This window comes from Zosterops lateralis (genome assembly GCF_965231275.1).
Source record: "Zosterops lateralis genome assembly, chromosome: 3".
Classification (NCBI taxonomy): Eukaryota; Metazoa; Chordata; class Aves; order Passeriformes; family Zosteropidae; genus Zosterops; species Zosterops lateralis.
In genome coordinates, this window is record NC_139764.1 from 25,395,712 (window position 1) to 25,467,323 (window position 71,612).

At 44.2% G+C, this 71,612-nt stretch overlaps 2 protein-coding genes across 2 annotated transcripts; one reads left to right on the top strand and one right to left on the bottom strand.

Moving 5' to 3' along the window:
• Positions 1 to 704: 704 nt before the first annotated feature.
• Positions 705 to 21,216, top strand: RSPH9 (radial spoke head component 9; the record flags this gene model as incomplete). The annotated part of the gene is made up of 5 exons (XM_083857085.1): positions 705 to 931; positions 1,087 to 1,249; positions 1,951 to 2,080; positions 2,653 to 2,799; positions 19,149 to 21,216. 5 exons carry the CDS (start codon positions 705 to 707, stop codon positions 19,307 to 19,309), a joined length of 828 nt encoding a protein of 275 aa, XP_083713211.1. The 3' UTR covers positions 19,310 to 21,216.
• On the bottom strand, positions 20,658 to 43,197 carry MRPS18A (mitochondrial ribosomal protein S18A). The gene is made up of 6 exons (XM_083857086.1): positions 42,676 to 43,197; positions 42,474 to 42,505; positions 38,949 to 39,053; positions 30,973 to 31,096; positions 30,112 to 30,178; positions 20,658 to 21,452 (listed from the first exon to the last, which is right to left on the bottom strand). The coding sequence occupies exons 1-6, from the start codon at positions 42,773 to 42,775 to the stop codon at positions 21,308 to 21,310; spliced, it is 573 nt and encodes a 190-aa protein (XP_083713212.1). The 5' UTR covers positions 42,776 to 43,197; the 3' UTR covers positions 20,658 to 21,307.
• Positions 43,198 to 71,612: the final 28,415 nt, after the last annotated feature.

Sequence of the window (71,612 nt, forward strand, 5' to 3'; positions counted from 1 at the left end):
GCTCAAGGCCGTACCCAGCCTGGCTTTGAACACTGCCGGGCTTGGGGCATCCACAGCCTCTGTGGGCAGCCTGTTCCAGTGTCTCACCACCCTCACAGTAAAGAATTTCTTCCTAATATCTAACCTGAATTCCCTCTCTTTCAGTTTGTACCCATCACTCCTTGTCCTCTCACTGTGGCTCTGGATGAAGAGCTCCTCCTCTGCCTTCCCTGTCGGTGGTGGAAGGTTCCTATGAGGTCGCCATAAAACCTCCACGCTGAAGAGTTCCGACTGTCTTCATTGGGAAGGTGCTTCAGTCCTCTCCCTTATCAATTTCACAGCCCTCCTCAGGATCTGTAACAGTCACATTGTGAGCAGTGAGCTTCAGAAGGTTTTTGTTTTCCTCCTGTTGTCCGTGTAAGAAACAAAGCAAACGGAGCCCTTTGTGCCATCCCTGTGAAGGCACAAGGCAAAGGTACGGCGTCCTGCGCTTTGGCCTTGGCTTTGGGTTCGGGCCTGTGTGAAGGGAGGAGCACAGGGCAGGCGGACACCACACCGCACCTCACCGGGGCCGTGTCGGGGCAGGCTGACCCCAGCACGGCCCCGCCGGCTCTGCCGCCTGGCCCCTCGCTGCTGCTGCTGCTGCTGCTGAGGCGTTGGCGGCAGCGCGGGGTGCCCGGGCGGGCGGGCGGGCCGCGGTCTCCCGGCAACGGGGCAGCGGCGCGATGGAGGCGCAGTCGGTGCCCGCGGCGCTGGAGCTGGTGGCCGGCGGCGGGGCGGGCCTCAGCCCCGAGCGGCGGGCGGCTCTGGGCGCTTCGCTGCCGCTGCTGCAGCGCGACTACCGCTTCGAGCGGGTCTGGTTCTGGGGCTGCGTGCAGGGCGTGCGCGGCGCTTACTACATCGCCGAGGGGCTGGGCCCCGACCGCGCCGCGCCCCGCAGCCGCCTCTACAGGTGCGGGGCAGGGACAGGCCCGGGGCCGTGCGGGCCGGGGGAGGGCTGTCCGGCCTTCGGGAGGGAGCCCCGCCGTGCCCTCAGGGGCCTGGCGAAGCTGTTTCGAGCCCTGTTCCCTAACGGGCTCGGCCCTGGGTCGTGCTTGTCGTTGGCAGCTTGAACTGCGTGGACTGGAGCCTCCTGACGCCGGCCAGCAGGGAGATGCTGGCGCTGGCTGAGCAGGTGAAGGGCCGCTTTCAGGGGGACCCTTCTTTTGAGTACAACTTGGCCGAGATGAACGCAGAAGCTGCTGCAAGTCTGATTCAAAGTGGGAAGGAGGTAAATACAGCAAAGCGTTTTCAAACTCTGTTTGCTACATTTGTGTCCCCCACTCTGGACAGGTGGTGGCTTCTCCTCGTTGGTAATGGGCAGCATCAGTGTGTGGTCAGGCAAAAGAGCCACGATTTCCTGTTGGTTAAAGCACGGTGCTTACAATACCAAGGTTGCAGTTTCAATCACTGTATGCTGTTCGCTTGAGAGTTGGATTTGATGATCCTTATGGGTCACTTCCAACTCAGAATATTCCGTAATTCTGTCTGTAATTCCTCGCCGTCATTGCGTAGCAACAGCTTCTTGATTGAACTCTTACTTCAGTTTTTGCTGGAGTTCAACAGACCTCAGAAATAGTAAATATCCCTTATGCTTTATTATGCACAACAGGTACAAATCCTCACTGTGGTTTTTGAACATTTAATAGTAACTGCAGGCAGCATTCTTTATAAATGAATAGACAAGTCATAAGTAGATGAATTGAGAGGGAGAAAATAGATGAAGGGATGGACAGTTAGACCTCTGGTAAGTCTGAACTGTCTGCTCCTAGCCATGTTTTCTGTCCTATCTTAGGAGAGAAATGTCTTTGGATGTCCTCTTAGTGCCATTGGACTCCAAGATGATAAGTCCATTGTGTCACCACAAGTTTATTTTCAGAAATGAAAACAAGGATAGCCCTGGCTTTAAAACTTGCTTGTTTTTTTTTAAAGCCTGTGATGAAGGAGGAGGCCCGGCTCACAGCTACCATAGAGCTGATAGACAGAGCCGTGGGCATCGTCCCCCGCGGGGCCTTCGTGAAGACTCCTCTTGGGACTGTGCATGAAAACAGACACTTCGAAGGTAAATTCTGATCTTCTTTACACTACAGGATCAACTGTACTTTGGTCATAAAACCTGTAAATTAAGATGACTTTCTCTAACTGATGTTTTGATTTCAGTTGTTTGGGGTTTGTTTTTTTTTTTCCCTTGGATAAGATGAAGAGGGAGGAGAGAATCCAGTGCCACTAATGTTCAGGTGTATGATTCAGCTCTGGAAGGTGGGAAAAGAGTCAGTAATAGTTCTGAGTCATTAAACTGAGTCATTTGTCTGTATAAACTGTAGTTTATGGCAGTGTTTAGCAATTGTAGAAGTGGTGAATTGTCCATTTGGGTATAAGACATGACCAAATGGGCACAGAAAGTTGTCCTCAAGTCGTTGCCCACTGGTTACCTGGGACTGCAGTCAGTGTGGTCTGCAGTGCACAGCATCGAGGAGAGCTGACACCTGTTTCTGACAAGCCTTCTGTGGGTCTCCTGCAGAAAGACTGTGATTCTGTCCTAGGCTGTGGGCATTAGAGAAACAATGTTATACTTTTTAGTATAGTGAATGTTCATTCATGTATGTATTGATGTTCACCAATGGCTGTTTGCAGGTCTGTCTTTGGCGGAGGCAAAAAAGTTAAGTTCCTATTTCCATTTCACTGATCCTGTTAACCTGAAGAATAAAACCCTGCTGGAAAAGGCTGACTTGGACCCATCCACTGACTTTCTAGATTCTCTGGAGCATGATATCCCACGAGGTAAAGGTAGCAGAATCAACAGATGCAATGAAAGGGAAGGCAATAGGGAAGTTTGAGTAGCCTTGCAAACACTGAGGGGACTGGTGTGGGTTACTGTAGAGGTGATTAAGAGAAGATTCTGTGAATTTGTAAAGGAACTTTATTGTTTACTAAATATTGTCATTGCTTCCTGTTTTATGCAATTCTAAATGCTTACAGCAGAAAGATGTAAGTGTACCAGGGCTGTCACATCCTCACAACAGGTCTGATCACACTGTGCCTCAGTGCCATATTGCCTCCTGACTTCTGTAAAGCCTGTGACAACTGGTGACCCTATTGGAAGAGATAAATCCACCAGTGATAGAAGGAATTTATGTGGTTTGAAGTATTTCACACCTCTTGTTCCACTCAGTATTTCTCTTCTTTATCTAAATGGGCTCTCATTAACACCAAGCTGATATCTCAGAGAGGCTGGATTGAAATGTTCCTTTGATAAACTGTGTTGGAATACTCTGGTGGCAGGATTATATACCGTGAAAGAAGAAAAAAATACAGGCATTCTGGATTGTATCTTCAGTTTACATCTCTACTGTTCTGCTGGACAACTGCAAATATATTTTAAATCTCTTCCAGGGATCCCTCTGGCAGGATATTTCTCTGAAGAGATGGGAGTGGCTTGTTATTTGTTTCTATCTGGTTTTTTGCTGATTTGCTGCAATTTTTTGGATTGGACCAAGTGTTTTCATGTCTTCTGTCTAAGGAGATTCTAGGGAAACAATTCAAACTTAGATTTGTTATTTTATTCCTGTCCAGGAGTAGTAGGATAGGATACTAGGTGACCTGTGCCAGATGGAATTGAGTGGATGGACAGTGAATTGCTAGTGTTGTATATGGCTCTTCAGATTCTCTCTCCCTCCCTTCCCCTCTCTTCTTAGCCCCCTCTTCTTACTCTTCTTACCCCTCCCAATCTTCCCTTTGGCAAAAAAAAAAACCAAACAAAAAAAACCCACAAAAAACCAAACCAAACCAAACAAAAACAAACAAACAAAAACAAAAACAAAACAAAAACAAACAAACAAAACAAACAAACAAACAAAAAAACTGAGAATGTGAGCTCCTGCCTGAATTCTGAACATTTTTGACAGAGCATAAAACGCTAAAATCTAAACCACTCTTCAACTTACTGGGAGTGTCCTTACGCAGTTATTTTCCAGTGGTGCAGTCTGGAGAAACTGCACATTTTTACATACACTGGCTCATGGAGGTGGCCCTTTTGACTCAAAGCAGAAGTGCAAGAGGGATTAGATAGATAACTAGATATATCTTAAGAAATTTTAGCTGCAGTTTTGTATGGTAGTTTGGGTTTTGCTACTGTTTGCCTTCCCGCTGCTCCCCTCTCTTTTTCCCTCCTGCCCTTGTGGTGGGGAGACACACCATGTGTTAGACATGAAGATGGTTTTGTTAAAGTCTTCAAATCAAAATTGACTTGTAGCTGTATTTTACCTGGTGGCAGATAGAAAGTGGGGCTCAAATGTGCCACCATCATGGTTGTGTTCCTGTGACAGCCTGACATCTGTGTAAGCATGAACCTACCCCCTACCCAGGAGGATGTTGCTGCTAGTGCAGATTTCAGTATCCTTAAAAAAGTTGCCTCTGAATGGCTATCTGAGCTAAAGTGCAGCTGAGTGCTTCTTAATGGAAGAGAAGATTCATCATGGTGCCTGTGCAGCTCTGTCTGCTCTGTCCTGAATTTGGGGATGAGGTGAAGGAGGTGAAGAAGGTGAAGGTGGTAAGACAGAAATTGGTTACAGGATCAGCAAGGTGTGTAGCCTCTCTAATTGCATTCTGTCTCATGCAGATAGGAGCTCTGACATTAAAAAAAGATCAACCCAACCTCCTTTAACAAGCCTTCTGGTTGCCTAAAAGTACTGGTTGCTTGTGAAAATGTGGGGGATAAAAACCAGGACTGACACAGGCTTTCTGCTGATTTTATCAGCATGGCTTTGCCAGAGTCACTCCTGGTTGTGAGATACTCAAACTCTGGTTCTCAGATTACTTTTCTTGAGCTCTGACAGTGCACGTTGGTCCTGACAGAGCAGAAAAAGCAGACAGTACTTTTTCTATTTACTGACATGTTGTTATAGCTCTGGCAAATCCCCTAATTTCGACCCAAAGTTTTTCTTGCCTTTTCTGGTTAGATCCTGTCTTGAACAGTTATTGTCAGAGCAGAAGTAGGAATTCTCAAGTTTATTGCATCTAGAATTGTGACTGAAGCTAGAATTGTCTCTTTTCTCAATAAATACATAAGAAGTGATCTGGGGCTAAGTGACAATGGAGTGAAACTCCCAACTCACATTGGCTAAATTCCCCTAGCATCTTAAAAGACCTAAAGAACAGAAGTGAGACATTAAGGGCTGATTTTAACCTGTCTAAAAGTAACAACTCTGTTCTCTATTAATTGGAAACTTAGCATCTGTGATGACTGTCAAGGGGGTAACTGTCATAAGATATATGGTGTGTCATTATAGGAGAGCAGAGGTGTCTTACAGAATGGAAAGTTGGAGGCAGAGAGAACATTTTATATGACAGCTGAGAGGTGGGAAGAAAGGAAGTTAAAACTGGGTTGAATAAAAGCAACAATGGTAAAAGCAGAGTTTAGTGCAAATTTGGAAAACCTGGAGTTTTGTAAAAAACTGTCTGCCATTCTTATCTTTACCAGTGATATCTGTGGAGTTTGCAGGTTCCAGATTCTGTCTGTGTGCCTATCTATCAGGTTATCTGTGCACTTTAAAACTTCAGAATACGTTGCTGCTGCTCCTTTAATCATTCTGTTTTTTTTTTCTTGGTGTCTCAGCTCCCACAGACAAGTGACTGACTTAGCTTTTTTTAAAAAAAAATGCATTTTTAAAAATTATTCTAGAGAAAAGTGGGAAATGAGAACCTTGTCTCGACAGCATGAACATGGAGGGGTTGTGATACAGATCTTCTGTCACCACAGCATCAGATCATGTAATACTTCATCCTGATCCAAATGGCCAGCTGGCCAGAACGTTGCATGCTGGGATCTGTAGGTTTTGCTGGCCATATGTCTGCATTAAAGATAAGCTTGTTTGCTCTAGTCTAAGCAGACAATCTGCTCAACTTTATGCACAATTACATGTGGCCTTTCAGCTGCTGGCACATCGCCAGCGTTGTCCTTTCTGCTGCATGGAATTTGGAACCCTGGACATAGTATTTCAGGAACTAGGGCTGTGGCAATTTTACATCTGCTTGTAGATAATGGAATGGCAAGGCAAATAGCAATAATTCCTAGCATGCCTACAGCATTTTCACTTGATGACTTAATGTTGTGAAGATATGAAATAATAGACATTTTTCAGGCATTGATAATGATGGGGGAAGCTTGATTTTACTGTGACCCTGGTACCAGATCAGACTATGCCTCATTCTGCAAGGATAAAGAAAGGGGATGAGTGAAAGCCTGAGGTACTATTGTAGAATGGAAAGCTTGGAAGGAAGAGAGACAAGGGATGGAGAATTCAGTTCTTCGGCACTTTGAAACTGCAATTCGGAAAAGCGATAACTTAACTCTGAGGATTCGTTACAAGTTACTGACTCGAATCACTTTGATATGGAGATAAGGGACACCAACAGAACACTGCTAAAAAACTGGTGTAGGTGGGGAGGTATGTCTAGATAGGAAAAGATACGAGTGGAAATAAGATTTATATGAGAAGACTTTCTTCAAAAGTCATGACCCCCAGTCAGTAAATAGCTGCCTTTGGCTGAAAACCTACCACAGTTCACTTGCAGATTGAGAGTAGAAATTAGAATAAAAAAAGACACATAAAAGGAAATGCAGAAGGTTTGGAATGATTAATGATTGATACAAATTGGAATTTATAATGAGTAGAGAATGACAAAGGGAGCCAGAATAACTGGAGTACTCTGTGACAACGGTAAGGCAGATTTTTTAAAACTATACTGAGATGAGAAGAAAACATAGTAAAGGTACTGGAAACTGTCACTAAATGGTGATGGTAAAAAGGCTGATGAGCATGTGGAAGGGCAGAAGAGCTGAATGTTTTTTCTGGTTTTTTTTTAAAGAATATGGACTTGCATCAAGCAAAGACAAAAAAATACTGTTTCAGACAGTTTTCAGGCTGTTTGCTAAGGGAGGGTAGAGTTAAACAACATTTACTGTGGATCAAAAACATTAAAATGGCAAAGTCACATAAGTTACTTCTGAAATCATTATCTCAGGAGACTTGTGGCATAATAATCTTTAATAAATCCCAGCATTGCAGAATTACTCCCCTGAATTTAATCTTCCTTAGCAGTTGTGATTCAGAATTCACATGAATGGGTGTATTTCTGGAAGAGGTCAGAAAGGGACCAGTGCCAATACTGATATTCTTCAACTTACTTATAAATTATCTCAAAGTTAGGGTTGGTGGAGAGACAAATAATGACAAGGGAAGGATGGATACTGAGATGTGGAGAACTGGGCTTACTTAAATAGAGTACATTTTGGTATACTTACCTGCAAAGTCACACGAGGAAAGTAAGGACTGTAAGTTAGACTTTGAGAATTATATTCTAGAAACTGGCTCTGAAAGGAAATCCAGGCACAACCCACTGAACATCAGCTCCCATCAGAGTGATCCTGAGACTTTAAAGGGTAATGATCTGCAGGTACATAAACAAGTAGAAACGGGGGTGATTTTACTTTTGCATATATTGTTAGTGGAATCATAACTGGATTACTGCACGTTGCAAAACTGGAGAGTTGCAGAAAAGAGTTACAAAATGATTCAAGGGCTGGTGAGAGACATAAACAGTTTGATCTGTTTATCTTGAGGAAAAGCCCGTGAGAATGGCTGTATTACACTGTGTAAATATTCAGTGGAGTTTAAGTATTAGGTACTGAAGCTTTATTTATTATAGCAGAGAAAGGCATAACAGGAATCAGCAGCTAAAATGAACAATGAGATACAATTTCTAAGAGTGAAAAGATTACCAGCTAGCAAGGGTAATGGATGAGCCTTTGTCTCGGTATCTTAACATCATGCTGGATGTCTTCCTGGGCATTGTGTTTCAGTCAAATGCAAATACAAGTCGAGAGTCCCAGACATGTGTAAGTGACTTCAGTTTAATGGGCAGTGGTATGTAGGAGTCCAGATTCCTGGTATGCCTGGCCATAAACCTGATGATGGCCATGGAGGCTGATGTTCAGCTTGGACTTCTTCATTGTCAGTGACAGTAACACAAAGGTGACAAAGCGTTCCAAGTGCAAGTCAGCTCATTTCAGCTGGCTTTGCTTTCTGAAATATGGTATGTGAGGGCTCAAAACAGGACAGAGGAGATTCCTGACTTACTGCCATTGTGGGTCTTTATTGCTGGGAGAGAGATTTTATAGCATCAGTCCAAATGGATATGCAGTGGCAGGGTGAATCAGTGAGTCTTGTCTACTTGCCATTTCAAGATGAAGGTAGGGTAGAAGAAGTGCCTAGACAGAAGATCATTCCAGCTGCTTTACCATTTGACTGTGGAGGAAGTGAAAGCCACTTGGATTGTAGCTGTATTTCTTCATGCGAAAGCGCAGTGGTTTTGGAGCACTCGTTATACAGCATTACAGACAAAGGGATTTGTGACCATTTCCTTGGCTGAAAACTTTGAGCACGAGGTTTTCTGTAAGCTTGCTGAACAGTAGCCTCGGTTAGAACACTAACCTCCTGTCATCTGAGGTTCATTAGCACGGTCTTTATCGGTTTAGCAAAAGCTGGTGCCTAATGGGTCCTTGAAGATGAAGGGACTGCATTTCTAAGTGGGAGATAGTTTCTGTGGCTGTTCTCAAGGGCCATTTTGGTAGCCCCATCATGGCTGTCCCAAAAGTCAGGGTGCAGGAAGGAAGAAGGGCAGGAGGCACGACCCTGCTTTATCTCCATACATTAACACAGCTAATTAACTTGCTTTCGATCCCCCTCCCCCCTCCCTCCTCCCTTCAAGGCGATTAATCCCCTATCAGCCTAGGTCTCCAGCCATTTGAAGAGTCTGTGTCTGCAGAGGTATTTACAGCCCCCAGCCAGCCACCAGAGGCAAGGGCCCTTTATCAGGGCTCTAAGACAAATGGCTGCCTATCTCCCTAGCGGCCTTGCAAAATCCAGCGAAGTGCTATGCTGTGCTGGCCACCTACTTTCACCCAGCCTCCCTTCTCCACTAACATTTCACAGATGTGACCTGAGCCCTCCCCTTTCATTGCTTAACAATAAGCAGCACCTCCCCAGCACTGTGAAAGCCGAGAGCAAGAGCACTTTACTCCTTAGCCTGCCAAGAGCCACACGGGGACAAGGCTTTTCAAGCTGTCTCACTGAAATCCAAACTAAAAGACTCATAATAAATGAGAGGGCAGTACTTGATGTTCGCAAGGATAAAAAGAGGTAGCGAAAATGTAGACTGAAATACCTAGCATGGCTCACAGCTATCCTCATTCCTGGTTAGGAGATGTGATCCTTATGCTTGGTGAATGTGTGAAACTGAGCTACAGAATCCCGAGTTACCTGACGTTAATACAAGTAGTTTTGACAAACAAGCTTTAGAATGCAGTGTTAGAGAATGAGAAAACTAGATGAGTGTTCATCAGAACAGTAGGATTTCTGATCTGAAAATCGAACCAAGCAGCTGGTTTAGTGGGTTGTTAGTGAAAGCATTGGTACCTGAATTTCTCTGTTCAAACTGAAGTCGGCCATCCCTAGAAATAATCCCAGGATGACTCTACTTGCTGTCTTCCAGCAGGGTGCACTATGGTGCCAGCATTGTCAGTGCTGAGCACAGAAAAGGAAACCACGGAAAAGTAAAATGAGAAAGAAAATCAACAAGAGCAGCATCAAATCAAGGAAAAGATATGTCCTGAGTTTCCAGACTGTGTGTGGCATACTGGCCTCCTGAACTGTAGGTATAGAGAAGATATGCTCTCCCTTTCAAGCTTAGGCAATTTCTGAAATCATCACTAGGCTTTTCAATGTTTTTCTCAGCATCCTTAGAGATTGCATGCTTGCAAATAGACATACACGATATATAAGCATGTCTTCTACATTCTTCAAAAGTACAGTCCCTCTTAATTTTTGCCAGTGATGCATAGAGGGTCTTAAGGCCATTCCTGCTGTGGCCCAAGAAAGTTGGCAGGGTAGCAAGACAAGATGCTGTCCCTCCTACAAGCTGGGGCCCTGCCAGCTCAGGAGTTCAAGATCAGACTGGAACCTCTCATGTGGCAGCACAGCAGGAGGACTCTGGGGCCAGGCTAGTATTAGAGCTTCTGACTGGGTGATCATGGTGTCTGCTTGGATTACTGGAAAGGAGCCTGTTTTCCTTGGGCTTTGTGTCCATGGATAATAAAGCAATGCATTCACAGCTTTTGGGTCCTAGGTCAATGTCACCTCTGGGTCTTGTTTAGTCAGACCTTGGATCAGTTTATACTGGAAAAGGGCTGCCCATCAACTGAGAGCTCTGGTGGAGTCCTTCACCCTCCAGACTGCTGTAGGGAAAGAATGAGGACAGAAGCAGAGTCTTCGTAGCAACTTTCCTGGGTTGAAAAAGTTTTTATTTAAAGGGTTTTTTTCTCCTCAGTGAAAGAAATCATGACCCACCCTGTCTTCATTTAAGCTCTTGGTTCCTTGGACATAAAAAGAAGATGAACTTTTTGCTAAAATGAAGAGAAATGCTGGTAAAGCCTTACAGAACCGGAAGCTGCAGGTTTATCACCACATCAGTCAGCCTTGGCCTAACTTTTTCTCTAAGGAATGATGAAAAATTACTTGTGGGGGAAATCCTAGGACATTTTGTGTATTATTGAAGTCAGAACGAGGTCATCTCTTGCTAGGAGTGATCTGTTTCTGAAGGGGCTCCAAGGAGTGGCAGCTCCTGCCTGTGCAGTCATCGGCACTGGTGCCAGCCAGTGTATAAAGCTTTGCTTTGCTGTGTGCTGCCCATTTGGACACAGAGCTTTTGAAAGGAGGAAGCCAATCAGCATTATCTTGTTATATCTTGTTTTTATTTATACACTATCTTGTTATATCTTGGTTTTATTTGTACACAAATATCATACGGATTTAAATTCTGCATGCTGAAGGGGTATGTGGCAGTGTGTAAAGGGAAAAGGACAAGGGACAGTTCATCTTTGGGTGTATTTGTACAGTAGTTATGCTGTATGTGATAGCCTATCAGAAATAGCTAGGCTATCACAGGCATTAAAACATGTTCAGCCTTTTAGTGTTCACAATTAGCACTGCACTGTGTTGTGTGGAAATGCTCAGTGTGACAGTATTCTCAGAAACTGGTAAACTCTTCGGGTAATTTGGTCCAGAATTCGTATCTAGTTTAGTACAAAAACATCAACAGTTTATAATCCTTGCCATCTGTTCCTCATCCCAAGCCCTTTTAACTAGCCTTGCTAATTTGATGATGAGGTAAGGACTACAACTGGGGAACTGACAGGGCTTGTGGCCTTGCCCCTCCTGGAGGAGAGCAAACTGGATGTGCTCTAAGCATTTGGTGGGTTTTGAATCCCAGCATCGACTCCTTTGTGTTTTCTCAGAATTCAGAGATCAATGTGAGGTTCTTTGCCCCTAATCCAGCCCCTGTTCATCATTATCACCTCCTCAAAGTAGCCAGTGCTTTGTTACCAGGAGAGGAAAAATCTTACAAGGTGGCCATAATCTCCTCTGAGAGTCAGACAGATATTCTCCCGTGGGTAAGAAAGTGACAGTGACCAAAAGCTCTAGGGGAAGCAGGCTAGAACAAAGCTGCCCATTGCATCCTTTCATCAAACTGTTAATCTTTCTTTCAAAGACATCACATTTGTTTGGTGACAAAAGCCCCAAAGAAGCTGAATTGAGCCTGAAATCCTGTAGCAAGATTTAGAGGAAGCGTCTTTCATTCAGAGCAGGGAGGGGCGAGAGACTCCTTTTTCTTCCTACCAACCAATGGGCTCAGAGAAACCCACGAAGGTGACGGATTAATGCAGGGGCTCCCCAGGTAGATGCTACGTGACTCCTGGCACGCTCCAAAAACGTTTCCACAGCGACCAGCTGAACAAGAAATATGGAGTGTGATGAGATCCAGCATAACCTTGTGCTTTGGAAGGAGGTGATTTGCCACTCTGAGAGATTTCTAAATTTGATATAGAAAACCCAAGATTCAGTGATATGTATTGTAGTTGTCAGAATACAAACAGCATGGATTTTAATCAGTTTTTCCTACTCCTTATAAGTTTTGATTGCATATAGTTTTGCTGTTTCCTCTAGTGCACAATCCTATTCCAAGTCTTTATTCTAATGTTTTCTGCACAGTCTGCATCTTTCTCTTAATTACAATCTTTTTTTTGTTTTGTTTTGTTTTATCAGGTGGATTTAGGACTAAAGGGCAAACTAACAGGGCTGTAAGGGAGGCTCTAATTTGATTCAGTGCTAGCTTTTTCAGTCTTTCCCATCCTCTGGTGCTCATTTATATCTGTGTATTGTCCCTTCTTTTGTGTTGGCATCGCCGGCTGTGCAGTCAGATTCCAGCTGGAAAAATAATGTTATTTCTGTCTAGTATATTTTTCAGCCAGATTGTTTCCCCAACCTGACTCACTAAGCAGTAAATAAACACTTTTGTGGTCTCTGTGATGGTAGAATGATGAGGGTGGGGATGAGAGTTTAAGGGCAGAGTCTGCTTCAGTTGTATTAAGCAGCACTATTGTTGGATGTCTAAGTAAGGCCTGAATTTCATTTTTACTTGGAGGTACCTGAATACTGTGTATCTGGGACAGCACTGCAATCCCTGAGTCTTCCTTGTCAGTAGGAAACAGGGTCTTTGTGTGTAAATAGAAGGCCTGGCCCTGTTGAAATAATTTCTACTGCAGAGGCCTTCCCAGTGGGAGAGGATAATGGAGAGGAAAAGCCTCTAAAGTATGACCATTTTACTTTGGGGTTTGGGCATGGTGGTATTTGTGTGTCAAGGACATGGCAGGCATTAGGACCATGCAGGAGCTGCCTGGCAGTGTCTGACTGTAAGCTGTGCTTTCTTGGCTCTGGAGGCTTTTAAAAATAGTACTGAACCTGCAACCAGTCTGTGTTTTTATTTAATTATTATTAAATAGTTATATGGGGAATTGGAAATATTGACAGCAGTGTTAACATATGGGGTGCAGGTGGTGTGTCAAGCAAATGGAAGAGATTTAGTTTGCAGCCAGTAAGTGGCACGAAGGAGTTTGGGCCCCACACAGGACTGTTTGGATGTATCCTTATGGCTGGTAGGCTGTGTGTGAAACGTCCGTGTGGCACAATTTATTGAGAGCCAAAGCACAGTGACCTTTCCTTACAGCTGCTCTGCTTTGCAATTTGTCTTTGTTCCCTACAGACAACAAATTAGAAGTAGGAAGCTTTTCCCAGAGTCGGATTTTCTGTTGGAGGGAAATGGAAGCTAAATCCCACTGGTGTAGTGAGGCTTTGTCAGCTCTAAGTGCTTGGGGTCATGCAGCCAAGCAGCGGCTGCTTTTGCAGAGGGAAATGGTTATGTTGCCCCTCTCTGGGTGTTAATATTTGTCCTGTAACTCCATACTTGACTCTCACTGAGGACTAACTGCAGCAATAGATGTTGTAACCTGCTCTTGTGGCAGCATAATGTGTTAATGCTAAGTGCAACCATGCTGTGGCTGCTTTTCCCTTGAGACATTTTCTCCTTTGAAGAGGAATTGATAATGTCACTTTTATGACCCTCTGTGAGCTTTTGCAACATGGAGCCTCTCTGTCAGGCTGTCTAGCTCTTAAAGCTGTTTCTTCTCAAGGTTGCACTGAAATGAGGCATTGCTGAATCACCTCCAAAGCAGCAGTGTTATGAGAGGTCATACTGCAAGTGGACCAGTTACAGCAGGAAAGTTCTTCTGCAAACGGCCCTCTTAAAAGGGTTTTGTTTAAAAGCTCATGTCTCACGCACCCTATTGCTTCTGTGGATTACATGATTCAGCCCAAAGCTGAGGCAGACATGGGGGATGAGACAGGGATTTCTATTGGCGACTGGAAGGAAGAAGAAGCTGAGAAGGAGGTTGACTTTTGAAATTCAGCCCTGGTGTTCTGGCAGCTGTTGAAGGGCCATAAAAAAGGCAGTGGTTTAACACTGGGTGAGTATCAGGATCTTCAAAGCACTTTCTTGTTTGAGAAAGATGTAAGGAACTCCTCAGAATTCCTGCCTGTGTTTGGAGGGGTGGAGGCTGCAGCTTGATCCAAAGAGGGAATAGGAAGCTCCAGATCTTCATCCAGAGGATACTTTTCCCATGCTCTTTCCTCCCACACAGCAGCTCCCTCCCTTCCCTTCTGGAGCAGCAACAGGCAACAGTTTCAGCACAGACAGTGCTTGGCTTTTTTAAGTTTGCTGGGTGCAGCTTAGATATTAACTTGCTCTTTTAAGAAATGTATTTTGAACTTTGGGAACCTCCCCAGAGAAGTGTTACTGGTAGGAATCTCTCATGTGAGAGCAATGACCACCAGTTCCCTGCACCACAGCAAGCTTTACATGATGAGTGAAGCTAACTCTGCTGCCTGATTCAGAGACAGCACACACTGAGATGAAAGTTAAAATCAGTATTTAAGTCTAGGAAATCCAACATTAACTTACTGTCTCCTAGTTTCTAGTTGTATTCCCTCCAATGCAAATAATAATATTTTTAAATCTCTTTTTCTTGACAACTTTTATCTAGGAATCTTGGTGTACCTTACAGACTGATGCTTTCAGCTTCCCAGTCTCTCAGTAAGAGACATATTGTCTGACACAGGGACTGCCATAGAATATTCTCAGACAGTGATGGAAAGGATTTGGACCCATTTCTGTATTTTTATAGTAATAGAGACCTGAAGCTATCTATGCAATGGTTTTACCCCAACATCCATCTGTAATATCACAGAAGTTCAAAAAACAAAAGAGAGAAAAAGAAAAAAAGGATGAAAGTAGCATTTAATTTTCATAGTTCTCATTCCTTTTTATATTGCATTATTAAATGCATTTCTAAGACTTTCTCTTAAGGAAGAAAAGGTGGCATATTCATTTTAAGCTATTATTGCATACTGTTCATTAGTTACTGTTTAAAGTACTTCTAGAGGGATTTACAACATCAGTATTTTAAACTCCTACAGGAAAGGTGGCCCTTCCCAAAAAAAAGCATCTTGTTTGAATATTGTGAGATTTGAACGGTGATAGAAGAGAACACAACTCTCCTGTATCTTTCCGAGAGAACAACTTTCTCACAAGTTCAAATTTTGTTTTATGCACCATTTCCTCAAATACTGCTGATGTGGTGAGGTATGGGGGAAAAAAAAGTAATGAGATAATGGGTTCTAATTTTTTTTCCCTTTATGAAAAAGTCCAAAAAACCCAGAGAGGTTCCAGAACTTTAATGTAGTCTCTTCTTAAAAGATACACCAGCATTGTGTATCAAATGCAGTTTCTGAATGGATTTTGTGTGTTGCAAAAGTCCAGTCTGGAAAAGTATATTGAAAAAAATCACCTTTGATGATTAGGTTAGAAAAATGTCTCTAGTGATCCAGTTAGCAGAAGGTGGAAGGTGGCACTGCTGCTACTCTTTTGCTCTGCAGAATAAAGAGCAGCTCTTTGATTAATCATCATTCTGGCTGAAAACAGGATGTCAGTGAAAATGACACTACAGTTCCAGACAGCTTCTTGTAATTTTTTCCTGTTCTCAACCTATGTTGTGCCGGTCCAGATGGGATTGCCCTTACGTAACCTGCTTGTTTTTGTTCAGGCCCTCATTTCACAGGAAGGCTTATGCAGCATCAGCAAAACCTTACTGTTCATATTTGTGTAGAACTACATGCAGAATGAAGGGCCAGAGAAGAGCTGCAATGTATAACAATAATAATTAATATTCCCCAAAGGTCTTACATTTATGAAATGACAAATCAAGCCCTTTGAGAGCTGGCAGCTTGGAGAGAAGATAGGGAGATATAGAAACTGCACACAGCCTTCAGAGATGCAGCGTGAAAGTGAATGGAGTCATCTTCAATTATATCTGCCCATTTCTGCCAGGTGTGAAGGTGCATGGGAAGTTCTTTTGATCAGCAGAGTTAAGTGCTGATGAATACTCTGCTGAGATTGATAAGCCTGTGAGTCACTGGGTAAATGTTCTGAGGAGATCATGGACCCATGTACTCTATTGCCCCAGAGCACAGATAGGGGGATTTAATTATGTTGAACTTGGTTTAATCTACTTCCTCTGAATTTATCCAACAAAAAGATGTCTAAATCTAGATATAGTTCCTAAGAGCATTAAATACCCTGTTTTCCCTCTTACCTTTCCCAGTTGTCATGCTCCAGGCATTTCTTTTTGTTCTCTGTAAACGGTTTGGGGCAGAGGGTTCATCTGTGTAGGTGAACATATATAAACAAGCTATCACATGTACTCAGGTTGTTAGATGCTTCCAGTATGTTGGGAGGCATTAACAAATTATACAATCCCTAAAGGTTTTCACCACCCAGCAAGGCAAGTCCTATTCTTGACAGACTTACTTCTCAGAGGACTGGTCCTAAATCAAAGACAATGAGAGTTCCTCATTGCATTATCTTTTTGTCAGAGAAACTTTTCAAGAAGTTTACAGTGTGTCACCATCCCCTTCCCCACAAACCAGTGTGTAAAGCTGCACCAAGTACCACCAGTATTTGGAGGAAAGACTTGTAGATCTTTTCTACAAATTCAAGCTGAAGAACCATGTGCTGGGAGCAGTCATTTAAAGGAGAAATTGAGAGTTACTTGTCACTATTACATTCAGATCTATTTGCCTGCTACTTGTTGATCAACACTCCTATGCACGGTCATGCTACTGTCACTAGCAAATGATGAGAACTTTTAGACACAAAGTTCAAGAATCTGAAAGCTTGTTGTTTGACAGCAAATGGCTGTAGTGCTTCAGTCACTGGATGATCTGCCTTGTAGTGAAGTGTTCCTCATCTGGGTTTCCATGCGATCCAAGTGGTGAAATTTCTTAAGAACACGCAGATCCCCTCAGTCAGGATTTGTAATCCCAGGGGCTGAATCATAATAGGTGTTTTTACTCCAGATACAAAAAAGATCCAGTCCAGTTTGTGTTTGTATGAGTGGCACTGGAGAGGCTGGATGGGAGATTGGGGTTGCCTTGTATGTGAATCCACTGCTTGTGAAGATACTAGCTCATATTGTACCTAGGACTTGTGTAAAGAATGTCACAGTGCAAGGAAGGTGAAAAGATGGCACACACCTGTATTGACCATTTGATATTAAGTAGTGCTCTGCTTTACTGCAACCCCAGTTGTTTTAGTGAAAATGTGGAGGAGAGTGAGTCAGAAGTAAGTTCTCCAAAGCAGGAATCTCCTGAAAAAGACTGTGAATGTCTGTTTTGTACTTCTGTCCAGCAGCTCGAGTCAGTCTATCAGAAAGGAGGTAGGTATTCTTGCTGATGTAAGTTCCACATTTGCACATGACTGAAGAGGGTACTTTGAAAGGTAACGGATCAGAAATGACACAAGACTTGCATATTATAGTATAACAAATATGTAGAATTTGTTACTGAAGGAGACAGAGGAAACAGTGGTGTCCAACAAGCTTTTGAGAAGTACAGAAATACAAACTTAAGAATTAGGCAACAGCACACAGGTGAGCAGCACAACTTAGAACACCTGGTTTTACAGCATTTTGAATTGTATTGTTCCTTTTTGATTCTGCAGCCACCCCATAAATGTTTCCCCTCAACTACCCTCCTTCCCACAGCTAGTGTAGTTTGCCATGAACTGCACATGAGACAATATCTACTGCGAGGGATCAGGCAGGAGCCCAAGGCAGCACAAACACGGATTGCCCATCTGGCTGCTGCCTCGTGGCTGCCAGGCAGGCCTGAGAGCCTGTGCTTCCTTGCAGCTGCTGGCAGACCAAAGCTCCAGGAGATGCAGTCAGCCCTTGGGCCACATCCCAGAGAGACCTGCTGTAGGAACCTGGGGTGTTAAAGCCCTTCAGCCCTTTGTTGGATGTGACTAAAATTGGCCAAGAGTCACAAGTGAGTGGAGCAGGAGGACAGGCAGCTGACAGCAATCACAGAAGCCCTTCCCCAGACTAACCGTGACATGAGTAAGCATGAATCATAGCATAAATTGATGAGCCTAAAATTAATGAGCCTAAAATTATCTACAAAGATGAATACTGCCTAAATGGCCCAACACGTTATGTGCTTTCTGCTTATTCTGGAATTGGCAGATTTTGGCTTTGGGTACAGATAGGCTGACTGCTTGACTCTAGGCCAGTGGAAGCCTGTCAGTTCCAACCACATTTTTTAAATTTGGGCCTGCTTCTTTTTTTTTTTTTTTTTTTCTTCGATGGAGATTCAGCAGGAAACTTCTTCCCTACATTGTAGCCTCTAGGCATTACTGAGTTGGTGCTGAAGCTGGTATTTTCTTCTCCTGGCAGCTCCTTGCCCTCCGGCACTGAATCCAAGCTGATGCTTCAGCCCCCTCCCTCTGGCACAATTCCCAAGCTGTCATGTCAGATGCAAAATAAATACTCAGAGGCTCTGAGCTCCTTGCATCCAGAAGAAACTGCATTTTCACACTGGCTCTGAACCTATTCTGTAGAGCCAAAACAAAATTAATGTGGAAACTAATCCCTTTGCCCCTACCACGCACATCCTCTTCAACAGTGGAGCCAAGAAAGACTGAAGAGAATTAACCTTTTCCATAAATTTCTCAGATAGGAAATACCCTACATTTCATTTTCTCATTTTTTTCCAGTTGCTGCATCAGAGAAACCAGTCTTCCTTGAAGGAGGAAAGCACCTTCTTCCTCTTCCCACTACTAATGCTAGAAGTTTATTTTAAGGACAAATTTCATACCTAGGCAGGATTGCTGTAGCTCATCTTGGCTCTCTGTAGCTATTAGCTACACCAAGTAGGTGGCAGAGCTTGTTGGAGTAACTGCTGCCCACTCACAAACAGTCAAGAATAGCTGCAGCCTCTCCTGGGGATCAGCTGTGCCAGTCTGGAGCTCGTGGGTCCCTTCCTGTGACGCATATGACATTACCACCATGGCATGGGAATATGCTACTATGTGAACCCAGACAGACATCTGGAAACGAGGGCAGCCTGCAGTGCTGAACTGATAAAAGGAAATCAGGGCATCGAGGTTTATGTTCTCTCTGACTTCCCTCTTTTCAGCTCTCACAAACTCCACTGCAGCCTTGTGCCCTGTTAACTGGTCAGGCAGAACCCATGGCAGCCCTTCTCTCAGCTTAGGATAACTTGCTGCAGGAACACTGCCTCTTTCTCTTTTCCAGTGATTCACTTGCACATCTTCTCACACAGGCTCGTGGAGTATCCAGCTGGAGAAGGCAGGCACTGTGGTGGTGCTGCGGAGCCTGCTGTGGCTGGGACTGACATTCTACCATGTCCCAATGACCAAGCAGTTCGGCTACGTCTACTTTGGCACTGGTGAGAAGAATCTTGATCTGCCCTTCATGCTGTGACTCTTCTGTCTGAGAGAGGGACTCAAGAACTAGAAAAGGTTTCGATTTTTATTCTTAGGAAATTTTGTTATCTGTTTGTTCTAATAAAAATGTGTAACCTCTGCACTTTGAGCAGGATTCTTTTGTGCCTGGACATTGGCCCTGATTTTTTTCCTAGGACTTCATTGTATGTAATCCTCCCTCAACTCCAGCTTGAATTCAGAGAATCACCAAACATTCTGAGTTGGAAGGGACCCACAAGGCTCATCGAATCCAGCTCTTAAGTGAATGGCCCATATGGGGATTGAACACAACCTTGGCGTTATTAGCACCAAGTTCTCCCTGTAATGTGTCACTGTGGATCCTTTGGATAGTAACAAATGGCATTTTTCTTCCCTGACAGGCATGCTCTAGGTCAGAAATCAAACCTAGGCCATCTGTCTGATTACAAAAGCATCTTGCTTACACAAGAACTAATTTGGAAACATGAATGAATGCCTGCTGTCACCTATGAATGATATAAAAGCAGAGGGAGTCAGGGTAGAAAGCTGATGAATACCGTAAGAGATCGAAACTCTGAAAGGCATATTGAAGAGAGTATTTTGCTTTTCAGATGTTTTCACCAAAATTAGAGGTGTCTTTCCAGCTCATGTCCCTAAACTATAGGAAAAAAAATAGCTGTGGGCATCACCTGGTCTTGAACAATGTGCTTATTTAGGTTAATCTCAAGACAATGGTTTAATCCAGTGACTTCTCCATTAGCAAAGCTCCCTGAGCAGAGCTACCTGGGCTAGAAGACAGAGTAACTTCTGTATGTATGAGAATAAAGAAAAATATTTTCCTTTCTGCAGGGCTGTAGCTTTCAAAGCTTTCTAAAACAGAGACAGCCAGAGATTTTATCTCAGTATGGTTAATGAAGTCTTGGCTCTGTCTCCCAAAGCAAAAGGTCTTAGCCAGCTCAAGGGGCTGAATCTAGGGCTTTCATTTCACAAAATAAGAGTAAAAAGAACTATTTAAATCTAATTTGATTTCCTGGATAATACAGGTTTATCCTTACCTTTTGTCCATGCTATGGTATTAGCAGATGATTCTGATAAAAACAATACAAGGTTAAGTGATTTAGTAGGACATAAAAATTCTGTATTGATTTGTAGCCCCCAGATAAATACCAAAGAAATGGAGCCAAAACATGGTCAGTAATGACCATGATAAATTTAATAAGCCTTTCATACCAGGCCCATAATTAGCACTGGTCAGTAGGTGGAAGATCTGTATGTGTACTACACAGGGAGAGAAATGGTGCCAGCTTTTAGTTACAGGATGGATAATCAGTTCCAAACTATCCCAGGAAGAAATCATATCACTGGCATGGAAGATTATGAACAATTTATTTGCCGGGGCAAAAATAAACCAGTCCAGGTCATCAAGGATGTCAACACAGTGTTGATTCAGGAGTGAAGCACAAGCCAGGAATTCTTAAGGGGACATGTAAGACACACACCTATTTGCCACTGCCACAGGTGTTCTGCTGCAAATGATGGATAATACAGATGATAATAATAAAAAAATTAATTTCAGTAGTCATTAAAATTTCCTGTTGCTGCTAAAAAAACACACTGCTGTAGAGATTTTTCTTCCATCTGTCTCACAGGTACAAAAGCACAAATGAGGCAAATCTGAAACACACGTTAATGGGGAAACACCACTCACTGCAGGGAAAAGAAGGAAACATCCTTTCCCAAACCCATTTGTGGAAAATAAAGAAACAAAAGCCTTCAGATCCTTTCTGCCTTTGAGGTAGAAGTCTTTGCCCGTTGCTTTCGTCAAATCATCCTGCATGCTGAACTTTGCTTTGATGGCTCTTGTATTCTCCTAGAGGAAGATATCACAGCTGGACACAATATAGAGTACTAAGGACAATTTTTGAATAAGAAAATTGGATGTATTGACAAACTTGAAAAAAAAACCCAGCAGAACATGTGGAAAACATGTGCTTATTGAGTATGCCAGTTCTGGCCACTAGTGGTTGAAACAGAGAGGCTTTTGTGTATATTTGACATTATCCTTCAGCAAAGGGTGTCCGACTGGAAAGGGCTTTTTGCACCACTTAGGGCCCCTCTTCCAAATGGGTTTTGCAGATTTGATGGGCCAGCGGGTCAGGTACCTGTCAAAACAACACAAACACATTTCAGTTTGAGACTAAGAAAATGTTCCAGCTGAAGCAGAAGCAAAGCACTATAGCCTTTGCCTCCCTAACATGCCTCCTTATAAAAGGAATAAACATGAGCAGAGCTCCCTCAATTCAGAAGGGACCACTGGAAAGGAGATTTTGTTTGTTTTGGAATTTCTAAGCTCATCTCTCTACTGAACCCACTGGCACCTGCTTGACTTCCAGTTTCACAAAACAAATCAGGTGTAGTTTCCAGGCTGCTGGCAAGCTGTCCACCTGCAGCTAAACTGGAGTGCCAAATCCCTTCATTGCAACTAAGTCCAAGACTGAATGCATCCAGCCTCTAGGGGAAATGTTATTTCAACAGCTGGTCTCAATACGGTAAACTAATTACAAAGGCTAAATTCTGTGAGAAAGCTTCTAAAAACGAATAGATTTACTTTGGGGGGATAATTAGTTATTACTTCTGCATGGAATGGGTTTCTGGCCTAGTTTTATATTTTTATATGTCCAAATTTGCTCTAGTGTTCTCTGTACAACACTACTGCAGCTTGCTAGTGCAGGAAGTCAGCACCTACAGTGTAAGAGGTATTAAAAAGGAATTATCATTGCAACTACAAATCTCTGTGAAGAGCAGTGTCTGGCAAATATCCTCTGCTTTTCACCATTTGAAGTTTTAGACTTGGCTTTACAAACAGGCAGGGGATTTCAGATCCAGAATCAGTTACTGGAAACCTTACCCTGTGGCTGGGTGGCCTGGAGTTTTGTTAGGCTTTAAATCTTTTGCTACCAGTAGAGAGGGGAATAGAGGTCCTTAGAGAAAGAGGAGTCTTTTCAGACAATAAAGATCCAAAGTAAAACCTTAGCATAATCTGCACAAACAATGCTCCAACAAATTAGAATTTGGAACAGACTGATAAACTTTGTCCAGCAATGTTTGCATGCCTCTGTTGAGTAATCCCATGGTCTTAATGTAACCTCAATCACTCATCCTCCCCACACAACGCTTCCTTACCTTTTATTTGCATCGTGCAAATTTGAGATATTAAGAACTTTGGACAGAGACCATGTAATACATTTGTTTGAAGGCATTTGGCACATTCCTGAGAACTACAAAGAAAGCCTGGATGCCAGGCAGCTACGGACTGCATAACAGCAGCCCATTTAGCACTTTTCTTCCTCAATACTCCCTAACAGCACAAACTGAAAAATGAATCACATGTGGAGCTTTCCGCCTCTGAAATCAAGCCACTTTCAAAATGCTTTGCTTTAAGGAGTTTATGGCAGTTAAAACACCTAGAAGCAACAGCAGGAGGGGTCTGGGTGACAACATATAGCAAGATCCAGCCACTTGTTCTCCTACACGTGCATTAAACTCATCCCTTCCGACCTGTGGTACTATGCTAGTGCATTAGTGGAATCCCTTATATAACAGCATTGGGACAGGAAGTAGGAGAGACTTTTCTGTCTCTAGTTTCACATGCAAGGGGAGTTCAGAGAGACCAAACACAGGTCCCAAGTTTAGAATCTGGCAAAGGACCATGGCAATGCAGCGCCTTTGGGAGAAGCTGTAGGGGTATTGATGGGCACAGGGGCTAGGTCATCCTTTTCGTATTTCCCTTGTTGCAAGGGGGGTGCCATAGCAAAAATTTTGGTATTGCAAGACTGCACTTACAGAAAAGGAGGGAAAAAAATTCCCAAATTGTTTTAATGCATCCATGTGCCAAGTGCAATTCTAGTCACGTGTCCACACGATTACGGGAAAGTGTTCCTGTGATAATAAATGATCTCACTGGGATAGAAGTGAATGTGTGAATGTGAGATACACATCAATGCTGTATGCAGGTTTAGACAGACAGTGGCTTTTTAAGAAATCCCTCTGTTTCTGTGTGGGGGCTGGAAGTGCACACCCCAATTCTGCATAGGAAGGAGGATTTAGTAATGGCCTGATTTTAAAGCTTTTGTTATTTCTCTTTTGAGCAGGTCTAATCCAGCCCTCTGGTCCAGGCTTTTGGCTTCCTTTGGGGACTGCAGGCTGGGGCTTTTCATTGTTAGCTGAAACAGACATTTGGACGCTTTCCCTTCCTGGAGCACATTTGCTTTTAGGGCTTTTAATACTTGCTTTGTCCCAAACTCAAACTTGTCCTATTTTGTTTGCAGCCTCTTTTTTTTTTTTTTTTTTTTTTACCTTGATTCAGCAGTGCAAAAGCCTGATGCCTGGGAGCAGTCAGTCTACAAAGTTCCTTCTCCTCTTTGACTAACTCCATTTCCTACTGATTTCACAGATCTGGGGTTTTTTTTCTGTGAGTAAAAACAATCCACAAAACTCACATAGGAGAGCTTCAAAGCCTAGCTCATGGGACTTTCCTGCAAACTCTGCCATCCATGTCCATGTAAGGTAGGGTACACCTTTTTCTAGCCAAGTCTCTCTAATTTTCATTGTATCTAATAAGGTTTGTCCTGAGGAGTTTTTATAATCACCTACAAACACACACTGGCAGTGTCTGAATTTTCTCAAGTAGCTGAAGGTTGTCAAGACAAACCCTTCAGGTGGATGCCAAATGCTGCTGGTCTGCAGTGTCATAACCTGTCACCTCAGTGTCCACAGCTCCCACTCTGGGCAAAGGGGGACAGAACTGCCAGTCCTGGGAACTGTGACTCATCTTGGGGCTCTGCTTGCTCCCTTGAGTATGGCAGGGTCCTGAGCAAGAACAAGAATTCCTAGACTCCAAGTGCAGAAATGAGTAGTTTGGATAAAGTGTGATAGGAACCCTGATGGGATTTCCCTGATGGGAAAAAGCAAGATATGAGCAGGATGCAAACAACTATGGTTAGTTCACCTGCAGTCATTTTAATAGCCTAAAATCTCTGTAGCATGCAGAAGTCTGTTTTCATGGATTCTATTCAGTTGGCATGCCTTCCCACTTGGAGGCTACCACTTAATATCAAGGAATAGGCACAAGGCTTCCATGGGTAAGGGAAATGGGAAAACCACAATCCTGTACAGAGCTCAAGCAAAGGCCACGTTGGTACAGTTCAAGTCTGAACTTCTGAACTCTCACTGAATTTTTTCAATATGGCTTTTGTTTGGATTAAGAGCAGAAGGCAGAGGGCTACAGACTGCAGGAAGCACTCGATCAAAGTGCTGGCGAGACTGCCTCTTCCCTGCCACATCCCTTCCCATGACACCTCCTGGCTCTGCTCACCTGCAACTGCTCTGGCTCTTTGCTTTTCAATACTCACACTCTGCACAACACCAGTTCCCATGCAGATGAGAGGAACCACATGCTGCTGAAGTGAAATGCTGATAGGAAGGAAACCAGATTCTGCTCCCAGGGACAAGAGGTGTCCACAGAGCCTGAGAACTTTGTAATTCAGAAGGAATTTGTAGGAGCCTGCCTCTTGCTTAACATAGAGCAACTCCTCCGTTCAGGTGATGGAGGAGGGATTGACATGGATACTATCTGTGCCAAGTTATGCTCTTCCAGTAGGAAGCTGGAAATGGAGTGGCAGCAGAGCACTCAGAAACAAGTACTTCATAATCTTACAGGACCTCTTGCTGACAGACCCCAGAGTCAGGGAACCTGTGGTATCCCCTAGTCCTTTTGGATAGGAAACAACTTCGCAGTGTTGTGTTTCAACCAATACTTCAGACCTGCCAGAAGAACATGAGTGCTATATTCATATTAAAAGAGCATCTAGATGCTGGCGTGAATTCAGAGACTCTTCTGGATAGACTGTTAGTCCACATTTTCCATGCAAAAACCTCCACGCTGAAAAGAAAACTGCTGAGCTATTCAGGTTTCCATTACTGAAAGGAAGAAGTTTGACCTACAGCTGAGCTTGACGGTTTCCCAAATGGTTGTAGTGTGTGGTGGCCTGCACACATGACTCTGGAGTATAGGAACTGGAGACTGGAGACTCTGGAGTCTGTCACCCTACACAGTGCTGGTGAAATCTCTTAGAACTTCTTCAGCCTCACAGGCTAGTGAAAATATTTTGTTGCTGCAGCACTTAACTGGAACATGCCAGGCTGGAGCATGAAAAAATGCAGAAATAACAGCAGGAAGTTTTGAAAGGGAGAACACAGGCTGAGGATGAGGGAACAATCCTTGGCTGTAAGACAAATTTGCTTGTGGAATGATCCCCTGGAAAGAGTGAAAACCCCAGACTGGGCCAAACATGAGGAAAATGAACTGTAGGGAGTAATTCTGCACTGACAAGGTAAACTTCATTTGTTTTCAATGTCCAACTTCTGCAGGCAAATGATATGTAAAAGAAGGTGAGGAGACTCAAGAGTTCATGGATGATGTGGGTTACTCCCATGGCTGCTTCTTCAAAAGAACCGTATCTAGTAAAGCAGTTAAGTGGTAACATTCAGGAGCTATCACTGTCAAAAATGAATCAGACAGAAAGCAAAAAGGCAAAGAACTGAAGTCCAAGAAATGAGAAATATCATGGCAAGTCTCACCTGGACAGTGTCCCAACTGCAGGGTATAGAAGAGAGAGATGTGGAATGTTTCCCAGTTGAATTCTGACCACAAGGTGTTCTTATACATCTCCTACCAACCTCAGGACCACAAAGCTTAGCATTTCATTTCCATGTTCTGCCTTCTTCTGCAGTTCCCAATCTCCTCTCCTGCGTTACATCACGTCATGGATGAATATTCCATACTATGCTAGACAATGACCAAGCATGAGGCAGGATCTGCAGATCTGATGTTCTCAAAGCATTCTGCTCTTCTTGAATTCCAGTAGTGGAAACAGGATAAGGAGATGGAGTGGGTAGAGGAAGGCCAGCTGCCAAATAACCCAGTGCAAAGCAGGGAAGACCTTATCTCTTTGCAGAGAAATCCGGGGCACGTAGAAGGGAATGTCCAAAGTTCGTACAATTGAGATAGTACAACTAGTTCAGAAAACAGAGCAGGAATTCTGCTTTTTGGAAAACATAATTGAATAAACACCAGAAGAGCACCTTCTTGAGAGTCAGAGGGGTTCAGCATGATAAATCCACACTTCACAACATTAAATCAGTGGCATGTCAGCACCCTTGACCCTTGTTAAAACAAGGCAGTTTGCTGATAGTTCCATATGGTGGCATGATACCTTTTAATCCCAGCTAGGTGCTAGACAGTGCATGCCAGACTCTTTGGATTTGAAGCAGGCTCACTTTAATCAGGGTGACAGTGACATGGGCCAAACATTCTGCCCAAGACAGCCACAACTGCAGTAAAAATATAGCTGAGGAACAGCTTTTTTTTTTTTTTTTAGTGCTTTCAAAAGTATACATTAATGCAGCTCCTCAGTCCTTTATATACTTTCTTAGTACCTTTGCCCAGGAGCCATAGAGTTCCTCCCACGTAGCTGATGTGTTGTAGTGGTCACACCTGTACATTGTCTAAGGGACACATCACTTTTTCATCAGGCCCATTTGTCCCTCTTTCAGAAACAAATGAAGCTGCTCCCCAAAATATTGACACAGCCTTGCAAGAAGCCTGGCCACAGGGAGCACCAGCCAGAACTTTGCCAGACAGGAAAAAAGTGAAAAGGATTGCTCATCCAAATGAAGTAATCTGCCAGACTTCAGCCAGGCCAGGGTTGCTGCTCTGAGTCCACATGCAGTAATTCAATGCTCAGGTCTGTATCATGGCAGAGGCACTGGGCTCAAACTTCCAGTTCACACTGAAGTGATGAATCTCCTTCAGTCTCAGATGGTGTGAGTGGAATAGTTCCTAAGGCTATCTTAGGCTCTCATCCTGTCATTCTAGCAGCTGATGGTGCAGTATGTCAAGAGCTCTACCATGAGCAAAACATTCTTCAGCTCAATATAAGATGGCAGGCAGTTCCCAGACACTAGAAATTCCCACAGGAGTGTGTGAGGTAACATCTGGAGTAGACAGTGACTTCTCAGAAGCCATTCCTTTACAAAAATAAAAACTTTCTCTATTCAGAGTAAAGAGACAGACAGCAGATTGCTTACATTCCCTGTGTTTTTGTCTGGGAAAAGCTTTAACAAGGAGCCCAAGCATACTATGAGGCATCTCAGTTTCTCCCTGTTGTCATTCCCAGGGCTATAGCAGCAGTGCAGAAAGGCACTGCTACCTCTCATCTAAGCAGAGTGGTAAAGATGGCTAGAACAGCCAATACAGTGATCTCAAAAAGAGATGAAGCTCGAAGATTTGGGAAATACATCACTTAACTGTGTAATGCACTGCCTGCTGTAATAGGCTCTCGTTAGATCCTGTTGATCCCTTCTTGAACTGGCACTTAAAAATCCAGTAGACATAAACACAATGAAGGGACAAGCTAAGTCAGGTGAATAGCCCTGATATTACACATTTAGAGGATGACCCAGACATGTTCTGATGGCACTGAACAAGGCAGCTTGTTCCACTCCAAAGTTTAAGCCCACTTTTGCCCCTTTTCTCCCCTGTCAGCTCACTTGCATTTGGCAGCACCGCAGGTTGAGTGCTTCCGAAATTACCGCAGACTTACAGGAAGCTTTGGAAACAAGTACAGAGGCAAAAACAAGGTAAGCCTGGACAAGTCATTTATGTGGGAAACTTCTGATAAGAGCTCTGGCTTCATTCCCAAAATAAGTACCAGCTAAATGACTTCAGTCATTCAGTATGTGGGTGCACTTCAGGCTAGAGGAAGGAAGCAATTTGTTACTCCTGCCTTATGCCATGCCAGCTACTGCTCCAGAGAGCAATGAGGGAAGTTCAGGTGTGGGTTCACAGAGTCAAAACTCATACAGAATGGCCAAGATTTTGCAAGGCTCCAACACACAAGAGCTTTCCCCTTCCAGCAGGCTGAGAAGACAGTATCATGAGGGACCAGGAGAACACTCCTGAAGGACTCCTGCACTTTATCTTAGCTCTTGCAACTCATTTGTGTAGTGTCAGCCCCACCAAGAAAACTTTCAATCCCATTTCTTGATCCTATTCTCTGTTCTCCACCCAAAGTCTACCTACTTCAATGCTATTCCATACCCTCAGCAAACAGCTCTGCTGTCTTTTTCTAAATTGCTTCCACCACGCCTGCTACATTCCCTCTTTGGAAGAGAAAAACAAAGGCAGTGTAGGGAGTGGCTAGCAATGCAGTAATCTCCAATTTAATTAATTTAGAGGTGTAGCACACCTACTTGCATGTAGAATGTATCTGGAGGTATTCATTCTTTGTTCTTACTAAAGGCCTATCGAACAATTTGTAAGAGTCAGGGCATCAGATCTGGAGTCCTGGTGTGATTCCAGCAAGATACTGCATTTACCATTTCCAGTCTCAACCTGCTACTCAGGATTGCAATGTGAAGGATAACAAGATAATGTGCTCCACACCACAGCTGCCAGATAAGACACAGATACTAAAGAATCCCCCAAGACTTGTAAGACACAAGTAAGAAGTTATTACAGTTGAAGCATCTGATGGCTACAGGGCTGGATCAGAGTCCTCTAATTTGACCCTCACTGATAGCCATTATGCAGCCTGCCAGCACTTCCAAGAGCCTCTCTCAAATCTCCACTGTAGAGTCAGGCCTGAAATGCAGGAGTCTCCAGCCATCCTCAGCCTTCCAGTCTCAGCTCTCCCAGCGACAGCCCCATGGCCTCTGGTAACCCCAGGGTTTGCTAATGCGAGGTTCATACACTACTCTGACATCCCCATGGAAACAGAGTGTGAGGTTATAAACAGGGGATTAGCACCTCCAAGTGCCCAGCACAGAGCAGGAGGTGCCTGCAGGCTTTGCCTTCGCCTACCAGAGGCCAGAGGCCATTCAGGTTGGGGAGGGGGAGGAAACTCGGTTGCATAGGAAGGGCAGGCAGAGGGCAAATCACTGACTGGAGGAAACTGGGATGGGGCAGAAGGCAACAGGCCTGTGATGGGCCCCTGCCGGCTGCTCAGGCCCCCCTCCCCCTTCACTACTGCTATCACTGACTGGGCACCCTCCTGCTCCTGGGGGCTAAAAAGGCTAAGAGAGAAGGGACTGCTCAGCCTGGAGAAAAGGTTCAGTGAGGTCTTACCAATGTTTGTAAGTACCTGAAGGGAGGGTATAAAGAAGAGAGGGGTGGGCTCTCCCCAGTCATTGGTGCTCAGTGGCAATGGGCACAAATCAAAAAAGAAATTCTGTTTGAATGTAAGAGAACACTGTCTTGTATGAGGCTGGTTCTCTGGAACAAGCTGCCCTCAGAAGAATCTGGGGAAGGTCTAACCTTGGATATACTCAAAACCTGGCTGGACACAGCTCTGAGTAAGCTGCTCTAGGTGACTCTGCTTAAGTGGGGAGCTTGGACTAGACAATCTTCAGAGGCCTCTTCCAACCTCAGCTACTCTGTGCTGCTGTGACTCCATGTGTGGCATCCTCCTGTGACTGCCTTACTGATTGCCAGTGATGAGGAGGTGAGCACAGCTGAGGAAGGGCAGGCAGACTCTAACATGTGTGACAGTTCTAATCTTGTGTGAATAAATGGTTCATATGAGATACAACTTGTCCTTAAAAGACTGCCAAGTGAATATTGTGACAGATCTTCTCCAAAATGCTGAGTACTCTTTATGAACCCTGCTGCCTGAGGCATTTCTCACCCAGTTGTAAGGAACTGCTTTTCCCTTTCCAATTTAATCCTGAAAAAGAGAAATGTGGAAAGACAAGACGATTCACCTGTTCAGCTTGGGTTTCTTTGGAATATGCCCTTCAGGAAGTGGAGGCCTGTGGTTTGGCAACAAACCTGAAACAGAAAAGGACGTGAGAATATTTTGCAGTGTCTCTTTGCTTCTATTGCATTCAGAAGTCACATTACATCTCATAAGCCAGGGAACCCAGGTCACTACTGGGACAGCACAACAAAAGCTCAAGTAAAATAGAAAGGGTATTTTATCTTTAGTCACTGCTGAACCTGCATCCCAACTAGAGAAGCTGGGAAGTTTTGCTGGGTATAGGGAGGAAATACACACCAAAGATACTGTCACTTGGGCTCATCACAGAGGCTTTTACAGAAGACAGAGGGCATTGGTGTCCAATCAGATTCCATCTCCAGGATGGAAAATCTGACTATTAAAATTCTTCAGTCCATTTAACTTGGATACAACTCAGGTACCAGGCATAAAGATCAGCACAATACTCTTGACTGCATCAACCAGGGTCCCGCTGGCAGGGAGAAGTAAAGAAGTCACCACATGGCAGATGGCAGAGTTGCATGTTACTAATGGGGTAGGTCAAGCTTAGGTAAATCAAGTAATTTCAGAAGCAGGTGTTTAATCATTAGTTACTGGAGACTGAGCCACTTCCCAGATCTTTCTGCAACGCTTGTCTCATCTACAGGGATAAATGTCTGTTGTCAAGGCAGGAGTCAGGACACAGAGAAAGCAGAACAAGTAGTCTCTGTTCCATCACCCTGTCCCAGCACTTGGACCATAACGAGTTTGCTGGGTGACTGGACAATGACATCTCACTGAGCTACACCAACTGGGCAGGAGACCCTTCTCAAGCAGTTCAGGGGTTAACTCTGGCAGAGCCATGTACCTGCACGGTGAGCCATCTGCACACAGACTGCAACCTTCTTGTGCTCCTCCAAGCAGAGGCCTGTGACCCTTCGTGGCAGCATTCCTCCATCTGAACGGATAAACTGACTCAGCAGCAACACATCCTGAGGGAGAGAGAAGGGCAAAACCATCAGTGTCCCAGCTACCTTCACTGCTGTGACTTCAGGTGTTGTGCTGAGCCTTGTGTTGTGTACAGAACTCAGAGCAACATAAAACAAAACAATGAATCCTCCCTACGCACTTTGTCTGCGGCTTGACAACAAGTGGCTTTTGCTTGCTGTCACTGCCTGCCAGCTTCGCTTAGTAAGGTCACTCAGATGGTTTGAGTCTTCCTCTGACTTCACTAGTGTAAACACATGATGTCAGCTGCAAGCCCTGCTCCTTCACTGTTTCACTACTTGCTCCAAGATTCTTGCTAAGATAATGTGTCCTAGGTACTCAGGCAGAGTTACACAAGACCTACAGATGGATATTGTTTACACAACTTGAAATGCCATCACAGCTGCTGTCCTAAAGTTCACAGATATGTTAAATCACCTCTGACCCCCTCCTTGTTCCCCCGAGCAAGACTGTTCTGTGCTATCTACTCCTCAAACTTTTATCTAATTTCCCATGATGGAGCTTCCCTCAGGTCTCTCTGGAGGGGTGGGGAGCAGGGAAATGGTCCAAGATCTTGCATGAGGAAGCTTTATGTAAGAAAAGAATATGTGCTGATGAGTAAGGACTAATAGGATAAATTGCTGCACTCAGTCCTTCAACTGTGTGTGCATTAGGTGGGGCTGTGACAGTCATGGTGGATGATAGGAGCACTTGAAGCATGCTGAGGGCTTGTTTGTGATTCAAGAATCATTTAGACTACGCTGCTGGTGACCTTTACAATTAAAAACTCTAGAAATGTAAAGCAGCCATTTTAATAAAAACAAAATTAAAGGGATCTCTAGGATCAGATAGTATCACAGGGCTGGAATGACAAATTTTTAAACACAGCAGCAACAGCTGTTGCACAAGTGTCCCATTAACTGTACAGAGTACAAGAGCCCAGGATTCAGATCCACGCTCTCCATTCCCACACACAACACCAGTGCAAGATGTCCCTCAGGCCAATATAAGCAGGCATCCTTGACATCCTGACATCAGCATAAGTTGGCCTAAAGGGCCTCCAGAGACTTCACACTTGCTTTTTCCCTTCTGTTGACAGACTTGTTGCTGGTTAAGAGTTTCCTTCTCCATGGCTTTTGTAATTATGCAGCAGGACCATGCAGAGGCAGCCTGCAGGCTGAAGGGACCTGCCAGTGAGCATCCAGACAGAGCAAGTTCAAATGAGGCATGGCAGAACTTTGCACCTCCCTGCCAGGGCAACAGGAAGAACAAAGAGTACTTATTACTTTTCATGTTGGGTGACCCTGACTGCCTGTTCACAGATTCACAGACTTGCTCCTATCCCCTCATCCTTGCTCTTTTACACAAAGCTCCCTGGAGCATTCCTACCTTCATTTACTGGCCTTGCAAACACAAATAATCATGAGTGAATATAAAGTGAGTATTCAGAAATCTAGCAAACTAGGAATTATTCACCCACCTCCACTGCATAAGACCACCTCAGCTGTCAAGGGGGCTGCTGGAATTTAGGATGCCCTTCTGACACTGTCATAGAATCTTAGAATGGTTTGGGTTGGAAGGGACCTTAAAGATCATTAAGTTTATCCCGTCCCTAGCTGTGCTGGCCACTCTCTGTTCGATGCAGCTCAGGATAGAATTTGGTTTCTGGCCTGTAAGTACACATTGCTGGGTCATGTCTAGCCTCTCATCCAGCAACACTCCCAAGTCCTTCTCCAGGGCTGCTCTCCATCTGTTCATCCCCAGCCTGTCTTGATGGGGGCTGCAATGACCCAGATGCAGTGCTTTGCACGTGTTCTTGTAAACTGCACAAAATTCCCATAGACCCACTTCTTGAACTTGTCCAGGTTCCTCTGGATGGCATCCCACCCCTCAGGTGTGTCATCTGCAAACTTGACAAAGGTGCACTCAATCCCTTTGCCTATGTCATTAATGAAGGTACTAAATAGAACTGGTCCCCACTAAGGACCGCTGACATACACCACTTGTCACTGATGTCAACCAGACTCTGAGCAATTGACCACTACTCTCTGGATGTGACTATCCAACCAACTCCTTATGCATCTAGCAGACCAGCCATTGAGCCTATCTCTCTCCAATTTAGAAAGAAAGATATTGTGGGGACCATGTCAAAGGCTTTACAGAAGTCCAGATAAATGACATGTGAAGCCCTTCCCTTGTCCAGTGATGGAGTCACTCCATCACTGAAGGTCACTGGGTCTGTCAGGCAGGACTTGTCCTTGATGAAGCCTTGTTGGCTGTATCAAATCTTCTCCCTGACATCCATGTGCCTTAGCACAGCTTCTAGGGGCTGTTCTGTGATCTTCCTAGGCACAGAGGTGAGGCTGATAGATCAGTAGTTCTCAGCTTCCTCCTTTCTGCCCTTTTTAAAAATGGATTCCAGTCACCTGGGACAAAATGTTGGTTACAAGTGTTATAGAAAAAATGTTGAGGGTTTTTGTTTCAGGGTTTTATGATTTGTTTTTGTCCTTCCCACCCCCCACGCCAAATCAATACCATTCTCACTAATATCACCATGACACACAGTTTCCCTCTTCCCATACCTGGCTTTCTTTCTGCATCCACTTGTCTACTTGACTGAATTTCAGATCCAGCTCCTTTGAAAACACAGCATGTCATGTATGCCCACTGACATTTAGACACTGACTTTAATGTCTCCCTGATACAAAATGAATTATTTTGCAATAATACCTACAGAACGATGCTGTATCCAAAGAAGGAGAAAAGCCCAGCTGAACAACTAGCAGCATGTTCCTGGGAGGTCTGGGATGGTTGAAAGGGAAGAGTGTCCCTCAGCCCAGCTAAAACATGGCCTGCCAAGGAGAACCAGGGGACCAGATGGTGCCAGCTGCACTGGTAGAAACTGGATGGAGGCCAGCCAAACAGTCCAAGGGCACTGACTTTTGACCACTCCTGAAATACACTGGATTGGATTCAGGAAACTAGAGTGAGACTCCATCCCCCTTTTTCCTCTTCTTCAGCTGTCTGGATCTTCAAATCGCCAACAGCTCAATTTGCCATTTAGCACGTAATACTTCCCTAAGGGGGCTGTTCAGCTCCAAGTGCCTAGAAGGACAAAAACTTGCAAGACTTTGCTGCTAGCCTGCTGCATTACTCTGTGGAGAAGAGGAAGAAGAGAGCTGATGGCAAGTTTGAGGCAGTTTCAGTCTTTGCAGCCATGGAAGTCTAAGTAGGCCACACACTCATGTGAAGGGAGTGTGTGTGGTCCAAGTGATTTCTCACATTACCACCACACCTCATGGAGTCACAGGCTTGTTATCAAGTGTTTCCATGCAAAGGGGGGTGGTGGGAAGCAAATGGAGATAATTTTTTTTTTTCTCCCTGTGGGAAAAAAAATCAAGAAAATCTGTTCTCTGTTATCATCTCTGACCAACAGTGTCACCAACTGACCAACACCCTGGTGTGGCAGTCATTTCTTGACTGAAATCATCAGTCAAGTCCCAGCTGCTACAGCTCCAAATTACAGTCACGCCGCTTGGCTTAAAATGCTGCGCACTTGACCAGAGGTTTGTCCATTTTTGAAGATTCCCCACAGTTAATAGACCAGGTGCCTCTCCCAGAGTCTTCACACAGATGTATCTTACCACTGGGAGAAGGCAGACAGGTACAGCCAACTTCATGGGGCAGCTGTGGGAAGTGAACAAGTACATGGAGCGGTCAAATTAAAAAATATGTCTGGCAAGTTCTCATGGTACCGTCATGTTCTGTGAAATTCACATTTTGTGCTAGTGGACAGCCAAGCCTGTAACCGCGGATTTGCTTTAATCACTGGACAGCTCCCATGAGGCTGGACCCAGATTCCCACCCCTGTAATCTGCAGCATTTGATGAAAACAACTTGGACTGAATTAATCTAGGGCTAATAGGCAAAGCTTGCAGTTCAGTTTCCCCTAACTGTTGCCAAAGCAAGATGACATATTTACTGCCTACTCAAACTAATGGTGTTTGAAGTGGATAAGGGGGGGAAATGAAAAACAAGTTTAGCCTCCACTTCTAAAAGGGCTGGACAAACTTGCTGGATGGAGCACTGTATACCACACATTCTTGTGAATAGATGGTAACCAAAATGCAGAGGCACCTGCATCTTAATGTCTGCAGGCACTTTGAAAAGCAAGATCCTTGACTGACAAGTGATTCATTAAAACTTTGATTTACTACAAGAACAGTTCTATCTGTGCAGCCAAATTACTACTGAGCTGTATCAGACAAGTCTGCCTGTCATTATTTCCAGTTATACAAGAGTCTAGTTTTTCCTTTCTCCCTTACTCCTGGGAGCTGTACACCATTCTCCACACATTTTGTAACAGAATTGCGGGTTTCAATCCAGTTGCATCCATACAATGACCAAAATAATTTATCTCCGATGGCTATGAAAAAACATCAACTGAGATCTCCGTTTCATTGGACAGACAGACACACGCAGACCACAAACTGTGGGAATTTTTATCTTAAACTCTGTTATCCTGAGCCACAGCAGAGGATCAGGATTGAACTGGCAAAGACAACTGCAGCCCCCTACACCACAGCCGAGGCAGGTTGGAATCATGACCTGCTAGCACTCACAATGCCTGCTCAGTTGATTAATGACTTTGGAGACACTGGTCCCCCAGTTCTCTGACAGCCAGAGTAACTCATTATGCCACTACTTTAGACTGTGCTAGTTGCACATGACAAAAGGAAAGTCCTGTGAGGTCATATTACTCAACTCCCTCAGGGGCTAATTCAACACTTCCCTTTTCATAGTGCCTCATTCAGTCCAATTACAAGCGTCCCAAGCAAAAAAGCTCACACTTTCCCTTCTGTGCAACCGACTGATCTCAGCTTATCAATCTCAAAGGAACCACCATCTATTCCAATCCCTCACCAAGCTCGGCTTATAGGTTACGCTGTATGAACCAGGCTGTATCTTTAACAAAAATAGCTGCTCTCAATTTACAGACATTTAGGACAATTAACCATCAGTGAGAAAATTGTCCCACTGTTAAATTGCCCACAGAATTAAATGCTTGCACTTTGGTACTTAAGCATCTCAAGATTCTGCTGCTCATCATGGCTACAACAAAGAATAAAACAGTAGAGAGTGCTTTAGTGTAGGAAAGGGAGATTTTAATTCACCTTAACATTTAAAATGCTGAAAATCTGTGACTGGTACAAAGCATTCAAAAACATAAGGGATTTACACAACCAGAGAAGTGGTATAATCCAGAACTTAAACTTCTCCTAGTTCTTATCGGCCCCAGAGAGGGAAGCTTGTAAATATGAGGTAAGAAACTTCTACAATTCCAAAATACCAGTTCACACTGCTCTCTTTAGCTTTTTGTCCAGAAGGAGTATTGGACATGTCCACTGATGCACATGCATTCAAAATGTAAGTGACAGCTGGGATAGACACGTTCCTAGATTGTCTCTTAGCACCATGATTTCCTAGAAATTATCTTAGCAATGATTCTCAAGACTGGCTACAGAATGTCTCTTCACATTTAGTTTTCTCTTGCCTCCTTACTGAACAGTAGAAATCAGGATCTAAGAATCAAAGTGAAGTGTTGAAGAAAACTCCTAACTTAGTTCACTCTACAAACACACATAAAATTCATGTTTCACACTGTCTGTTGTGACCAATTTCTAATCCTTGAACTCAGACTCTACAGAATCACATTGTCTAAAACTTCTTTGGTTCTTGATGGATTATCTCTCCAGATACTCAGTGGAGTCTTCTACCACACACGGCAGTAGGAACTAAGTCTGTGTAAGTCTATATATAAATTTCCAAGATGCAATCCACTGCCATAACTTATTTCATCCATGAACATCAGTTTATAGTTTCTCAAGGGTTGTTAATGTGTGACTCATGGAATGGTTTCTGTAAATCTCTAGAATCACCCAGTTTAATGATGCTGTTTACTTCTTGCATTTAAAAGTCACATAAAATGTATGAACCTTAAAAAAGTATTTTCCAGAGCAACTAACTAGCTGGTTTTGATCACAACACAATTCAGCAACCATGAAAAAGAATTGCAAGGTATCTCTGCATTTGAACACGTGCAACACAAAACAGACATGATCCGGTTTTGTAGTAATTTAGAAGCCTTAACAGTATTTGTCATTTCACCATATTTATTATAATCTGAAAATTCATTGTATTGCCAGATTTCACACACTGTTGAGAAACCAGGCCAGAAAACACTAAATATTCCCCTGCCCCAGCTTATTTCACTGTTTAATATAGCACCCAGCCTGAGTAAGCATCACTGACAACACTGGATTCTAAATTCCTCCATTTCTGCAACACATGCTTTGAAAGACACTAAACATATTTCATTTACACCTCACATCTGTTGTTTCACTTGTCTGGACTAACTGCAAGTATTTCATCTGGTACTATTGCTGTACTCATATTCTTCATAATTCATGAGTCTTAATTAGTCCTATCCAACAGGCTATTTGCTTTTACTCCTAGCTAACACCTTTTATTTGGAACTTGCAACATTTTGTTTACCAATTGGTAATCATCAGCATCATTCTCCTTCCTCTCTTATCTACTTACTATTTCACTTCTGTTTTCAAACCATTTGATGATTCTCTAGGATTTTTTTTTTTCATGCTTCAAAAAAATCCTGTGAGTGAAGTAATGTATTTGTTAGCTAATTTTTTCAGACCTTGAGGCAACATACAATCCAGGTCTGCTGGTCTGTACCTAATTCAATGCTTAAGTTATTTCTGTATTTGTTTTTTCCTGTTGTTTTACATTTGTGGATTGCCATCAATATACAGATATTAAAACATAACTTTTCCTTTTCATGTGTACACTCTGACTACACACAAGCAGCTCAGTTATTTTGCAACCAGTGTGGCTTTCAGTCCCCTTCTCCTCTCATTAATGGCCCTTCTCACAAACATTTCTTTTTCCCCCAATGTATTTGTATCCCCCTCTCTAATCCTATTGACATTAGCTTATTCCGAGTTTTCTGTTGCCTTATCTTAGTAACAGCATGTTCCTGTCTGGTTTTCTTCTTTTCTAATTCCAGTGCTGGGTTTTGAGCATGCAAGGGGGGAACTTAGTCCTTTTGTAAACTCTGTGTTTGCATGACCTCTTGTAAAGTTACATTCTGCATCTGTTATATCACGCTTCTTATTCTGAAGTGTTCGTGACTGTTGTGCTTTTGTTTTATAAGGCACACGGGATTTCCTTCCCATAGTCTAGGTTTCGTGTTAGTTATCCCCTCATTAGTTAATAAACTTCTCATTAGCATTTCCTGCAAAATGCTTGAATAAAACCTGTTTTTTCTGTTGCAAAGTAAGTAAAAACATATGCTGTCCTTCATACTCATAAAGAGTTTTACAAGCTGTATGAAACAGTTATTAACTTATTAGTAGACAATGACAAATGAGAAATCGTAGTGCTTGAAGTCATATAATTGACTCAGTCAAGTTTTCTGGCCTCTCTGGAGCTAGGTCTGTATCCACCGACTAAATGCTACATTCCTGTTTTGATTCTCTGTGAAGTGCAATGGTGAAAGGCAGCTGGGCACAGAAGAGCTATATGGCTTTTTCAGATCAGATGGCCATGTGAGTAATTCCAAACCTTCTATTTGTTACAAGCTCATCCTTCTTCCCAGGAACACCACCAGCCAAGGCAAACAGTTACTGTGTACGAGACTCTTGCTGTACCCAAGAGAAGCAGAGCTGGAGTTCAGTATTTTTCCTACACCCAGGAAAAGATGAGAGGGGCAGGTTGTGGGGTACGTGGATATAAAAGCAATACTTGTCTAGCAATGAGGATTAGGGGAATTAAACTTACCACATAATCATACTTATGCTTCAGGTTCCAGCGACAGATGGGACACTGGCCAGAGGGGTTTGGAGGGGGTGGTGCTTCAGCATCCTCTATAATTCTCCCTTCAATCTAGGAAACAAATTCAAAGCATCAGGCACAGCTGACAGCTCTACCCACACCTGTGACTCAAGGAATACATTTTATCAAGTCCACAGTACACTGACCAATTCTGTGCAGATAAAAGGGGAACAGTATCTGCATCATTCAACTCACTCTCATACAGATACAAGCCCTTTGGTATGCTTATGCCACAGACTGGGAGAAGAAGGAGAAATTCAAAGGGCATAGAAAACCCTTTAGCAAATTCTTGTGTATGTTTTTCTAAATGTAAACTAGTTGACAGTCAGTACGAAGTTCTGACATTCACCTGAATTCCATTTATTGCAGTACTCTTTTGAACCACCATGCCCTGAAAGTGTAGAGGCCTTTTAGCCAAAAGCTTTAAAATAACTTTTTTTTCTGGGAATATGAGAATGTCACAGAATAGCAGATGCATGTTATAGCTGAAAACATTCAGGGGCTTGCTGGATTATAAATCACCAGCAAGGAAAACTCTGAGAAAATTTTCAATTTAAGAAATGATAGTTAGGAAATGTCTGTGGGGCTTGTAGATTTATTTTTTAATACCGATATTTTATCCAGTTTAATTCTCAGAACAATTATTTTATGAGAGTATAAAACAATCTTTTCTACATCACTATAAAGCGACTTAAATTTTCCGACAAGTAACATGCAAAGAGATGTACAAGGTGTGTAATCGTAGAAGTGTTAGAAATACAAAGTCTATCTACATGTGCACTTGTCTTTTTTTCTTTTTTGAGGACTCACTAATGGAAGGAAGAGCTATCTCTAATTGCACCCTAACAAACAAACAGAAGAGACAATAAAACTAAGTTTTTGGGTTTTTTTTCTCCAAGATATTTTTGAGTTTTCTCTGGTCAAATTCAGATTAAAAGCAGATTCTGAACACCAACTGTCAGCCTCAAAGAGTGCAAGCATCAGAGTATGAAAAGAAAACATAGGTGGAATGCAAGGTTACTTTTAAGAAACCATCAGGTTCTGTGGCTGAAAATCTGGGAAGAGACAAGCATGACCTTTCCTGTAAGTGTGCATGGAAAGCTGGCATCCAGCTGGACTCACAGGACTATTTTATATGCCAGATTTCGGCCTTTCTGATGATAAAATGGAAACAGGTAAGGTACTTGAGGTTAAGCATCTCAATACCTCAGACAGAATTGTCAATTTTTAAGAAAGATTCTTACCCCCACAAGTACAACAGCCAGTTTTACAAAAACAAATAACTATGAATATAAGATGTAGGCCAGTACCTAATCTTCTATTAATCAGTAAAGTTATTTTCAGGGAAGCTGGTGTATCTAGTCTTGATTCTTGCCAGTCTGGCAGAAATCTGGCTTCAGACTGCACTATGACTGTAATTCCATCTTGGAAATAAATAAAGACTCAGAATGCTACGTCAACATCAAATTTTCCTGAGATAAATTTCAGTGTACAAGTTTTGGCAATTATTTCCCAACTGCTGAGGACTTCAATACTGTTAATCCACTCAGCTGCTATTTTTCTGTTAAACAACTAAGAGGGAGCTCTACATTCTCAGTGTGCTGACAAATCTGTATTTCTCTGGGATTAATTAACTGGTTCACATCAAACACTTCAATACTGATTAAAAACGAGGACACAGAAAGACGAGCAGGGAAAGATGGATTCAGGGAAGACTAATGCAGAATTGGCAGGATAAATGGAGTGACCAATGGATACACTGAGAAGCACATCAGCCCTTTGGTTTGCCAGTTTACACCATTTCTGACATTTTCCACATCTAGGGGGACTGATGGATTCCAGACTGATGCTAGGATATTACACGGCAAATATATCCAGATCTCCAGAAAGAGTTATTTTCATAAAGGGCTCTGCTAATGTAAACCTTACTTTTTCTACTTCAAGCTCCAATTTATGTTTTGGACTTTTGAGAATATAATTTACATCCCCTTTGAAACTGATTAGAGTGCAAAATACAGCAATCCATTGACTGTGTTTTGTTGGTGTGCACACTCCCCTTATTTCAGTTAAAACAACTTCAGATCACACTTGTAAACTCTTCAGGTCTCTGGGCAAAGACAAAGTTTGGCACTTGGAGGCAAGAAATAGACACTTTCCATCATACCTACTGTCACACTTTAAGCTTATTTTTTGTTGATAGTCTTATGACATCTTGCTAATTGCCAGGTATTTTAGATATGTAACATCAAATAGAGTAAGTTATCTGCTCCATGCAGGTTTCAGACATGACAATGTCTGCTTACACAAATACAGCAAAACTTTCAACAAAATATATTTCTGACAAAAATACTTAAAGTTTCAAAGGCATGAACAAGCAGGCTTTTTGTTTCATTAGCAAGCAAAATAGTCCATCCCCTTATTATTTATGTATATATATATTAACATTTAAATGCACCCTTTTCTAGCTATTCCCAAATTCCTCCTTCACTCTCATCTAATATATATATATCAAAATAACTGTGTTATCTCTCACCAGCCAAGGCATATAGTGCTACTGCCATATCCAATGTGACTAGACTGATGCAATCTCCTTTCCTCTTCAGTAATTTCAGTGCTTCTAAAAAATGACAATTCTCTTGATAAAAGTATAACGGATTAGATGGTGCTAACTAGCCAAAAAAAAAAAAAAAATCTAATTTTACTGCTTTAATCTTTTCCTTTGTATCTTAAACTGCAGTTGAGAAGACGCTCTTCTTTATCAGTTACTTCAAAACTTCTATTTCAGGAGTGGTTTTCCTCTAGTATTTAAAGTCTTCCTTTGAAAATTTCCCTTTCAATTATATATATATATATATATATATATATATATATATATTTTTTTTTTTACCACGTGTGTTATAGGACAGAAGCTTTGTATCACCTGAAGTCAGTACGGCACACACAAACACAACACAGACCAAAGGCGTGAGATGTTTGTGCCATGCGGGGGGTACAGACAAGTCCTGCAATGCCACACCGAACTGCCACCGCAGGATGAAGTGACAGAGCCCCAGCAATCCTCCCCTGTGCCTGTCCACACTCGTGACGATGCCAAATGGTACCAGTGCAGGAAGCGAACCCGTCTGAAGAATGGTCTCTGGTGTTTTAGATCCCGAATGCCGCTGGTGAGGGATTTACCCGGCAGCGGGAGGGGTTTGGTGCTCACCGGTGGCCCTGACCGGAGCCACTGCTCTGCCACCAGCAACAGGTGATGGTCCTCTCCTTCAGCAGCCAAACCCTCCACTGCTCACCTGCACTCGCTACCAGCTCCTGCCTTGGCTCTGCCTTCACGCCCGGAGAGGTTTTTCAAGTGGAAAAGCATCGCCTTTTTTTGCTTTACTTGTTGTGGGGTAGGGCAGGGACACACATGGCTGAGGGAGGGAGAAGCCACGGCAAAGGTAGATACCAAGGAAAAGGGGTGCAGGGACTTACTGTGGTCGTGTTGCCTTCAGTCACCTCCACGACTGCAAAAGAAAGAAGAGACGGGAACCCAGAATGAGACCCACACAGCCTGAGAGAAGTAGCATTTTGGGGGGTGGGGGGAGAGGGCGAGTTACAGTGACCGCAACCGACTCTCGGAGACAGCGGCGAGGCCCCAGGGCGCGGGGCGGTGCAGAGCCCGCTCCGGACTCACCCTGGCGGAGGGCTCGGGCCGGGGGCGCGGCCCAGCGGCTCCCCAGGAGCCCGGAGAAGACCCGCCGCAGTCCCCCGCGCAGCAGGCTGGGCGCCGCCATCTTCCCGGGGCGGCGCTGCCGTCACGGCGCTTCCGCCGGCGGGGGCGGTGCTGCCGCCGCCATTTCGGGGCGCGTCCCCCCGCCCTGGCTCCAAGGGCGGAACGGGGGTAGGGTAGTGCCTGCAGTGTCTTCTGCGCGGGCTGCTCCTCCTCCTCGTTTTTTTTTTTTTTTTTTTGGTTTTGTTTTTTTTTTTTTTTTTTTTTGTTTGTTTGTTTGTTTGTTTTGGTTTTTGTTTGTTTGTTTGTTTGGTTTTTTTTTTTTTTTTTTTTTTTTTTTTTTTTTTTTTTTTAGTTGGTTGGTTGGTTTTTTTGTTGTTGTTTTGTTGGTTTGTTTGGAGGCTTGAGTGTTTTGGCGGCGGCATCAGCCTGGGATCACAACATCACACATTCAGCTGGGTTGGAAAAGACCTCTGAGGGCATCGAGTCCAGCCCATGACTGAACGCCACCATGGGGACTAGACTGTGGCACTGGCTTTCACATCCAGTCTTTCCTTGAACACCTCCAGGGATGGTGACTCCACCACCTCCCAGAGTGGCCCATTCCCATATCGAATCACCCTTTCTGATGTCCAACCTGAACCTCCTTTGGCACAGCCTGGGGCTGTGTCCTCTTGTCCTGGCACTGGTTGCTGAGGAGAAGAGGCCAATCCCCGCCTGGCTACAGCTTCTGGGGAGTTGTAGAGTGACAAGGTCTCCCCTGAGCTTCCTCCAGCCTAAACACCCTCAGCTCCTTCATCCATTCCTTATGGGACTTGAGCTCCAGCCCTTCACCAGCTCCATTGCCCTTCTCTGGACACGCTCCAGCACCTCCATGTCCTCCTTGCAGTGAGGGGCCAGAGTGGACACAGCACTGGAGGTCTGGCCTTGCCAGTGCCCAGTCTGGGGGACAATCACTGCCCTGCTGGTCCTGCTGGCCACACTATTGCTGATACAGGCCAGGTGCCTTCTTGGCCACCTGGGCACACACTCGCTCATGTTTAGGAGGATGGAGGTAAATCTAGAGGTAGTGGTGTCTTTGTGTTGTAGAGACCTGAGCTATAGTCCTGCCATAGCTCCTGAATCTCCTGTCTCTCCAGTGGGGGAAGGCTGAGAGGCAGTATTACCTCAACTAGATGGCTCCTCTGTTTGGATGGGCTCTGGAGTGCCTCCTGCATCAAGGTTCCAAGCCAGCTGTAGGCTTGCTTTTGTTTCAAATCACCAGTGTCACATCTGTATGTTCCAAGGATCCTGAGGTTCCTGCCTGTTCCTGCAGTGCTTCATCAGGGGACAGTTTGGAGCAGTGCGTGTCCAGGCTGTAACTCTTGTAAACAGTCAGTCTAGTTAAAACACTTTCCATTTTTTGTTTCAATATTGCTTGCCTTTGACAATTTGAAGGCTGCTGAGAGATCACTTTTCCCATCATCTTTCTTAGCATACCTCATTGCTGACTTCTTACACCTGCCTTTGGTGGAAGGTAGCCTAGGGGTGCTCGCTCAGACCCCCATAGTCCACTGGGATTTCAGATACCAACAATTTGTCTTAGATGGTAATGCTGCATCATCGTGAAGAGCGTACTTGAGTTGAACCGTACTTGAGAGCAAAGGTCATTCATGGAGCTTCTCCAAGTGCTTGTTTGTTTTCTGTCATTTCAACTCTTAAAAAAAAATCCAGAAAGTGAAAACTAACAGAGTGAAATAAAATTACTTGTGAGTCATGTACCCTGATGGACATTCATGCTGTTCTGTTTCATCAGTGGTCAACAGTGCTCATCCAAGATATTCTGTACGTTTTTCTGAGTTTGTATCTAAAACGTGGCGCAAAATGTGAACTGCAACATAAACGTAAAATTTATTGTAAAGTATAATTTGATCTTCTTGTCACAGGAAGTCCTTCTATCTCCTTCCTCTTGTATGTTACACTTGCTTCTTGTTACAGTCTACTTTGCAAATCTCTTTCTGTTGCAGGTTTAAGCTCTCAACTCTGGGACTTTCCAAAGAAGTGGGAATGAAGGCAGGGCTTCTGTCCAGGCTCTTGTGCTTTATGCCAAGCAATGAAAGTGGGGCCATCCCATTTATTCAGAGAACAAATTGAGTAAGAATGCTTGCCAGAAGAGACTTCTTCCTCTCTCACTGCTTTATGCTATACCATGATTTCTAGAAGCAGGGTGATTTTCAAAATAAGAGCCAAACAAAATATTTACTGCCATCCAGTCTGGGAATTATTTCCTTATGAGGAGAAGGAACATTGCTGGGCACAGTGGTGTAGTGAAGTCACAATTTTATGAGTTGGTTGTTGGGTTTTTTTCTTTATAAAGTGAGTTTTATCCTAGGGCAAGAAACAGCCTAACAGAAGAGTTTATTCAATGGCTTAAAATAAGTGCAATTTCTTCTGTTGGCTTTGTTGCCTCTTGTGATTGGAAAAACTTAAAGGGATGGCTCTCTTTATGGGATGGAAATCAACAGTTGGTAAGTGTGGTGCTGGCTCACCACGGTGAAGTTAAGAGACAGAGGATTAGTGGCTGTTCAAAAATTTCTCCATGTTGTGGGACTTTTGAAGCAGATACTTAAGCAGCAGTGTGGCTTTTGGTCAGACAGAAGGAGACCAGCAACATGGTGATAGTTCAAATGCGTAAGTGTTTACACTTGCTTGCTTCACCCTCAAACAAATGCTGTCTCTAAAGGATTTTAAGTGACAAATAAGTGCAAAGAAGGAAGATTGTTGCATTCTTAAAAACCTGCTTGCTTGCCTTGAGCAATTTGTCTCCTGAGATTTTTTTTTTTTGTCTTGCGAATATTTCTACAACTGTTAGTAGTGCAGACCATCGAGTCCCAGGGAGAAAAACAAAGCATGTGCCAATTTGAGTTGAAGCCCAATCTATTTCCAAATTTGGAAATTTGACATATTTCTGATTTCTTGCAGATAATTTTTGAATGTGTTTATTTCATCAAGCCCTTGTGTTCAGGGCAGAAGAAATATAGCCCTGAATACTATGTCCCTGTACATGAGAGAAAAGAAAGTGATTTTCTTTCTGTAAGCTGGTTCAGCCGTGGTCTGTGATTTGTCAGCACTGTGGTGGGTCGTCCAGTTTAGATGGAACTGGATGTTTCGAAGGAGCAGAACAGGATGTCACTGACGGTTGAAGAATTCGTCCTTTTCCTTTTGAATAAAAATTAAACCTGTGCTCCCAAATGTGGGTCTGGTCAGGAGCAAGGAAGTACCTTATTTTAGTTGAGAAACTTATGCTCTAACTGGTCATGGCCTCCAGAGATTTTATAGGACTGTTCTCAGAGAAATTGTATTTTCTTGTTTGAACTGCTTTGGGATTACACATTGTAGATGTTCTGTAAGGCTCCATTTTTCTTTTCATGCTAATTTGTGTTATGTTCCTGTCCGAAAATGGACTATGTTTTGTTATTTTTCTTGTCTTCTAATGTATTAGTGTATCTGCTTCCATCTACAAAGAAACTTTTCTGGTCCTGTGAACCTTTTCTGGTCCGCTGGATGTTAATGGATGGCATGTATATTTGCTCCAGAGCCTAACCCATGCAAATAGCTTCTGAAGGCTGAGGCTGTTCCAACCAAACACGATTAAAAATCATAGTAATCAAGATGGAAAAAGCTATTAGGTCAAGTAGTTCCCACACGCACCCCAGGACCAGTGCAGGTTTGGTTCCAATGGTACATTCTTGGTCCTTTCCAGAAGGGGTCAGTGCAGGTCAGCGCTCTCTTTGCAGCCCTTCCCCCTTCTTGAAAAATTAGGAAACCTGAATCTGGTTACAAATAGGTTGCAAAACGTCTAGAATTCATGTTAAAGTCTATAATTTAACATTGGGTGATCAAAAGCAGAAGAAATGTGTTCAAATCCAACAATTAATCATCCAAGATTTTAAGTGAGGAAAATTAGTGAGCTCTTCAAAATTACTTGTTAGACTTGTACATACATTACATATATTACAGATCCTAAGAATTGTTCTAGGATACTTGGTTATAATGAGAGAGAAAGAGATTCACAGGCTTATCCTGTTGGGTTGTCCATACTTAGAAAGCACATATTACTATAATATTTTATAGTTACATAAATAAAAGCCTGGAAAACTCAAAATTCTCATTATAAAAGACAAACGTGACAAGAAATGTCATAAGTCTCAAGAAGGGGAGAGAATCACAATCATCCTGCACCAAAATACAATTCATCCTACTCAACCAGTAAGATACAGGAGTGTCCTTGAAGATTGTCCAGTGTCACGAGTCCTTTAGGGTGTGGAGGCTCCTGCAGGGTTCATCACATGTGGATCAGGTGTCTGGTCCAGAGGTCCACATCTCATCAGCTGGAAAGGCTGGCCCATTCCACACCACAACTGTGTACCCCAAATGCCTGCATCCATGAAGAAGTGACAGCTGGCTTCTGAAACTGCCTTTAGAGGGTGGAGGAGAATGACATTGGGATAAAAATTAATAGTTGGAAGTGTGAAGGAGGATGAAAGGTGGCTGGAGATGGTAAGAAGGAAATGTTGCAAAGAGAGCAGAGAGAGATGGCACTTGGGTAGAAGAACAAATGACTCACTTGAATATAACTTGTTTATATTTTTAAGGTTCTCTTATTTTCCCAGTGGATATGGCTATTTTTCAAAAGTAAAATAACCAAGGAATAATTTCATTACGTTTCCTTCCAAGATTTCAAGCTAAGTGTAAACAAGAAAAATCCAGTGGGAAAATTAATCCAACTTCCATTTGCATTTCAGTTCTATTTCTGCCCACACCACACTCCTTATGCATTTTCACTGCCACTGTTCCTATACTCAGTATCTGTGGCATTGATGACGCCAGCTAAAATACCTCAGTGATGGCATTTATTAGAGGGAGAAGACTTTAGGATTGCTCAAAATTACTTCTGATATAGAAATGCTAAGTTCTGAGCTTCTCAGTGTTTAAAAAATACTGATGACTTTTGATGCTTTGGGAATGTTCCATATGGGCAAGTCAAAATGATGGAAAACAATGGAACCACTTGGACTGGACTTGATCTTTGGAAATTAATATTTGGGCTGCATGGAAGAATCATAAGGAACAAAAACTCTGTAACAACACTATGGCAATCAGACCGGCAAACTTCCAAAGCTTTAATTTTTCCAGATGTTAAGTGCCTTGATTTTCCCAGGTAAAGGAGGGACTTCAGAAAAACAGGCAATAAAAACCCATTAAATTTGTAATGGTTGGCTGGCATAAAGACCACTGCATTGCTAAGTGTTCAGATACCAATGTTGTGAAACACAAGCAGTCTTAATTTGCATTAAATTAAAGCAGAGGCTTTATCTGAGACATAAATCAAGATATGTTTTATAAGTTTTAAAATACATTTGTAGGTTTTTATAATAAAAATATTGCTTCTTCAGATGTTTCCATGCTGCACTGTAACAAATGCTGCATCTGCCTTCTACAACAGACGTGCTTGTAAATGGCCAGGGTGAGCAGGAAGGGACCGGAGTCCTCTGGTTCATTCACATTAGGAGAGCCCTGGGGTGGTCTTTCACTGAGGAGTCATGGAAGCCTGAAGCCAGCTGTCGGTGTCAGTGTTCTGTGCTGTTGGCTGCAGCACGTAGAGCCTTGACTCAGTTTCTCTCTTGGTGCCACCAAAGCTTGAGATTTATTGGAGAGGCCTTGGGACTTCATACTTTGTGAAAAGAGCAGGGGCTGTGTCATAAGGATGAACTTTTCAATCCTCTTCTTCCTCGTCTTCCTATATTTCACTCCATGAATGAAAGTGGGGGAGTGAGGGAAGCCCGTGCTGTGTTCTGATCTTGGACCATGATGGGACGTGATGGGGAGATCTCCAGCAGGGTTTTACTCTTATGGCTCCTCCAGCCAGATGGCTTCAATCTACTGACCAATTCTCTGTGCTTTGTGTGAGGTCTGTATGCAATTTAAATGGAGCCTGTTCTCAGCTAGTTTTGCCTTTTCTTTGCCCCCCTCCCCCACGTGCACATATATTCCCCAACTGACCCTTTTCATTCTTCCCTTTTTCTTTAGCCATTCGGGGAAATGATGCTGGCACCATATTACAAATATATCAGCTGGATTAGCCTCAAAGTCCTTTACTTTTGGAGACTCAGTCATCTAACTCCTCCAAGTATTTCTGAGAAGAGTGCTCACTTAGCCAACTCTGTAGTGCACTGATGTAGTTCTCAGAGTGGTATTTCTTTGTGATGCTGCTGTTTTCCAGCTGGATAGAAATTTTAAAACATGGCACTTCTTGTGCACACCTATATATGCTACCACTCTGAGTCTCAGAAGATTTGTCTAATCCATAGAGAATTGTTATCTGAACCTTGATTTATCTTTGCATTCTGCAAATCTGGAAAGAATGAATTTGCTTTCTACGTTTTTGGTTGTTTTTCTGTTTTTTTAAAAAAAAAAAATCCAGTATTGCTCAGCATTGATGAATTCATGTTTTTTTAAAATTTTCCAGTATTGAAAAGCCTCAAATATTGCAAAAAATAAAAGCAGGGAATGCTCTTCTCAATGCATTTTTATCACTTAGCATCAAAATTGCACGGAGTAGTAAACAATAGGAGACCATCTTATTAGACAATCTTTTAAAGAGAAGACAACAGAAGAGTGATAACAGTGCAAGACAGGACATTTCTGTAGGACATCTCTTTATTTCAGTCATCATCAAGCATGCTTCCTGGACTGGCACATTGGAAAAAGGGTTAGATGGACTGGCGTGATGATTGGTGGTCCATTTAAATAAAATTTACTTCATCCCTTACTGTATGTGCTTTCTGCTTTGCAATCTGTTACATTGCATTTTTAGTGAATTCTTTAGTTTTATTCATCACCAACCTGGAGGACAGTTGGAGGTTGCTGGAAAACCATAGTGATGCCCTCCTTGCCATCAGGTGAAAACACAATATGGTCTTGCATTTCCCTGTGTCTTCCAGGGTGGAAGGCTGGATACTCGGCCTGTTTAGAGACAGATAAGGGAAAAGGTAATTTCCAAAAGAGTACTTTTACGACACTTTCCTAATCTCCTGGTACATTGGACTGTAGGGTCTGCATGGGTCATGTTGTGCAGCTCAAAGAGCTGTTCCACTGATGAGGATTCCCAAAGTGTATTGCAGTGTGGTGCTTGTCATTTAATGTCTGTCACTTTGTTTTTGGGAAGGACATTCTGTACCTGTTTGTGTGAGTGCTAATGACAACCAGTTCCCATTTTGACATCCAATACATGGAAATAAAATCCTCTCCTGGCCCCAAAGATACTTGTTTCTGGTACCTGCAGATCTAGTATATAAACAAGGACTCTGTGTGTGTGTGTGTTTCCCCAAACAACAAAACAAAACTATTAACTGTAATCTCACTGAGTATATCAGAGAAGAATATGAGTTTGGCATGCATCAAGAAAGCTGAGGCAGTGCTCGACAAAGATGAAAGTGAGCCACTGATGGCCACAGTTTAATTGGGTTTTCATAAAACATGCTGTTCTTCACAATTTGGCTTGCACTTGATAGTTTCTTTTTATGAGTCTGGCAAGACAATCAAACTTCAAACCATTTGCTTTGCAACTGGAAAAATGAACCAGAGAGATATTCAGAAGAGCTCTAGGACTCTTTGTCTCTTGTATTAAGAAGAAGCAATTCAGCAGCAAGGAAATGAGAGCCTCTTGCAAACATACAAGCACAGTTTCACAGTAAATCAGCTCAGCTGCAGTCCTTACCACGTGATATTCTGTAGTTACCACTGGGGGGAATTCTGCTCATCTCCAGACAAGATAGTGACTTGAGTTAATATTTATTTCCGTTTTTACAGATGTGCTGTCCAGTGATGGATGGGGTCTGTTAACCTTCTGCTTTTTCACACCTGGTCCACACCTGTCTGGGATCTCATTCTCTCTCCTACTGGGCAGCAGCTCTTGAACTTTGTTGGATCCTGGATCTCAGGCCAGCTGAGGGTGAACAGCTTTAAAACTCTTGGCCAGAGGGCTTTTTGTTTTTAAAGTCAGAGAGGTTGGTAAGTTTTGTTTTGTTCTTGACTGAATATTCATTCTCATGACAAAAACATTTCACAACAAGCTGTTTCCATTTGACAACCCTTTGGCAATACATGCGTGAAATAAGTTGGGTTTTTTTGTAGTCCAGTTCATAGTGAGTGAGAATATCCCTTTCTCTAAAAGGCCTCAGACTTTCATTGCACTCATTGACTGTTTAATCAAAAAAGTTGTGGACTAAATGTTACTCAGAGTCTAAACTCACTAGGGAGCATAGAAGTCAATTCTCCAGCACACAGTGAAGAATCTTGTCTTGCCTGTGCAGCTCCTTTTGAGTTAAGAAGACAACTTTGGTCTCCAGGGCTGTGGATTCAATAGCATGAAATTCAATAACAAAATTTAAAAAAACAAACAAATGGTATTGTTTTGAATCCTTTTATAGCATGTTTTTTTCATTTGCACTGCGTGAGCTTTAAATATTACTATGTGAGCACTAGCCAGATTTGGTTAATCAAGACTAGAGAGGAGTTCAGAGAGACCCAGCTAAACTTACTAAAGAGGAGGCTCCATGGCAAATGGAGTTCGCTGCAGAATGCCAGGAGACAGTGCATGATTTGAGAGAAAACTCATTTGTTCAGACATCTTGAATTGCTCTAATTTAATTCTATTAGTTTAGAAAAGACCTGAGTAGCACTACTCAGTGCAGTTATAGTATTACTGTTTACTTGGTTGGGCAGTGTGTGAATGGCAAGTATGTGGAGAATCACTGTAGTGATTAACAACATAACTGAAAGCCAGAATAAACATGATGTTTCAGCTTTGAAGCTAATGTCAGTTCAAATTTAGATGGTAGACAGGCTACTAAGTGGATTTTAAACCCTCTCCTCTCTAGTCTGGTAGCTCTTTCAGAAGGTAAAATACGGAACTGTGGAGACCTTGGGACTGATACAGCAGAGGAACTCACATGTTCCACATCTGGTGCTTTATGTCTGTATGGGCTAAAGAAGGTGGTGAATTGGGACTGGAGTGCATGGAAGGAGTGGTGCTGTGAATGAGGGACAAGAACAGTTGGGATGTCATGAGCGAAGGCCAAGGCATGCAGCAGAGATGGGTTGTGGGATCCCAGAGCTGAGCTGTGATTAATTTGTGAGTAGACCAGCATGTCATTGTCACACTGGCTGTTGATCAAGGCTCAAAGACAACTATTGGGAAATATGTCCTGGTCCCAGGGCTGGAACAGTAGGGAGAGCTGCAGGTCAGAAGAGCTTCTTGTGGTGACACCAGGGAACAACAGAGAGAGGTGGAGAGTTGCCAGTCAGGAATGAGAGATGTTAGCAGAGCTCAGTATTTGGACTAACTGGTTAGTGCTGAGGCACTTTCTTCTTCCTCGGGTGCCATTATATGTCAGTTTTTCCAGGTGGTTTTTTGGGGGGTTTTTTTTGGGTTTGTGGTGGGGTTTTTTTGTTGTTGTTGTTTTTGTTTTTGTTTTGTTTTGTTTTTGGGGGTTTTTTTTTGGTTTTTGGTTTGGTTTGGTTTGGTTTTTTTGGTGTTTTTTTGGCCTTTTTTGGGGTTTTTTTTTGGCGGTTTTTTTTGCAATATTCCTTTAAGAATCTGAATCCCCTTGAGCAGCAGGTGATCTTAACTATAATGTAGAGGACTAAGCTTGGGAAAGTTTTGTTAAAAGAGAGTGGGTTATAAAAACAACTGTCTCTGCATGGCTTGAACCTGTCAGCGTGACGCTGCCGACGCTGCAGCTGGAGGGGAACGCGACAGGCTCCACGGCCCTGAAACAGAGCAGCCCACACAGCCTGCAAATGTTATGGGCCTGACGTGGGTTTGGGGGAGGTGTGCCTGCTTTGCCAGGTGGGCCATGCATGGAAGTCAGATGCTTAACTAGCTAAAAGCCTCTAATTAAAGCAATAATTTTGAATCACAGTTCTGCCAAGAGTTTGAGAGGGGTGAGGAAAGTGCCTGAAAGTCCTGTTGGGCTCATCTTCAAAGTACAGGGTGCTTTTGAGTATCTGTTTTGGGCCTAATCTTTTGACCCCTTGCTAGATGAGAGAACTCTTAGGAATGATAGTTCTTGCTGCAAGTGGCAGCAGCATGCAGTTGTGCCAGTGTCCAGGCCTGGGGCAATCAAATAAAGCTAGAAAGAAAGTGGCCAGGGGCTGGGAAGGTTTGTGTCTCTGTAGCATGGGATGGTGGTCTGCCCAGGATGTCTTGATGTCCAGCTCAGAGGCAGTAGCCTTAGAGCAGGGGGTGCTGCAAACATTTTCATTCAGACAAGTTGACTCTGTTCCTGTTGGCTTTGTTCCTGTCTCCTCTGTGTTCCAGAAAGGGAGAATTTACCCTCTGCAAATGCAAGGCTTACACACAATTTTCTTGGAGCTCAGTCAGTCAGCCAAATCAGCAGGAGCTTTTTGGAAATGACAGGAGCCAACTGAGGTCAGTTTTGATCTGGGGGGAACTTTACTAAACCAGTACTGGTTAGAAGTCACTTTCATTAGACCAAATCAGTAGGAACTGCAGAGAGCTGGCTGAAAAGGTGTAATTCCTGGTGAGGAGCTCTTGGATGAAAATCCCCTCTTAGATGAAGGAGTCAGGGCTGTGCTAAATTATTTGTTGCTAGGAAGGTCTTTGTTCTTGACAGCTGAGCTAGACTTTAGTCTCTTCAAGATTTTTTTTTTCAACTTTCCTCATTGCATACTAAGACCCTTTCCAAACAGGCAGCAATGGCCCTACGGCTGTTGTGTAAGGAGCATCAGAAGTTACCATGTCCTTTGTGCCCAGAGGCCAGGCTGGAACCTTCTCTGCTCCCAGCTGCTGTCTCAATCCCACTGTGTGGTCCTCACTCTGGTTGTGTGGAGGCTTCTCTTGATCTTCAGAGATACTGCAGGAAACTATTTGCTCTCACTATCCTCAGAGCTGTCCATCTGGAGAGGAGGTGTCATAGCCTAGCATGACATGCAAATGTAGGTAGTGCTATCCTGTGGAATATTCAGCAAGCCATGTCTCTAGCCTTGCAGCACCATGTGTGAGCATGCCCTGGGGTCTGTTGGTTGGGGTAGCTCATCCTTTCTCCCAGGATTATTTTGTGTTTGGTTTTCTGGGTTGTTACATTCTGATAATGGCACAGATTTTCTTGGGGTGCTTCTAGGCTGTCCTGCTTCTCATGCCTCATCTGATCCATGTTCTTGGGTGACTAGCTGAGGACACAGACCACCTGGCCTCAATTCTCTGCTTTGCTACAGACTTTCTGTGTGATCTTGAAAAGTCATGAGGTGATTCTTCCAACATGTTTTTCTTGTGAGCAATTAAGGGACATATTTATAGAAGCCGAAGTAAAACTCCAAGAGAATAGCAAAAATAAACTTTTGCATGCTGGTCATTCCTGAAGTAGACAGTACCTACAAAAGTGTGGTTTTAGTGGAGGAATAATAAGTTAATTACTCTATGATCAGGAGCATAACAACATTGGCTGAGCCAGCTAGGGGGAATGTGGTCTGCATGTCTAGAGGCTGGAGTGGGCATTATTTACTGCCTTCTTTTCCCAGCCTTGGGCCATTTCCTTGTTTATCCAATGACAAAAATGAAGACAATATAGGGTTGCATCAGTTTGAAGACATCTACATGAGAGGTTTTGCTGGCACAGTCACATCAGCAGTCCTCTTTGGCTGAATGAGCTTTGCAGTGTGGGACAAGCCTTAGTCTCTTGAGTTCCTCAGGGACTTAACCATAATTGGGACATAATTGTGCCTCTCTTTCCTGTAGGTCTGTAGGAAGATGAACACATTAAAATTAAGAGTTGCACAAGCTGTAGCTGAAGGGACCATTGAAAAACTTTGATAGGTATAGTATTATTCAACCAAGACTTCATAAAATGTACAGTTAATAAGATGACTTGAAACATGTGCTCTTGATAAGTGGAACTGAAAACAAGCTGAAGGTGGAAAGGGAGACCAGTTCAAACATTTCCCTAATTATAAATATCCTTTGCAATGCTACTAAGACACTTATGTTTATATACAAGGGAGAAAAACGTAAAACAGAAGAGCATGAAGGTGATCTGTTTACTTCTAGTTACCTGACTTTCACAGTGTTTTGGTTGTTGGTGCTCAGTCTTGTCTCTCAAACAGTAAAATCATTGAATTGGGTATTATCAAGGGGTAAGTGTGGATGATGCCATTTTACTGTAAATTTGAGGCCGTTCAGCTAATCTTTATTAGCCTCTGCTAGAGGACTAGTAGTTCTGAGACTTAATAAGCAATTAGGTTTATTCCAAAATAAAATTGTGAAATGGTTCCAGCTTTATGCTTGAAAGCTACTGCTGGGAGAAATTCTGTGACCTGATCCATTCCTCCACAGACCAGACTCTGTTCTAGGAGCTTTTTCCAGCATGGCCTGTAAAAGCAGCTCTTCCTCTTGGCCTGAAAACTGATGGTTTTTTACCACTTTTGCACTTTTGGCTTCAGGGAAAAGCCCTGATCCCACTGGTTAAAAAAAAAAAAAAAAAAAAAAAAAAAAAAAGACCTTGTGGCTGCTTTTTAAAATCAGCATTTCACATCAGTGCATACTTGGCCTTTATATTTTTAAAGATTTGTTGTTGGTTTGTTTGTTTTTTTTTTTTCACTTCCAGATACTTGGGAATAGGAGTTTGTATGCAGGAGAATGTTTGGTGATGCAAGAGCAGGGTGATGCCAGGGGCTGTATTGCTGGCAGCATAAACACCCTTGATGTATAAGCTGCTGCCAAATGAAGTTCTTAGAAAGCCACGGAAAGACTATCTGGAAAATCAACAAAGGTGTAACATGCAAATGAGCCACCTTCCTTTTTGTAGCTCTCAAAACAAATCCTTCTTCTGCAAGGTGGTTTGGGCATTTTAGGGAGTGGTAAGTGAACCACACCTCTTCTTACAAATTCTTCTCCCTGACCCACCACTAGCCCTTAATTCTGCCAAGCAAAAGTCTTCTGAAGTTCACTGTCAACAGACAAGTGTTGTCTGTTCTCTGTAGGGACAACATGTATCTGAGTGATCTAAAAATATCATTCAGTGTTGAGAACAAGAAAATCTGTGTTCTTTATAGGGACCCAAGTTACACAGAGTAAGTGAAATACAAAAAGTATTAATTTGGTCCAATAATTAATTGCTGGTAGCATGTGAGGACAGTTTTCAGGAAAGACTAGATTTCATTCTTGGTTTCCTGAACTGATGTAGTGGAACCATCTGTCCACTTACCTGCCTACCTCTGCTGGACATGCATGAGATTATGGTGAAGAATACAGACCTGAGCTACATTCTGCATTAGATTCTTTGCCTATCAGCTGTGCCATGCACAGACATGTGGGGGAAATCAGAAAGCCAAATCAAACTTTCTTGTCATATGGGAGAATCACAGAGTGAGTGAGTATGCTATGGGCAGTTCTCTCTTACGTTACTGACAGTTAAACTCCATGGACTCTTATTCTGATGAATAAATAAATGTGATGTAATAAAACAGACTTCCATGTAATAACACAATTTGTGAAGACATCTGCCCTGTTAAACCATCTCTTCACTGTCCCTTTACACTCAGAGTCCTTACAATATGCATTGAGTTATGCAGAATGGCAGGGATGGAAAAATGACTGATGAGTGGTATGTATTTTCAAGGCCATTTATCCCAACCCAGAAGCCTTTCCATCCCACCTCATGTGTTTTTTATAAACGGCAGGGAGAAACTGGACTGTAGCATACAAGTAATGTTATTTTTTGTTGGTTTTTTTATTAGTATACATTGTATACTGAGTTGTGACATAAACTGCAAATGCTCTGTAAAGGGCTTTTTTGCCCTTCAATACAAAGATTTCAGTCTGTGCCCCAGTACAGCTCTGCCTCTCTCTTTTAATGGGAGGCCTCAACACGGGGAAGCACATGCTAAGAAAGCAGAACAACAGGGCGGGAATTAGTCGGGTACAGTGGAGAGCGGCTCGATACTAATGGCCAAATAGGCTCTGACAGCCTCACACCAACGAGCCACTCTTTTCTATGGGGAGTTTACGAGGCTTTGGCTTGTGTGGCCACCTCCACTTATGAATTAAAATCAAAACCAGATTGATGCCCCCCCTCCCAACAGCAGCTGCCTGTTTTTTTGCATAAATCATGCTCCCCGGCCCCTCTCCAGGGGAGCTCCATAAAATAAATGGATTCATTACATGCGGATTTCCTTTTCCTTCTTCTCTGGAGAAACAAAGACCCTATTAGACACTATATGGAAATGCACATACGCATGCACACACGTGCAGACAACATGAAAATGTGCACGTGCATATGCAGCATATAAGCTCCCTCCCATCTCTCTTCACGGGCAGTGCCATAAAATACATGGACAAAACCCCTTCTCCTTTGTGTGCACAGCTCTGCCGAACACACAAGCCTGTATTCATTCGTGCAGCTCTGCAACTTAAATTCTAAACTAACAAGAACGGGAAAGCCCAGGGCAAGTTGCCTCCTCCCAAAAGGTGAAGGACTGCGAGTAAGCTGAGTGGGGGTTGCTTCCTTTTGCAAAAGCCTCCCCCAGTGCCCAGGAGCTGTGCTTTTACCAAGAGCATAAGGACCTCGTCTTTTGCAGAGCGAGGCTCGCAACAGGCTGCACTCATGGGATATCGTAACCACAGAAGCTGGGAGGCTGCCAGACTCCCTCCAGCTGAAATAGAGGAGGATGCTTGTGGCTGAGAAAAAGGCAGAGGGATGAAGGTAAGGAAATGGCTGGGAGCCCTTCATTCCTCTCATCTCCAGGTGGCGGCAATACTGGCACAGAAAAGAACTGGAAAACACACCTTTCCTGGAAAGCTGTGCCTGTGTGCAGCAGCCACAGGTGCAAATCTCACACACCTGTGTACCGGGGTGAGGGAGGCACTGGAAACCCCTCACTGAGCAGGCTACACGAAGTTAGGAGATGTGTACATTCATCTTCAAGATTCTGCTGTAAGATGTTGGCCCCAGGACAAGACTGTAATATGTGGGCATGTTCACACTGTATGCTAAACCTGGGTCAGAGCCTGAGCTTGAGCATTAACTTGTTTCCCATGCAAATTGTGAAAACCCTAACCCTCAGGTCCAACTCCATCTTCAGTCAGAAAGCCTTTGGGGCTCCAAAAGCCCATCCTCAAAAGCGTGCTGTGCAGTAGAAACAAGAGCCAAATTACAACAGCAGTGGAAAACTAGTTATAACCTTTACCAGCTCGTGGCTACCTCTGCTAACCTGACAGGGGAGCCAGGAATGGAGGTGAGGAGGAAGAAGCTGCTTTTGCTGCCTGGCCAAGGGATGCTGTGCCCTGAGACGAGGGAGAGGGACACAGAGCTCAGCTGGAGGCAGACACAACAGTGACATTTGCTGGGACAAAGCTCAGGGCCATACTAAGGACATACTACTAGTGCCTGAGCTGGACTTAGTTTTGGTGTTCAAGGGAACATCAATCTCCTTCTTTTAGTCAGAGTCCATACTGCTGTGGAGCACATTATTGCCTTTTAGCCTTTTTAGGAAGCAGTGATGTAAGTTTAGAATGCCAAATGGCATAGGAACAGGCTGGAGGCAAGGGAGATCCATTCAAAACCGAGAGCTGGGGAGAGTAAGGTTGCCAGGAGAAGGGGTTCAGATACACAATTCAACACTTGAATCTCTCAAATCATAAACGTCAGTAGTGAAAGAAGATATTGGTGTTTTTCTCAGGCCTTTAGTATTGGGCTTTTGGGTTACAGTAGGGCTCTATTGCTAGCTTTTCCTGGCAGCTGTGAGGAGTAGGAACTTTTCCTTATATGATGTAAGTTTTCACATAACTGAGTGAGTCTGAGAGCTGTAGCTTTAAGAAAAACAGTGACTTCAACGAGATGTCTGATGAAATCTAGAAAGTCAGCAGCATAGGGGGAGGCAGACCCTGCAAAGGAGGGCTTCTTAAGAGCTGCTGAGCTGCCCTGCAACTGAGAGAAGCTAGAAACAACTGAGATATGAGGGAGCTTAAAGCAGTTTACACTGCCTTAAACTCAGTATTCGGAGCCCAAGGGTTCAGATGTTTTAATCTGAACAAAAAATTTGTGGTGACTGTAAAATCATGAGCTTTTGTAAAAGAATAAATGCAACATATTATCTCATTGCCTTTGTTCCTGAGCCTTAGAGTTGCCTTTAAATAACATTTTTTAGTTTCTACCCACAGTGAAGACTACTAGAAACTTCTCTTGTGTAGAAAATGTTGCATTATTATCACAACTTTCGGTTTTCCCCATACACAAACTTGTCTTATGCAGATAACATTTTTCTCACCTAATCATCTATCATCAGGTTCTGGAGCTTTAAGGAAAAAACAGGAACAGGATAATGAGGTCCACAATCCATCCCATACACTGGCAATGCTTCTTCAAATGGCTTCACTTCCCCAGTGTCTGCAAGGACTTTGTATACACAAATATAAAGACTGCAATCTTGACCCTGGAAATACTGGAACCTTGAAATGGTCAAACTGGGTGAGCCCTGAAATCCACTTATTCCCAGATCCTGTCACTGATTATCTGATGCTTTCTCTGATGCCTTTGCCAGATGCATCAGGAAGGTGCAAGAACATCTGCAGTAGGCAGACGTAACATAATCTGTTTAACATTTAACATTGCTTTCTAGTTACTCTCTGTTAGAGATGGGATTGGGACAAGAAGGATACATTTTAGCATATTTTCAAAAAGTGTTGTTAGCTATCATTAGTGTGCTTTTTTAATTTCTTCTCATTCACATCGTTGTCCAGTCTTTTAGTAAGGTTTGCTAAATGCTTGTCTTCTGCATCTTCTTGTGTTCAGGATGTCTTGGTCCAGATGAGTGAAGGAAATCAGTTACTTTGGTGAAGTGTGGACTGGTCACTTCTTCATCTAATTGAATATCTGTTTGCCCTTGTGTGTCCAAGGACAGCAGCAACAACCAGTTGCCTTTCTCTCTTTGAGTATTTTGTATGCTTTCATCAGGACGCCTTCTGGATGCAAGAATAATCGGTGCTGGGGATTTGTGCCAGGGAATCTCTTTGCTCAAGTCTCCCATGTACTTTACCTGCTTTCTTTTACAGACCCTGCTTCCCCTCAGTGTTTTTCCTCTCCCTACATGTGTCTCCCTGTAGATGAGCACTCGGGTTGGACTGAGACAGCCTCTGATGTTTCCTGCTGGGACCTTTTGCATCAGCACCTGCTCCTCCTTAGTTTGTAAGCCCTGAGGCAGGGATGAGCTTCTGTGTATGTGTCTCTGCCTGCAAACCATGATTTCCACTGGAGCCCCTCTGTTCTGCTGCAGTGCACACAGCAATTAGTAACAATTCACACCTAAATAAACCTATAAACCTTGCTCTGCTGTTCACAGGGTTAAGTTGTAAGTTCCTTCTTCGTGACCTGGTGTCCAGGCTTGGTAGTGGGGCTCATCCCTGGAGTGCAAGGAGGCCAGTGTCTTGGAAGGGATGCAGGATGCTCCTGATTCTTCTTGAGAAAACAGAAGGCATGCTATTCTCTCTAGAAACAATCCTCCCTCTGGTCTCCCTCCTTTGCCTCTTATCTCCGAGGAGATTTGTATGCAAATAGGGTCAAAGGCTCAGAGATGTGACACAGATTGAATATTCAAGTGAGCAAGGAGGAAAGATAGAGGCAGAGGATCAATCAGTGACCCTTCTCTGACAGTCACCCTTCTTTCTTACACTTGGGAGGCACTTGCTGCCGTTTCTGGAACCAATACCTCCCTTGTGAATGGAAAATCCAGCTGGAGATGTGCCTGTGATATTTGACACCTGTAATTCATGGTATGTTGGATGGTTCTGCAAATTGGATTGGGAGCACAAACATCCCCTCATGACTTGCTAGCCACGTGTGGAATTCAGCAGTCACACCGTGTGTGGGCTCCTTAGAGAAAAGAAACCTTTCCAAGCACCAGTGGACTGTGACAAGGATGATAGGTGGGAGGAGTGATGACTCCCCAGTTTGGATCTGAGCAAAAAGGCAGGTGAGGTTCGATAATTTGTAGATTTGCTCAGGCCCAGGAGCTGGTGAGGATTAGGAGGGGAGAAGCTGAGCAGCTAGCAAAGGAGACAGATTGATGGAAGGAAGAGTGAAGATTTTGTCTGTGCTTATGTGGGGCTTTTTTGTCTTCCTTCTCACTGCAGTCTGCCTCCAGGATTTGGAACTGCAACTGCCACCACAGAGTTCAGCCTGGGCTTATCTTGGAGAATAACTTGTGGCTTTGATCAACTATAACCATGTGCCTCCATCCCTGCCTGCTCCCTGAGCATGGAATTCAGCTCTTCAGACAAGTGAGAGCTTGGCTGGAGGGGGACATGGGCCCTGCTGCTGTGACAGCCCTGACAGGGCCAGCATTTCTCTCAGGGCAAGGAGAAAAATGCTGGCCAGCCAAATTGCCTCTGGTGTGCAATGGGTGTTCAGCTTCAGTTCAACTCTGCTGCCCAGATCACCTCACAAGTCCCCACATAGGAGGAAAGGGCCAAAGTAGCCTTGGAGGCATCAGTGTCCTGCTTCTTAAGGAAGACTGGGATGGCTTGTAGGGGTGGGACAGAGACAAAAATGACCAAGGCAGCTGGAGGGGACCATGCCACTTCTGCCAGCCTCTGTCTTCTATGCCTGGCCTACTGAAGGCAGCAGAAGGTTCCTCTTGTGTGTATGCCATGTGCTGGCAAAATTACCGTGTGTAGTCACTCCTCCCTCAGCAGCTGGGGCATACAGCAATAAAATCTGTCTGTGTTTCAGACAGTGCTGTTTTCAGGTTCATCTATTCCCTGGCCCAGCTGGTGATCCCTGGAGAAGAAGGATATAGTAATGATGGGAGGGTCATAAATATTCAGGTTGTTTACAGTCTATGAAGATCTTTCCTGCCCTTCACACCCATCACGTACACTGTGCAATGGGTTAGCCAATCTCAAGAATGCACACTGGAAACACTCTGGGTCATTCTCTTTGGGCTGCACCAATATTTGGGCTCTACTCAAATTGTTGAAGGCCTGAAACCTCAAAGTTTAGAGCTCTTACTGGCTTCTGGATGAGCTCACTGGCCCAGCCCACATCCAGACACAAAGCCACATCTATCCTCTGGTTTGCAGACAGGATGTTTTTTTCCCCAGTAGTTTCAAGGTAGAGTCAGGTCTGGCAGCCTGCACAGCCTATTAAAAACCAGCCTTATAAAATATGAGCTAGGAAGCAAAACTCAGCACTGAAAGAGAAAGAGAAGGAAACCACCAATTAGGAACAGCTCCCAAGGGGATGTTTTCTTAGGAGCCAAGAGGCACTCTGCCAACAGGGCTTATGGAAGGGTATGGGGCTGTCTGAGGAGGGCAGAGCCAGGGGTACCTGCCTTGCACAGAGCTTTACTGCACTCAGGAGGGCCGGTCCTGCAGCCCAGGAGGTACTGCCCCTGAAGCAAAGCAGCAAGGGATTGCACCCTGGCTGGGCAAGGACTAGCACCCAGGAGTGGGGAGGAAGAGCAGGAGGAAGAGCAGGAAGGTGCAGCCCTCCTTAGCCTATGGCAACCAGCTAGCAATGAGGAATTCCTTCTGCCAGAAAGCAGCTTTGCCAAAATGCAGCTGGGAGCAGCTTTCAAAGCTCTCCTGATAGCCAAGACTTCCCACACAATGGCAAACACGTGCCTGACTACAGGGCGCCTGCAGGCAGGCAGAGGCTCTGTGGCCCTGCAGAGAGCATAGAGGTCCTCTCATGAAAAATAAATGTACAGCTGATGTCCAGCTCCAGAGGTGGCCTCTGACACTACCAGGTATAGGTTGGTAGAGAAAAAGAACGCTAGGTTTGAGCTTTGTAGTCAGTGCATCCTTCTGGCAGTTTGGTAAATGCTAGGGGATTATTGTTTATGTCTTGGCCTGTGGGGCTGTGGTGGCTGTGGGAGTCAGGGTTGTTGTCTGTTGGTGCTGTCAGAGCACGGCTGATGCTGGGGGCTGCACTCGCTGCACTCATGTTGAGACACCAAGGGCTGAACAACCAGGATGTGGTTTGAGGGCCATGTGCTTTCTGATGGAGAGGAGAGGGTGTGCAGTTTGGCTTTTATTTGCTGCAGTCTATCTTGTTCTTCAGTTTTTGTGGCGATGACCTCTGTTTACCAGCTTAGGAACCTGGTTAGGCAATGGGGTCTGGGGGACGATGAAGTAAAATACTTGCTTGGGGCTACTGGGTGCTCCCTACAGGGACTGTCCATGGCCTGTGAGGCAAAGGGCCTCGAGTGGGAAGCCTGAAGCACCTGAAATTCCCTCTGCTTTTTGGGGTGCCAATGGAAGCCTTTTAGGAGATTTAGGTCCTATTGTTTTCTCAGCAATTAAGTGGCTCATTAGCTGGCTTCTCAACAGTTTTTAATACCTGTGTTCACCATTCATTACTCTGTAGGGGTTCAGTACTTTGCTTCAACTCTTTAACAACTGGTTATGTGCTTTGGGAGCAGCTCAGCCGTCCTTACTAATCCCCTGAGTGAAAGGATACATGAGCAGGGCTTCAGGTCAGACCTGCCAGGCACGGGTCACTGCAGTGGCCACCCAGAGCACTGTGGGCAATGTGGCACAAAGTATTTTGAATATGCTATGTGAAAGCTGCTTAAATATTTGCTTGGACTGAAGCAAGGACTGAGATCTCAGCCTTTAGTGTCCCAGACATTTTTCCCATCCTTCAAGTTTCTGTGTGGAAGTGGTCTCCCTCTTTCCAAGGAGCTGTTTCATGCTGTTTAAAGCCCTCATTAGGTGAGGGATTTGGGTACAGGCCTCATTCTGGCAGAGGAACCACAGCAGTGTGATGAATAAGTCTCTCTGGTCCATTTGATGCAGACTGTGAATCTGGGTCTCCTGCATCCCTCTTGTGGACCTTACCTTGACCCATGTGATCTGTCAGCCTTGATAAATTTCCATGAAGCTGATAATTTTCAGTATTTTTTTTTTAATTAAAAAGTTGGCAAGAAAACTTGCTGAGAAATATCAGGTAAGATTCAGTCCAGACATGTCAGTCTCCCACACAGAAAAGAATCTGTACCAGAAATCATCTTGCACCAGATGAATCTCATAGAGAAAAAATGCACTGCAAATTTACTTAGTAAGCCTTTTACCTACTAGTACATGCAAGTGAAATAAAAAACCCAACAAAAGGGATCTTTAGTTTGACACACCAGGTAGCAGAAATCAGACTGTGTAATATTTTCTGCCTGACTACCCTTATCTAATATGAACAGCATGCTGAAAAGAGAAACAAGAAGTCAATAGAATTTAGAAATATGTCTTCTGAGTCACTGTAGAGTGAACAGGAAGTTCTGATGATTCAAGATTTGGCACTTTCCCTTGCTGAACCCAATGGCACATCCTAGTACAAGGAGAAACTAGGGTGTAGGAAGTGCAATCTTTTGGCTTAGATAACAGACCTGTGATCTTCCTCTTCATGAGTCCAGTGGTATTTTTCATAAGAAAATAAAGCCCTGTTCATAGCATCCTGACTGAGTCTGTGTAAGTCTTCATCATCTCACTTTCCAAAATGTTATGAAATCTCTTCTCAATTCAAGCATATCTTGCTCTGTGATGATGTGCACATACACCAATTTGTTGGTCTATTGGAGGAGCTAGTTATTTTGCTCATTAGGATAAATTTTGTTTATCCTCTTTATTTTGTTACCTATAGATTTCATTTTTCTATGTTTTTGAAGTGTTGAGATGCAGAGCCACTCTCATTGGCTATTTGTGGACAACACCATTGTTTGGTGTGTGCATTTTGCTCCAGATAAAGTCAAATCTGTGCTCATTTTAACTTCCTTTTGGAAAGCAACATTACTGGGAGAAAGATTCTTATGGCCTCTTGTCTGCTTAATGGATTCTGTGGACCAATGTGGGATGTGATAATGTTAATTTATAATGGCAACCCTTATTCTTTCTCCGCTGTTCATTGTTTTGAGCAGTGCTCTGCTATTGCCCTTATACAGCTGTCTCTCCTCCTGTTTCTTTCTCCTTCTCCTTCTTTCCCTTTCTTCTCTGCCCGTCCTACTTGCCCTCTGTCCAGGTACCTTTGGGGAAGCACAGATATGTTTACATCCAAAATACTGCTGGGAGCTGTTAGTAGTATTCCAGCAGTGGTGAAAACCTTGTATTTCATAGCCAACTCAACAAGAAGGATGGAGTCTGCATGGATGAGTCATTTAATTTCCCTCTGCCTATAGCAGAATCAGCTGAAGAATTTCCAGTTGGTTGCTCCTTTAGCCAGGGTGTCTTGCTGTGTGTTGAAATTGCACACGTAACAGCAGTCACGGTTATTGCACTGGTGAGCTAAAGAGGGCACTTGAGGCTTTTGAGCAGCAAAGATGGACTCCTGAGGAAAAACTAACATGTGGAAACCATGCCGACCATCCCCAGGCTGCTGGCTGGTCTGGGCTTCACCCCCATTGCCTCTGCCAAACCCTCCCATAGCAATGATGTCAGTGAGTCGCTCTGTGAGGTTCTGGAGAGCAGTGAAATGCACCCAGCGAAGTCAATGATGACATTTCCAGTCCTGGGGGTTACACAACCATGGGTTGCCCCTGTGCATGTTCTATTGGATGCAGATCTGGCAGCAGGACCCCTCAGCTCCTTGAATACAGTTCATTATATCTGGGAACAGAGCCAAGGGGGAATGAGGGAGACTTCAACTGGTGTCAATCCCAGCTACATCTCTGCTTAGCAACACAGGTTTTTGTAAATAAATTGTCCATGGCTTTGCAATCTCTTATTTTCTTGCTGCAAGAAGAGGCCCATGAGAGAGTTGAGGCCACCCCTAGGACTATTGACCCACTGTGGCCAAGAAAGTTTTGGAAATGCTGAATCGAACAGCCACTGGGCACTAGCAGCCATCTCCCAAGAGCTGCTCCTCATGACTGAACAGAAGTGATTGCCATGGGTCCTGTAGCAAGAAGGGCAACAAGTCTCTGCTCATGTCTGCTGCACTCTGGCTGCATCTGCTGCAACGTGTAAATGCCAAACAGAGGAGACTTTAAGATCAGACAAATATATGAGGAGGAAAAAAACCTTCATATTAGAGACAATGTTACTGTACTTTCAGTTTGGGTCAAAGACTCTTCCTGCATCCCTCTAGGATGGAGGTGGCATGACTTCAGATCCTGCTGACATCAAGCTGGGCAAGAGCTGAGGACCCTGTGTCCATGTTTTGAAGGGGTCATGTGTATGGGTGAAGTTAGTGCCTCTTTTTTCTTTATCCCTAGGTGCCTCCACAGCTCCTGCTGGGTTCAGTGGGTGGAACAAAAGCTCTTCCAAATATTAATGCCAAACAACCAGAACAGGACTCCAGAGCTTCCCTTCCAGCATTAGGAGATGAATTGACTTAATAGATGAAGCCTTCCCCTGGAAGGCAGGACTGCTGAAATCATATCCTAGCAGTGGGAGGGGATGAGGTTAGGTGGCCAGGAGAGGGGATGAGGAGCCAAAATTCCTAGGCTGTAGCATTACTCTTAATGGAGTCTTTTTCTGATTGTGGTGGCAGAGAACTTGGGTCAGGACTGATCAGTATTATGGACAAGCCACTCAAAAGCTTTGTTTGCCTTTGATTCTTGTCTGGGTTCATTCAACTTTTGTCTGATGTCAGATCCTGTCCCACTCCTTTCCCTTTGAAATCGTTTTCCGTTACTGGTGTAAAGGAGAAAAAAATGACTCAATCATCTCACTGAGTAAACAGTTCCCACTCCATCCTCTGAAAACAAAAGCTGAAGACTGATTTTCCTCAGGACCCACGGAAGATGAATCAGAAGGCTGGGCTTTTCGTGTGTGTGTCTGAGTGGGCTGACAAGAACAAGAGCCAAATGGGTAGAGCAGAAATGGCATCAGAAGGTGGCACCTCTGTGCACTGGGAAAGCACCTTATGCTGGGTGTGAACACAGCTGAGGAGCAGGGACACTTCCAGCTCCTGGCCTCTGGATAGTTCAGCTGTTGAGTCAGATGAGTCTGGGGCTTTACAAAACAGCGGGGGGCAAGGGTGAGCAAAAAGCCAAGAGCATGAGTGTGCAAGGAAGACGTTTCACCTCTGGCAGCAGGCCAGAGGAGCAGTTACTGCAGCCCCTGGAGACATGCTTGCACTCACACACTCTGGTTTGCATGCACGCGCTCTCGCTCACACACACTGCCACTAACAGCACAGGGAGGCTGCTCCCAGAGGCCAGCCCTGCTTCACACTGGTCCCTGCTAATGACCAACATCTGTGAGGTAGCTGGGGTGGAGAGACAGCTGGGGCCTGGAGAGCCCTTTCGCTGGTGAGGAGTGAAGGGAGGGCTGAGGGCCGGGCTGGGGAGGGCTGAGGGCTGAGCTTGGGTGGGCTTCACTTCACTAAAAGCAGCCTGCAAACACTCAATTCTGCTTCCTCTGTGGAGAGCAGAGGTTGAGCAGTTCTCTACTTTCATGCTTTGCGTGTTCAAGAGCTGCTGAAAGAGTATCATGTGGAACCCCCAAACCAAAAGTCCCTAGCTGTGCCAAGCCATAACAGCCAGGGCAAGTTTTGCCAGCCCAGCCTGATTTTGCCTGGTTTTAGCTTTGATGCACAGCATAGGAGCACAGATATCCTCAATATATCCTGTTAAGAAGGATGAAAGGATTTTTTAAAAAGGGTGTGGTCTGTTTACAGATTTGGGTTTCTCTGACCTTACTGCTGGCAAAACTGAGAGGAGGCAGCATCTACCCCACGGCCCTGCAGCAGCCCTCCCCACAAAAAACCAATGGTGTTTTGGCACCAGTGTGACCTGGTACATGATAGTGATACTGCTAGAGGGTGTGTGGCTTTGCCCTGCTGCTGCCTGTCCTGTGCCTTGTGTGCTCCCCAAGGTCTGACGCTAACTGAGGTGGAATAGATGATGCACTAGCAGGGAAATACGGAAAAACTTTGAATTTTTTAAACTGCAGCCATTCTTCATCTAGAAGGATTCCCCTACCAAGTTGGGCGGTCGCCCCCTCCCTGCTCCTTAGCATCTGCGCCCCATCTCACCCCTGGAGTTTATCTGCAGGGGGGCCCAGTCTGCTCACACCTTGCCCAGTCTGGAGAATCCCAATCCTCCCTACCAGAGCTCTGGGCAGCAGAATCCCTCCCCCGTGTGTCAGCCTGCCTAAGCATGGACTGCAGCTACCCTGAGACAGCACTTAGCACACATACCAAAGGCTTTCTGGGCATCAGAGAGGTGATATTATCCAGCTCTGCTGTTATCATTGCCTCCTCCTTGGGAGTACAGGAGGCCTGTCAGAGGTGGGGAGTGAGAGATGGAGGGTATGGAAACACAAAGGAAAGAGAAAAGGTATTTTCTGAGCAAATTTTAGAGGATTTCATCTCTGCTTGTCCAGTAAGGGACTCTTGAGGAAGGAGGCTTCATTTCCTGTAGCTGAGCATGAGCTGGCTGCACCCACTGGAAAATGCCCTGCTTGACATGCCACTGAGCTGAGGATCTGGGGAGAATGATGGAGACAGTCAGGGCTGGGAATGGTGCACTGTGGGGACACGCACTACAGGTGTGGTACTGGGCCTTGGGAGCTGAGCCTCACTAGCATCCTTCCCCCTCTCATCACCTCACCAACATTCACACTGCTTGTAAGGCACTGGTTGGTAAGTGCTAAAAAGAACATCACAGTATCTTTTGTCCCAGGTATGGCCTCAAACCGGAGGTCTCTCCAACCTGGGGTCAGCAAGGCCAGACTATGCCCTCGATCTCTGGCTTCCAGGTTGAGTGTGGGACCACAGAGGAAGGCTGAGGTTAGAGTGTGGCCACAGATCTAATTACTCCCCCAGATGTGTGTATGCACGTCACAGCATCACCAGACACAATCTGCACGTCCTCAGTTGCTCACCAGTGAGTCACGACAGACTGGAAAAATACAATCCCACTCCGATGCTGCGACAGACCTGTGAGTGCTCTCTAGTAATACGTGAGTAGTGTGTGTGAGCAGCCAGTCAGGACAGTCAGCATCTGACGTTGCTGCCTTGAAGAGGTGGATGTTTACTGTATGGCTATATTGAGTTCAACAGAGAATGACTCAGGGCAGACCTCCAAGACATGCTTGAGGCTTTTTGGGGATGATGGTCATCAAGTTCTGAGGACACTGGCTTGACCTCACCCCCCCTTCCCTTCAAGCCCATCACACAAGCGTTGGGCAATCAAAGCCCTAAATCACAGGTACTGAGGAAACAAGGGAAATCCTGTTTTATCATGAGACATTTCTGCTAAGAGGGAAGGAATTCATCCTGGTGAGTGTTTGGGGAGAAGCATTTTCTGGAGTTTGACCTGTCTGGGGCACCATGATGAACTCGTGAGTGAGTTGCGATCAGGGAAAAAGCAACATCTCTCCGCCATCCTCCCTCCTCACTGGATACTCACTCCTATGTAGTGGCATCCAGACACAAAGTCCTGCTGAGTGGGATTCTTCACAGAGGACCAGCCAGCTCCTGTCTCAAAGGCTGAGAGGGGGCACCAGCTCCTTGCTCAGAGTTGGAGAAACAGCCCATACAGCTGGCAATTCCTCTCCCCTCAGGAGGCCCTGGATGCTGCCAGTGCTGCCAGCTGTGCACACCTGCATTACAAATGTGCTGCTTGGGGCACTCCCACAGCATGCCCATGTCTTTGCTGATGGGATCAGGAGAGAGCCCACAGTGATCTGAAGTGCAGGCAAGAAACTGAATATTCCTGGGCTCTGTGGCTTTTACTTCAAAGGCCCATCTGTAGAAGGAGCCAGTGCTGATCCAGATGTGGGATCAGCAGGAGTGTTCTTTAAGCCTTTACATGTCACCCCTTTGCACTTGCATACTTAAGGGCTTAAGAGTTGGACAGCAAGGGGAAGATGGTCTGGTCTCCTGACATGTTGAACTTCGAGGATTAGAGAGGCAGAGTCTCTGCCTGGTGAAGGGATGGATCCCAGCCATGATCAGCAGGTGGAAACCCATTCCATAGCCTGTGGCATTTATATAGAGTAGTTAGGAGGCTGCAGGGTGTTGCTGGGGTATAGTGCTGTGACTGAGATTGCTGCACCATTGTTCTCTCCCCCTGGGCTTCCCAGGCAGAGGAGACAAGGTAAGACTTCAGTGAAGAGAAAGGGAAGGGAGCTAGGTGGACATTCTGACAAACCCTTGGTGGCAGTTAGCTGCCATCCACTTGGAGCAGAAAGGAGGAGTTTGGTGCTGCTCTGTGCCCCACTGAGATGGACCATTCTAACCTTCTGGCTCTGCACACAAGTCCCAACAATTTGCCTTCAACCGGAATATCCTACCAGCCACTGATTCTTCCTTGCCACTGATTCCCATCTCTTATTGTTGGGATCCATCCACTGCCAAAAGCAGGTCATGGAATAATAGAATTATAGATTCACAGAATGGTTCGGGTTGGAAAGAACCTTAAAGACCATCTAGTTCCAACCCCCGCCCCCCCCGCCATGGGCAGGGACACCTTGCTCAGAGTTCCATCCAACCTGGCCTTGGACATTTCCAGGGATGGGATGTTGAGTCTGGGTGACTTGCATTAAATTCCAGTGTGAGTGAACACCTCAGTATCAGGCCTAGGGCAGACTTTCAGCTGGAAAGCACTGCAAGCCAGACCCACATGTTAGTTTGGCATCTAAACTGCTGTTGAAAATAACTCACTTGTCTCTGAGGTGAAGGTCTGTGATATCTCATCTGCTCAGGTCTGCTGCTGGAGGACAAGACTGGTCCTGTTTCAGGGAAGTGATGGAAGACAATATAGGAAAGACACTGAAGCTGACACAGAGATCAGAGGAAGCTTAGAAGCACCTGTGTCCAGAGTTGGCATCAAATTCAAAAACCCTACATGAAAGCATAGCAAGAGACATGTTCCTGGGTCAGCTCCCGACCCTGCAGTTTTAGGTAAGGGCTTTCTATGGTTTGACACTCTGCTGAGGTGCTGAGCACTGGGCTGATGGCTCAAAGGTGAATTTTACTGTAGTCTCAAACAATTTGTCAAGTGACTAGTGTAAAATGTCTCTCTCCCTCAAGATCATGACACCTCATCTTGTGAGGCAGCAATTGCTGATTTGAGGGTTTGGTGGCTGTATAAGCCACCAGCAAGAATCTCTCTCAGCCTCTGAGTGAGACCCAAATAGCTACTGATGGGTATCCAGGGACTGACCTGACTGGTGTGCTTTGTCCTTTGATATCCATGTCTGTCCTGACCATCTGGACTCAGTGTGAGAAAAGAGGAACCTGGGAAATGGGGGAGAGGGGAAAAAGGTGGTAGAAGGCTGGGAGGGCTTAGCTAGCCTGGCATTGGGGTGAACCAATGGCATCATGGGTTATCCCTTAGCAAAAGAGAACAGAAGCTTGCAATGCTGAAATGTCTTCCTCCCACCATGGTGCCTCAGGCTCAGAGCCAGAGGATGTACTGGGACTGTTTCTAGCTTGGTTGTCTGCATCATGGATGAGTGTCCAGGTGCGTGACTGGGTAGGGGTGGATCAGGTCTGTGCGCCAGAGCGGTTGGTTTAATGCTCTCTCCACTGGTTATTAGGTTGTTGCAGAGTCAAGGTGGTGTGTCAGGCTCTGGGAGCTTTGGTGAGACCACTTGTGAGGGCAGGGTGGCTGTGTTTAACCCTGCACGTGGCCAAGCGTGCTTAGCAGCCTGAAGTCTGTGGAGACAGCTCCATTTCCAACTCTGAAACTGCGATTTGCTGCCAGCATGAATAGGTCTGTGTCTGCACGGGGAGGAAGGAGGAGGGAACTGCACGATACTATTCCTTACGCCTCCTAAGCGAAGGACGAGACAGGCAGAGGTTTCCCCCGCGTCTGTGACGCTGGCGCGTTCCCCGAAGCTGACGCCGGGCTGGCGAAGCTGCTCCGGGTCGCAGGGAGTCTGCACGCCGCTCCCAAGGCAC

Excerpts from the sequence above, each read along its gene's own strand:
- MRPS18A (XM_083857086.1), bottom strand. The coding sequence starts at position 42,775 with ATGGCGGCGCCCAGCCTGCTGCGCGGGGGACTGCGGCGGGTCTTCTCC. Across the intron at positions 31,097-38,948 it reads AGCATAAGTATGATTATGTG|GATGTGTTGCTGCTGAGTCA; the intron begins GTAAGTTTAATT and ends TCTCTCCCTCAG. Across the intron at positions 30,179-30,972 it reads GCAGATGGCTCACCGTGCAG|GTTTGTTGCCAAACCACAGG; the intron begins GTACATGGCTCT and ends TTTCTGTTTCAG.